Here is a 72,089-nt window from a genome sequence, read left to right as displayed (position 1 = left end):
TCCTTTTTTTTTCCAAGAGAAATCTGCCCCACTGATAAACACTTTCATTTTAGAAAATAAAGCTGTATTGTTAAAATAATCAAGGTTTTAGAAAAGATAGAGTATATTATGAATCAAAATAAAAACAAAGGGATTTGACTACTGATAACCTTGATGGCAGATTAGAATGTGCCATTTCTCATCTCCTTTTTAATTCTCCTTATCTACAAATTGAATTTCGAATACAGGATGGGCTAACAGTGTTGAGAGAGAGTTTTGTTACTTACTTGAAAGTATTTATGTCAGTCAGAGTAATTATGCATGAGCAATAGTAGTCTTTCATCATGAATTTGTAGAACACTGATTCTTCCCCTATCAAAATGATTCACTTAAAATGAGAGATTTGGCTTTAGAAGATAAAGCTCAATGAGTGTTCAAAATTGGTTGCTAATTGCCACCTTGTTTCTGCAATCCCTAAAGTTTCTTTGAACAATAGGTTTCACACAACTTTAATTCAAATCTACATTAATTTAAAATACACATGCATGCCACGGTAGCTCTTTTCCATTGATGGAGATAGAGAAATCTGTCAGAAAAATAGCATAACCAAACAGAAATGTCAAAATCCTGAAGTTTAGGAATAGTTGTAATATCAGTTCAGTTGCATTTCACATTTTAACTCCATATTATCCTGTAATTATTTTAAATTCTGAGGGCAGGCTTAATATGTACTGTCCAACCGGGACTATTCAAAATATCTTTTTAATTGAAATACCCTAAATATACTATTCCAAGTGACTGAAGAGAAATCTTTTAAAATGGAAGCTGATGAGTCTTATTCTGTTTTCTCAACGTTGTTAATAAACATTTACTTTTTAAGATAAATAAGTACATCCAAATACAGAACAGATGGATCAATACAATTTGGACAGCTTAAGCTGCCCGAAGCAGTACTGCCTAATAATTTTCTTGGCACATTCAAATGATTGCATATTCTCCTACTTTGGCTAAATGTAAACCAAGAGGAAAAGTATTACTAGTTTGACACAAGTGACCAGAATGGGAGTCTTGCTGGTGCCAATCCCATGCTACGACATGACAGATTGGAGCCTTCAAAGAGCAGAGATCCTCATAATTGAGAAAGCAGCCTCTGAAAGCTGGAGAAGCATCAGCATTCCCACTCCCTAAAAGTAAAGTTTGCAACTGTCCTTTAAAAAGGATGAAAGGACCATGATGCTGCCCATCTTTTTTTCCCCAGCATCTGAATAATATGCATGTGAAGGGCTATGCCTAGAGGAAAAGAGAGCTGAAAAGCCCCAGAATCCTAAAATCCAGAAACCTGTTAAATGAAAGTCACAGGTTCAAAAATGTCCTTTGGCCATTGAATCATGACTGTGTTCCAGCTGATATATATATATATGTGTGTGTCATTAGAAATTAGAAATTTGTATCTTGAGCAATGCATACCATTTTAAAAATAAAATTCCTTATTGGAACTCAGATACAAAGTCACTAAGGTCACATTTGGCCTATTCTAGTGAATTGATAGCTGGGGCAGGTAGCGTGCTGCTCCTCCTTCGGATGCCTTGGATTCCTGAATCAGGTGAGTATTCACACAGATTGAAATGGGAAAAGCATCAAAATTAACTATGATCTTTGTGCCCGAGGCATGAAAGATGCAAGCTAAATGCTCCTTAGAAGGTTTTGTTTGTCCACCACCTTCATAGGTGATGAGATAGAAAAGGGAAAAACACTTTTTGTTAGATAAAGAAAAAAGCCTCAAACTAGAAATGTCAAAAATAATCTAAGCCAAATGAGACCAATTCTAAAGCCGGTAGTGACATCATTGCCCTTCACCTTACCATCAACAGACACTGTATATTTTTTAATGGAATTACATAAAAGTATGTTTATGTAATTCTAAAAGAATGAAATATCCCTATCTCAAGAGATGTTATTTCCCAAGTTATACATGCCCTTAGGGATTTTAGATTAGAACATGGTATGTACATTATATATATAAGCAAGGTAAAAAATGTTGTATTTAATGATAAAACTGGGCAAATACACTGGGAACATGACATGCCCCAAAGTCATCATTTATAATGAAAACGAAAGTAATCTGGGAAAAAAGACTTTGGAGAATCAGAAATAAGTTCACAATCATGTAGATGGTCAATGTGAAGCTAGAAATTGAATTTACTAATGTATTTTGTGCCCTGTTAGTATAATACACTTCACAGGTCCCTAGGTTTTCTCATGCTATGTTCAGTATTTTTGTTTTTAGTTGTTTTAATACATGGAAACATTTTATATATAAAAGAAATGATTTATTAGTAAGTGTAACCTACCAGAACACTATTGGCAGCCTATGTTCAAAACGCATAATAAATCATTTAAAACATGTTTAAATTACTCAAATCCTAGCTTTTAAAAAATGAGTCCCATCAAAGAAAACACCTAATTAAGTGGGACCAAGTGGAAAGTGGTAAGTCGCCTTAGCTAGGCAGCCAAATCTCATTTTCCCATCTCATCCTTTCAGGCTAGGTAGGTCTATGCTGTATTTTTCCCTGGGAAGGACTGGTATTTTCCTTTCTTAGTTCATGTGTAGCAAGGTCAAGCTTGAATCTACTTGACTTTTTCTCTTTGTGAGCAGTAAGTCTCCTGTAACCAAGGCAACGGACATTGGCTGTGCTTACCTATTCCGTATTGGTGCACGGCCCAAGATTATATTCACAGCCAAAATGAGTATCTTTGATAACCAGAGTTCCAGCCAATATAGGCAATCTTGGAAAGGCCTTTTCTAAATAAAGGGAGATACTTTACATTCTCCTTGTTTTTGTTTTTGTTTTTGTTTTTTTAATGAAATACTATTTTGGAATAATTTCAGATTTTTAGTAAAGTGGAAAAGACAATACAGAGAGCTCAGAATACCACAACTTGCTATTAACATCTTACATTTCTATAGTTTATTTGTCAAAGCTGAAGAAACAAACAAAAACAAGAAGACAAAAACCCCACAGGAAACAAAAGCAAAACCAAAAAAAAAAAAATCCTTGGTACATTATTATTAACTAATCCTTAGATTTATTTGAATTTCACCAGTTTTTCTATTAATATTCTCTTTCTGTTCCAGCAATCCAATTCAGGTTACCACATTTCATGTACTTGCTGTATCTCTCCAGTCTCCCCTCGTCTATGACAGTTTCCCAGTATATCTTGGGACAATTTCCCAGCATTTGCCAGCTTTCTCCACTGCAAGTTCTAATTTCCCCTTCCTATAGTCTATTATTTAGAACTCAGACATTTAGTCTAGCCCACCATCAAGGCAGGGAAGTTTCCACCGTCTGAAGAGGAGAGTATCTGTACATAGAAAATGGAATTCTTTTGTAAGGAAGATTTGTCTCTCTGCCTGTCTTGTCTTTTCCTTTCTTTTCTTTCCTTCTTTCTTTCTTTCCTTCCTCCCTTCCTTCCTTTCCTTCACTGTTTAAATGATTCCAGCTCTTTCAGGTTGGCTTCTGTGTTATTCTGACATGAGCCTATTCTTTTGTTTTTCTCTCTTAGCTTTTTGGAGCTCTTTTCTTTTTTTTTTTTTTTTTAAGATTTTAAAAATTTATTTATTCATGAGAGACACAGACAGAGAGGCAGAGACGTAGGCTGAGGGAGACGCAGGCTCCATGCAAGGAGCCCGATGTGGGACTCAATCCCAGGACTACGGTAACAGGACCTGAGCCAAAGGCAGACGCTCAACTGCTGAGCCACCCGGGCGTCCCATGGCACTCTTTTCTCTAAAGTATATTACTTATTCCCTTGAGTAGCTCATCAAGCCTCTTGGCTTTAAATAACATCAGTATGCTGATGTCTCCCAAATTTGTAGCATTAGCTCAGCCTTCTCTCCTGAATTCTAGACTTCTGTGCTCTTCTGCTTCCACCTCATTTCCACTTGGATAGTTAACAGGCATCCCATCTCAATAAGCCCAAATCAGAACTTTCAGTCTTCCTCTTCCACCCACCTGGTCCCTCCATCTTCCCTTCTCAGCCAATGAGAATTCCATTTTTCTTATTGCTCAGGTCATATCTTGCATCCTTCCACCCACTCAAAATCTCACCACCTCTTGTGAGCTCCACTGCTACCAACCCAATCCAATTCACAATCATCTCTCTTCGGGGCTATTGCAAGAGCCTCTACACGAGTCTCCTTATTTCTTCCACTCAAGTCCTTCGCCAGCCCATTCTCACACTATTCTTAGGGTGATCTTTTTAAACATAAATTAGATCCTCCAAACTCTTTATTGGTATTCATAGTAATGGTTATATTTCTTAGACAAAAGTTTTAGAGTAGCCCAAACTCATCCTCCAAACTCTTTATTGGTATTCATAGTAATGGTTATATTTCTTAGACGAAAGTTTTAGAGTAGCCCACAGTTCCCGGTAAACCTGGTGTGCTCCCCTGCCACCACCTACACCACACATGTATGCATCAACACACTCTCAGTATTACTCTCTGAATCCTTTTCCTTAACAGTCTCCCCCCATGTTCACTCTGCACCAGCTACACTGGCTTCTATGTTATTGATCAGCCCACCAGGCATGCCCCTGCCTGAGGGTCTTTGCACTCACTGTTTCTTCTGTCCAAAATGCCTTTTCTCCACTTACCTACATGGTTCATGCCTTCACTTCCTTCACTGAAATGTTACACAGTTAGTGAGGCCTTCCTTAGCCATCTCCCCTCCAATCACCGCCCATCACCTTCTTTCTCAACACTACCTATTCCATTTTCTTGATTTAATCCTTTCCATGGCACATCATCAAACATGGTATATATTTTATCTTTTAATTATCTCAAACCCTGCCCCCCTTAGAATGTAAGCTCTGAAAAGCAAAGTTTTATCTCCTATATTCACTACTGTGTCCTCAATCCCTAGAACCCCATCTCTGCCCTTTGTAGGAACCTGGGCTCCAACCTCAAAGCTGCCAAAACCTAACACTGCAATTATACACCATCATTGAAAATAGTATAGCACTACTTAATCTTGAAAATGGAAATAACTTTGTGCCAGTAGTTCATGTCCTGTCCAATAGATGGTGAGCATTGCTGTGTTTCACTCAAAAATATAAAATATCCCACTGCATCTCTATGCAACACCTTTGGGAAAATGCCTGAGTCCAAGTTCAAAGCAGAGTATATACAAAATAAGCCTTAAACATATTTTTTTTCACACTCATAGAGGAAGGAAAAAAGTCCTTAAAAACTGCTAGAGTCATATCAGGTGGATTCTGGAACCAAATTGAAGAGATTCTCACTGGCCAACAATGGGACAGTTTGGTTATGGTAAGAATACTAGTTTTAATGGATTTAAACACACCAATATGTTTAAATCCAGGTGTTAATAATGATGCCAAAAAATATGATTGGTTGTATTGTAGATACATTAAGTCATTATTTGAAAACAGGTAAATAAAGAAAAGTAATCTAATGTTTAGCCTCCCTTTTTTTTTTTATGAAGTTGATAATTGGTTACCAAACAGTAGATGAGAGGTATTTTTCTTTATAGAAGAATTTCAGCTAGCTAGTAAATATTACCACTTACAAGATTAGAATATTACTGTTTTGCAATATCTAATACATTATAAAGTCTAGACATCAATTATCAATGGCTGCTGCCATCACAAGAAAGAGTGAGAGACAGAGAAGGAGACCCAGACACCATCTTCCTGCTGATAGAACACTACAATGACATCTACGAAGTCGTCTTGCCAAACAAATCAAAATCAAATCATGAATCCAATCAACCTTCAACATCCAATCAATAATTTGCAGGAAAGGTAGTGGACAGCAGAATATACTAAGAGACACTATAGGGAAGCAATCAACATAAATCTAGGTTTGCAGAAACTCAAAAACTCTGTTTTTTCCACAAATAAATTTCAAGTACAAAAGAGAAGGACAGGGAAACCATGGGGATTTAGAGTATAGTGAAAATGACATTTCAAATCTTTATGAAAAAAGTAGATTATTTAACATGTGATATTAGAATCACTGGCAGGATTTTGAAAAAAATAAAAGAAAATCCTTTATACTGAAATAAGGTCAGGAAAGTAAAAGATTCAAATAGTTTCAAAATGAATGTACTAGAAATATACACCAATGATTTGATTTTTTGTGAAACTGACAGAGAGAGGGCCTATCTAGGCAAGAAGGCAAACCAAAATCCGTATTAGAAAATAATCAATTTGACAACACACAAATTTTAAATTTTTGTAGAGAAAAACACCAAAAAATATGTCAAATATAAATAACAAATTGGGGGGCACCTGGGTGGCTCAATCGGTTAAGCATCTTCCTTTAGCTGAGGTCATGATCCCAGGGTCCTGGGGTGGAGCCCTCATCAGGCTTCCTGCTCAGTGGGGAGTCTGCTTCTCCCTCTCCTTCTGTCCCTCCCCCCTTGTGCTCACTCTCTCTCTCTCTCTCCGTCTCAAATAAATAAATAAAACCTTAAAAAAAAAAACAACAAACTGGGAAAAAATATTTGTAACATTTATATCAGGAAATTAGATAATTTTTTTTAACATTTAAAGAACTCCTAAAAATCAGTTTGGACAAAAACAAACACTCAATAAAAAATAGATGAAGACATGAGACATCAATTCCAAGAAAAATAAATACAAGGAGATGCATTGCAGCTTTGTTCAAGTCTTAGGGATACATGTTCATCAATGATGAAAATAAAAAATGAGATGAACGTATAAAATAAAATCGAGAGACATATCAACCAATCACAATGTGTGGACATTACTTGAGTCATGATTCAAATGAAAAATTTTTTTTTAGGAATGATGTTTATGAAACAATTGGAAATTTGAATATTGACTGAATATTTGATGATATCAAGAAATCAGTGTCAACCTTTTTTGGCTTGATAATGCTTGTTTTAAAAAGTTCTTTACCTTTAGAGAGTCACATTGAAATATTTATGAATGAAACTATATGATGTTGGAGATTTCCTTCAAAATAAATATGGAGGAAAGAGATAGGAAAGACCATCAGTGGAAAGCTGGTGGAGTTGGGTGTTGAGTACATGTTGGTTCATAGAATTATTCTGTTCACTTTATTGCACACTCAAAATTCTCATAATAAAATGGAGGATTTTTTTTTATTTTGTAAATAAATAAGACCCAATGAAGAGACCACATAGTTTGGTTTTTGGAGAACTGGCTTCAGAGTCATCTGCCTAAATTCAAATTTCAGCTCAAGCTTGAGTAGGTTCTTTCTCGGTTTTCCAATATGTAAATTGCAGGTAATAATAATACCCACCTCTAATAAATAAATAAATACATAGAAGTGCAAAACAAAACAATAATATCCACTTCATCAGATTGTCGTGAAGATCACTTTGAGACAACACCCCAAAATTAGCAAACCGAATTCCATTGGCTTTGATTTCAGAAAATCATGCCATAGATATAAATCGTCCTGTTAAATGCAGTGTTACCTCTAAATTTTTCTCACGCCATCCCCAACAGTACAAGTAAGTAGATTATCAGCATCCTAGGACAAGAGGTGATTTCAGAAAATTCTGCAGAGCCTCTGATATGCTTGCTACATGGGATCATGTTCCTGACAAGCCATTATTCAGTTTCTCAGAGATGCTCACATGGCAGAAGCCAACAGTCTCCACCAACTTGCCAACCATGTGAGTGAGCCACTTTGGAAGTGGATGGTCAATGCCCAGAGAGGCCTTCACATGGCTACTGCCCCAGTCAACAACTGACTCAATCTCCAAAAAACCCTCAGCCAGAACTACCTAGCCAAGACATTCCTGAATTCCTGACCGACAAAAATAATAAAGGCTGTGAGATATAATAGATGTTACTTAGAGCTATTAAGGCTGGGAGTAATTTGTTACACAGTAACGGATAACTAATTGACATAAAAATATGAGAACATTAAAATTCAATGGTAAATATAAATTCAGCTGTAAAATGCTACTCTGGTTTGCATAATTCTCAGAAAATGTTCTTGAATGAACTTCAGAGAAGTTCCTCTACAAAATCAGTGCTGGTCATGGTTAATCCATGAATCAATTATTACAAAAGATTTTAAAGACCGGCTCAAAAAAAAATGAGTTTGCTTTCTTGGGGTATATTATCCACTTGTTTGAAAAAAGAAAAGTATATTCTTGAAAAATAAATATTTGATTAAAAACTATCTAATATAAAGCATAAGATGTAATGTAGATTGTCAGCAACAAACTGTTCCTCACGGCATGTGTAATTTTGGTTTGCGGTCAATTTTTTTTCTCAAGTGATCTTAGTATTTTTGTTGGAACCATCTGGCAATACTATTTCCAAACATGCATTGGAAGTTCCAGTATGGAACTTTGCATGGAGCTATGCAAATAAGGTCAGGGATAGTTAGAGCTATAAACTATAATTGACGAAGATTTTGGTTGAACAGAAGGTCCTCCCTCTATTTGCCAAGCACTGTGCTAGATGCTTGAAACAGAAAACTCAGTCAAGTGTGGATTTAAAAAAGCCCAAAGAGTCTGAGAACTCTTTTAAGCATTGAAGGCATTGATACAGGAGAAAATCAATTCAAAAAGAAAACAAAGGCTGGTCAAGGGTTATAAGACTTCTACTTGAAGAGATATTGGAGGTTTAGTTAACACCATCACTATGTCTGTCCATTTTAGATTTTCTCTAATATAATTGTCATCTCAAATGTTGAGTTGTTGGGGAAGGTCATCAAAAAGACATGACCAAGGGCTCCCTGTGAGCTGGACCCCAGCACTCAGATGTCTCTCCCATTCCTATAATGTGGGTTCCACTTGCCTTTCCCACTCCCGGAGTCTGCTCCAAACACACAGCCTTGAGATAACGATGTGATGTTGAAAATGTCTGCACAGTATATATGACCGAACCCAATGGAGGCCACTTTTTAAATTTTTAAGATTTGGTGGGCAGGCCCGGAGACCCATTTGTCTTGCTGCCATCCAGTACAGGCCTTGTATGTAAGTCCCCTTTGGAAGAGTATTACAATGGCCACCTGCCAACCTGGAGCGGCCCGTCACTTTCTTTGCTCTCTCCTTGCCCTCCCTGCACGGGGCAGGTTATTCCAGAAGCTCCAGAGGGGCGTGAGAACTGACAGAGAAAACTCAACCCTCAATTAACTCTCATTCTGTGGGGTGGGTTCTATTATTCTTGGTATTTTTGGTAACCATAAATCCTACTTGGAAAAGATTTACACAGAAATATCTATGTCACACTACAGTTACATTTTTAAACCTTTAGGTTAAAAACATATTAAAGAACTGTTTAGTAGATGTGTACATCCTAATAATTCCCCGTCTAAGGAGACCTCTTTAAAAAACTTACATACGTGAGCAAGAATTAATGCTCTTTGTGGTGTTGTTTATAATAGGCAATACTGAGTAGCTTTAGTGGGAGAAGTGAAGTATGGCTCCTTCATTGCTTTTCATTTTGGGTTTTGCCTCATTGTTCTTGCTAGTGTATTTCTCAAATTATCTTTAGATTTGATTTATCTAGCTCTAGGGGAAATGTTCATTAGTATTTTGTTGGTCTCGACTTAAATTTATATGTTAACTTATGACAATTGACATTTTCTATGAGATTAAGCCATTCTATCCAGGAACCAAAAAAAAAAAAAAAAAAGTCTTTTCACTTGTTTTTCTGTTGTTTTTTTTTTTCTTTCAAATAGTTCACAGAGACATGCCTCTCTCCCTCTCAGATTATTGACATTGGTGAGGTGGAGCCTAAACTAATTGAGGGGAAAGAGTGGCCACATGACCCAGATTCTATGCATCGGAGTGATTATTGGGTTCAGGAATAGATATATGACCTGACCTGGACCAATGAAACCACTTGAGAATTCTTTCTGGATCTATTAGGAATGAGAGACACTCTGCTGTCATTACTATGTAGAGTATAGGCCTTCAGTTGTTTGGGAAGAACCTATGAACCAAGCCAACATCAAGAAAAAGACCACTTGGTAATGGAGCGTCAGATGCCTGACCACAATCCGCACACCACCACCCCGCCTTGCCTGACCGAGCGTGCTGGAGTCAATACATTCATTTTCCTTAAGGTAATTCAAGTTGAATTTTCATTACTTGCAACTGAGACATGATCAATATAACACGTTTTTGTTGTTGTTGTTGTTGTTTGGAATTCCACGTAGAGCATGACTTTATTGTTATCAGGCCATTTCTCTCTACCTTGGTCACTCATATTTCACTTCATCTGAATCAAAGAATTGAGACAGGGAAAGGCCGTAGTGGGAGATTTCTAAACCCCCGTCTCCGCAGAGAGAGCTCAGGTCAGCAGCCACACACACATCCCTCTCTCCGTAGACTGTCTTGTCTCCATAGCGGGATCTCTACTTAAGGGCATGTAATTAAACTTGTAAATATGTAATAAAACACGTAAATATTCAGTCCAGGAAGGATGAGTCTCTCTGGATCTAGTCCTTTCCAGCCACCAAACAGTCTCATGTGCATGAGACTCCTGGGAACAGCGAGTCCGATCTGTCCTTTATTTCTGAACACAAAGATCGGCCTCCCAGTTACCGGTTGGCAAAGTAGAGATATGCTGTGCTACTGATTAAACACTGTATGTAAAGGACAGAAGGTCTGAACCCAGAGCAGTTTGAATCTGTGCAGCCAAAGCTACAGAGATACCTCTAAGATCCTGTCCTCATTTCCCATATTCTGCTGCTTACGTCTTGCACCACAAAACACAAAGAGCCGGGCAATACGAGAACCCCAGCAAATGTGCAGACAGCATTTCCCAGCATCTCCCAGCAGGGGCCTCAGCCTCGCAGCGTGGGGCTCAGCCTCGGGATGTGAAAAGCCCGTCACAGACTGACTTGCCAGCTGATGCTGCAGCCCTCTTACATTCTGGATAAGCAATTTCTATACTGTTCCTTTCTCACATGAATTTCACAAATGGTTCATGTGAATTTGGCACAAACCTTCCAAAATTTCTGAAGAAATGACATTTCTATCCCTGGAAATGTAAAGTAAATTTGTGAATGTATTTGGGAATGTTGCTTTAAATATTATGTTACATATTCCAGTTACATTGTATCTATTGGCAATTAGAACCTTATTTCTCTTTATCTGACCTATATTACACGACACAGACTCTCTAAGAATGTGTCAGAACCTTTAGAAAACGGTTAGTCCTTACTTGCTCCTATCCCTTCCTCCCACCTTAAATTAAGGACTTATTATGTGCTCATTTTCTTGAACTCTGTACTCAAATTTATTCTGTATTCCGTTTTTTATCCTTCATTTTCCTTCCTTTTACACTCTCGGCCTCTTGACCTGCACAAGGTGCTTTGCTGGGCTCTGGATAACATTCTGTGCATATGCATGTATGTATTTTGGTGATAGACTTAAATTAATCTGTTATAGGTGCATCTGCTTGACCCTAAGCTTTGTTTGCTGGAGGATTTAGAATGTATTCATATGTTTCAATGGACAGTGGAGCAACCAAACCCAGAGTCCATTTTCAGCAGGAAAAAAAAAAAAGAGGAAATGATAATTGAGAAAGAACTCATTCTAAGAGAAGAGAGAGTCAAGATGCACATTTTAGTCACAGGGGTGAGGGTGGTAAGTCCTAGACAGAGGGCTGGAATAAAGTAAGGAAGCCAGGTGCTGTCACCGTCTTGCTGAGTAGGACACCCCAGCCCCCTGTGTCCCCGCAAAATAACCAACCATTGCATGGCCATCCATAAACAAATGTAGCTCTAGAAGAGCTTAGGAATTCGCTTTAGAAAGTTTGGCAGCACAGTTGAGCAAAAATTTTCAGAGAATAACAAGGCTAAAAAGGAAGGAACAGTGACTTCATTTTCCCTGCATCACCTCAGCCTCCAGGCTGACGTTACACAGCACCGAAAGGAACTTCCCAGCTCAAGAGGCCCCTTGCCAGGAAAAGGAGAACAGGGTGAGCCATCAATTTCTCCAGCCTCTCATTGTGTATCACGAAGAACCTACTTCAGGCTCATCCAGAGGCCGACAAAACAGAGACACCTGGAGATGGCTAGGAACAAGGAAGAAGGGCGGGTGTCAGGAGTAGCAGCCACGCAGTGGGAGCAACGGCAGTTCCCAGGGACGCCAGCACCTTTCAATGCTGAAGAAACCAAGGGTCAGCACAAATGCCGTTGGCCCCTTACAGATCCCACCACCGATGTTCACACGCACAGATTTTCCCGTTTGCAAATACCGACTCCCTCTCTATTTCCTCCTCAACCCTCCCCTCCCTGTACCTCCACCAGAACTTGGACTTTTACCGGTGGCCAGCCCTAGCCTCTGCTGTGGTGTCAGGGTAAGACGCTGGCCAAGACCCCAGCACCTGACTCCCACCCTATGTGTATTCAGGGCTAGCCCTCCAGCTGTGCACCTGCAAGACCCACACTTGTCTCTGCTTCCACTGTCTTCCATGACATGCCCATGGGGAGACCCTGAAGCCAAGGAGTACATGCTGACAGCCAGGGCCTCCAAGCTGACTGTGTCCAGATCCAGCCCAGGACTCTATCACTGGCCTGAACTGCTGGTTCACCTGCAGCTAGCCCTTCCAGGTGTGCACCTGCATGCCCCTGCCCCAATTCCTGTTACTGACCTTTACTGCCATGTGCACACCACGGGGAGACCCTGCAGTCACAGGGGTGCAAACTAGCAGCCAGGGCCCCCACAACTGCTAATATGGCCACAGTTGGCCCTGGCCTCCACCACAATATATGTGTCTGCATTCAGCCCCTCCCATTATACAAGCACCTACAGCCAGCCCCCATACCATGCATATGCACACCACCAGCACTAACCACAACTGCTGCCTTGCTTGGTACCTAGAAGTGCTGCTGAGGACACCCAAAGCTCTTGTAACCACTGAAGTACCCCCACAGTGTTCACTAAGGACCATACGGTTGTCAATGTCATGGACGCCAGGAGCTTAAACCACCAAGACATCATGCTCTATCCCCAGGTCTGAGGATAAGCCACATATTTGGTGCCCTAGATCCCAGGCAGCACTCAACAATATGTGCCCAAAGGTCTTTCCATACTAAAGGCAGTCCATAAAATCTGAAAGAGGTTACTGCTTCCTCAAATGTGCAGATACCTACACAAGGTTAAGGAATCATGAATAGTTAGGTAAATATGACACCACCAAAGAACACAGTAAACTTCTAGTAACTGATCCCAAGGAAATGGAGATATATGAATTGCCTGACAAGGAATTCAAAATAATTGATGAAAAGATGCTCAGAGAGCTCCAGGAGAACAGAAATAAATAATTTAATGATATCAGGGAAAACAATACAAGTTCAAAATGAAAAGTTTAACAATTATCTTTTTAAAAAATTGTATTTATTTATTTGAGGGAGAGAGAGAGAGAGACCCAGAGAGAGAACCTGTGAGTTGGTGGGGGCAGGGACGAAGGGAAAACTAGATTTCCCACTTAGCAGGGAGCCTAACATGGGGCTCAATCCCAGGACCCTGGGAATATGACCTGAGCTGAAGCCAAACACTTAACTGACTGAGCCACCCAGGTGCCCTCAAAAGTCTAACAATTAGATAGAAAACAGAAAAGAACCAAACAAATTTTAGAGCTGAAGAATACAATGACTAAACTGAGGAATTCAATATAGAGTTTCCATCACCAACTAGATGAAGCAAAAGAAAAGAATCAGTGAATTCAAGGACAGATCATTTGAAAATACCCAGAGTGGCAAAAAGGAAAAATAATGAAAAGTAATGAGAAAAGCCTATAGGACCAATGGGACACAATAAAAGAAACAACCTAAGGATTAGTGGAGTTCCAGAAGAAGAAGGGTGGAGGGGCACCTGGGTGGCTCAGTTGATTAACCATCTGCCTTCAGCTCAGGTCATGATCTCAGGGTCCTGGGATCAAGTCCCATGTCAGGCTCCATGCTCAGTGGGGAGTCTGCTTCTCCCACTCCCTCTGTGCTCTCTCACTCTCTCTCTCAAATACGTAAAATTAAAAAAAAAAAAGGAAAAAATTGCAGAGAAAGGAGCAGAAAGCTATTTAAAGCAATAATGGTTGATAACTTTCCAAAACCAGGGAGAGATTTAGACATTCAAGTTCATGAACCTCATAGGTTCTCCCAAAATTTAAACCAAAAATGATTTTCTCCAAGATACATTATAATAGGGACACCTGAGTGGCTCAGTGGTTGAGTGTGTGTCTTCATCTCAGGGTGTGATCCAAGATCCAGGGAGTCCTACAATAGGCTTTCTGTGTGGAGCCTGCTTCTCCCTCTGCCTGTGTCTCTGCCTCTCTCTGTGTGTCTCTCATGAATAGATAAATAAAATATTTTTTTTAAAAAAGATACATTATAATAAAACTGTCTAAAATCAAAGACAAAGAGAGGACCCTGAAAACAGCAAAAGAAGCTTGTCACTTACCAGAAAACTCCCAGAGGCTATGAGATTTCTCAGCAGAAACCTTACAGGCCAAGAGAAATTTGGACAATATATTCAAAGTGCTGGAAAAAAGAAATCCCATCCAAGAATACTTCCCTCAACAATATATCTTTTAGAATGAGAGATAAAGATTCCCAAACAAAAGCTGAGAGAGTTCATCACCACTAGACCCACTTTACAAGATTTGCTAAAGACCCACTTCTTTACAAGAAATGCTAAAAGAACTTTAAGTTGTAATAGAAGGATGTTAATTAGTGCTGTCAAAACCGATGAAGAAATAAAACACACTGGTAAAGATAAGTATATAGTTAAATTCAGAATTCTCTAATACTGTAATATGGTGGTATATTAGTCACTGAACTCTAATATAAAGTTAAAAGGACAGAAGTATTAAAAATAGCTGTAGGGGGGAGGGGCAAGACGGCGGCAGAGCAGGGTCTCCAGGTCACCTGTCCTCAACAAATTACCTAGAAAACCATCCAATCATCCAGAAAATCTACGAATTCAGCCTGAGATTCAAAGAGAGACCAGCTGGAACGCTCCAGTGAGAAGAGTTCGCGCTTCTATCAAGGTAGGAAGACGGGGAAAAAGAAATAAAGACACAAAAGGCCTCCAAGGGGGAGGGGCCCCGAGGAGCCGGGCTGAGGCCGGGGCGAGTGTCCCCAGGACAGGAGAGCCCCGTCCCGGAGGAGCAGGAGCTGCACCGACCTTCCCCGCGGAAAGGGGCCTGCAGGGAGGTGGAGCAGGACCCAGGAGGGCGGGGATGCCCTCGGGCTCCCGGGGACACTAACAGGCACCTGCGCTCCGGGAGAGCCCCCGAGCTCCCTAAGGGCTGCAGCGCTCGGCGGGGCCCGGAGCAGCTCGGAGGGGCTCGGGCGGCGGCTCCGCGGAGGGGGCTGCGGGGCGGGAGCGAATCCAACAGCGCAGGCCCCGGAGCACAGGGCGCGGGACACAGCCCAGGATCCGGCCTCCCCCGGGACAGGCAGAGGCCGGGAGGGCCCAGGACAGCGAGGACGCTCCTGCCCCGAGCTGAGCAGATCAGCGGCCCCGCCCCGGAGCCCCCGGGCCCTGCAGACGGAGAGCCCCGGAGCTACTGCGGGAGCTGACTCCAGGGTCCCAGAGCTGCCCCCGCCACTGTGGCTTCCTCCCGGGGCCTCAGGGGGTGAACAACCCCCACTGAGCCCTGCACCAGGCAGGGGCAGAGCAGCTCCCCCAAGTGCTAACACCTGAGAATCAGCACAGCAGGCCCCTCCCCCAGAAGACCAGCGAGACGGACCAGGTCCAGGGGAAGTCAAGGGACTTAAAGTACACAGAATCGGAAGATACTCCCCCGTGTTTTTTTTGTTTTTTTTTGTTTTTGTTTTTGTTTTGTTTTGTGCTTTTTTTTCTTTCTTTCTTCTTGATTTCTGATTGCTTCCCCCACCCACCCCCCTTTTTTTTCTTTTTTCTCCTTTCTTTCTTTTTCTTTCTTTTTCTTCTCTTTTTCCCCTTTTTTTCCTTCTTTCTCTTTTTTCTTTTTCTCTTTTCTTTCCTTCTCTCTTTTTATCCTTTTCCCAATACAACTCGTTTTTGGCCACTCTGCACTGAGCAAAATGACTAGAAGGAAAACCTCACCTCAAAAAAAAGAATCAGAAACAGCCCACTCTCCCACAGAGTTACAAAATCTGGATTACAATTCAATGTCAGAAAGCCAATTCAGAAGCACTATTATACAGCTACTGGTGGCTCTAGAAAAAACCATAAAGGACTCAAGAGACTTCATGACGGCAGAATTTAGATCCAATCAGGCAGAAATTAAAAATCAATTAAATGAGATGCAATCCAAGCTAGAAGTCCTAACGACGAGGCTTGACGAGGTGGAAGAACGAGTGAGTGACATAGAAGACAAGTTGATGGCAAAGAGGGAAACTGAGGAAAAAAGAGACAGGCAATTAAAAGACCATGAGGATAGATTAAGGGAAATAAATGACAGCTTGAGGAAGAAAAACCTACGTTTAATTGGGGTTTCCGAGGGCGCCGAAAGGGACAGAGGGCCAGAATATGTATTTGAACAAATCCTAGCTGAAAACTTTCCTAATCTGGGAAGGGAAGCAGGCATTCAGATCCAGGAAATAGAGAGATCCCCCCTAAAATCAACAAAAACCGTTCAACACCTCAACATTTAATAGTGAAGCTTGCAAATTCCAAAGATAAGGAGAAGATCCTTAAAGCAGCAAGAGAAAAAAAGTCCCTGACTTTTATGGGGAGGAATATTAGGGTAACAGCAGACCTCTCCACAGAGACCTGGCAGGCCAGAAAGGGCTGGCAGGATATATTCAGGTTCCTAAATGAAAAGAACATGCAACCAAGAATACTATATCCAGCAAGGCTCTCATTCAGAATGGAAGGAGACATAAAGAGCTTCCAAGACAGGCAGGAACTGAAAGAATATGTGACCTCCAAACCAGCTCTGCAAGAAATTTTAAGGGGGACTCTTAAAATTCCCCTTTAAGAAGAAGTTCAGTGGAACAATCCACAAAAACAAGGACTGAATAGATATGTTGACACTAAACTCATATTTATCAATAGAAACTCTGAACGTGAACGGGCTTAATGACCCCATCAAAAGGCACAGGGTTTCAGACTGGATAAAAAAGCAGGACCCATCTATTCGCTGTCTACAAGAGACTCATTTTAGACAGAAGGACACCTACAACCTGAAAATAAAAGGTTGGAGAACCATTTACCATTCAAATGGTCCTCAAAAGAAAGCAGGGGTTGCCATCCTTATATCAGATAAATTAAAATTTACCCCGAAGACTATAGTGAGAGATGAAGAGGGACACTATCTCATACTCAAAGGATCTATCCAACAAGAGGACTTAACAATCCTCAATATATATGCCCCGAATGTGGGAGCTGCCAAATATTTAAACCAATTAATAACCAAACTCAAGAAATACTTTGATAATAATACACTTATACTTGGTGACTTCAATCTAGCTCTCTCTATACTAGATAGGTCTTCTAAGCACAACATCTCCAAAGAAACGAGAGCTTTAAATGATACACTGGACCAGATGGATTTCGCAGATATCTACAGAACTTTACATCCAAACTCAACTGAATACACATTCTTCTCAAGTGCACATGGAACTTTCTCCAGAATAGACCACATACTGGGTCACAAATCGGGTCTTAACCGATACCAAAAGATCAGGATAGTCCCCTGTATATTCTCAGACCATAATGCCTTGAAATTAGAACTTAATCACAACAAGAAGTTTGGAAGGACCACAAACACGTGGAGGTTAAGGACCATCCTGCTAAAAGATGAAAAGGTCAACCAGGAAATTAAGGAAGAATTAAAAAGATTCATGGAAACTAATGAGAATGAAGATACAACCGTTCAAAATCTTTGGGATGCAGCAAAAGCAGTCCTGAGGGGGAAATACATCGCAATACAAGCATCCATTCAAAAACTGGAAAGATCTCAAATTCAAAAGCTCACCTTACACATAAAGGAACTAGAGAAAAAGCAACAAATAGACCCCACCCCCAGCAGAAGAAGACAGTTAATTAAAATTCGAGCAGAACTCAATGATATCGAGACCAAAAGAACTGTGGAACAGATCAACAGAACCAGGAGTTGGTTCTTTGAAAGAATTAATAAGATAGACAAACCATTAGCCAACCTTATTAAAAAGAAGAGAGAGAAGACTCAAATTAATAAAATCATGAATGAGAAAGGAGAGATCACTACCAACACCAAGGAAATACAAACGATTTTAAAAACATATTATGAACAGCTGTACGCCAATAAGTTAGGCAATCTAGAAGAAATGGACGCATTCCTGGAAAGCCACAAACTACCAAAACTGGAGCAGGAAGAAATAGAAAACCTGAACAGGCCAATAACCAGGGAGGAAATTGAAGCAGTCATCAAAAACCTCCCAAGACACAAGAGTCCAGGGCCAGATGGCTTCCCAGGGCAATTCTATCAAACGTTTAAAGAAGAAATCATACCTATTCTACTAAAGCTGTTTGGAAAGATAGAAAGAGATGGAGTACTTCCAAATTCGTTCTATGAGGCCAGCATCACCTTAATTCCAAAACCAGACAAAGACCCCACCAAAAAGGAGAATTACAGACCAATATCCCTGATGAACATGGATGCAAAAATTCTCAACAAGATACTATCCAATAGGATCCAACAACACATTAAGAAAATTATTCACCATGACCAAGTAGGATTTATCCCTGGGACGCAAGGCTGGTTCAACACTCGTAAAACCATCAATGTGATTCATCATATCAGCAAGAAAAAAACCAAGAACCATATGATACTCTCATTAGATGCAGAGAAAGCATTTGACAAAATACAGCATCCATTCCTGATCAAAACCCTTCAGAGTGTTGGGATAGAGGGAACTTTCCTCGACATCTTAAAAGCCATTTACGAAAAGCCCACAGCAAATATCATTCTCAATGGGGAAGCACTGGGAGCCTTTCCCCTAAGATCAGGAACAAGACAGGGATGTCCCCTCTCACCACTGCTGGTCAACATAGTTCTGGAAGTCCTCGCCTCAGCAATCAGACAACAAAAAGACATTAAAGGCATTCAAATTGGCAAAGAAGAAGTCAAACTCTCCCTCTTCGCCGATGACATGATACTCTACATAGAAAACCCAAAAGCCTCCACCCCAAGATTGCTAGAACTCATACAGCAATTTGGTAGCATGGCAGGATACAAAATCAATGCCCAGAAATCAATGGCATTTCTATACACTAACAATGAGACTGAAGAAAGAGAAATTAAGGAGTCAATCCCATTTACAATTGCACCCAAAAGCATAAGATACCTAGGAATAAACCTAACCAAAGAGGTAAAAGATCTATACCCTAAAAACTATAGAACACTTCTGAAAGAAATTGAGGAAGACACAAAGTGATGGAAAAATATTCCATGCTCATGGATTGGCAGAATTAATATTGTAAAAATGTCAATGTTACCCAGCGCAATTTACACGTTTAATGCAATCCCTATCAAAATACCATGGACTTTCTTCAGAGAGTTAGAACAAATTATTTTAAGATTTGTGTGGAATCAGAAAAGACCCCGAATAGCCGGGGGAATTTTAAAAAAGAAAACCATAGCTGGGGGCATCACAATGCCAGATTTCAGGTTGTACTACAAAGCTGTGGTCATCAAGACAGTGTGGTACTGGCAGAAAAACAGACATATAGATCAATGGAACAGAATAGAGAACCCAGAAGTGGACCCTGAAATGTATGGTCATCTAATATTCGATAAAGGAGGAAAGACTATCCATTGGAAGAAAGACAGTCTCTTCAATAAATGGTGCTGGGAAAATTGGACATCCACATGCAGAAGAATGAGACTGGACCACTCTCTTTCACCATACACAAAGATAAACTCAAAATGGATGAGAGATCTAAATGTGAGACAAGAGTCCATCAAAATCATAGAAGAGAACACAGGCAACACCCTCTTTGAACTCGGCTACAGTAACTTCTTGCAAGATACATCCACAAAGGCAAAAGAAACAAAAGCAAAAATGAACTATTGGGACTTCATCAAGATAAGAAGCTTTTGCACAGCAAAGGATACAGTCAACAAAACTAAAAGACAACCTACAGAATGGGAGAAGATATTTGCAAATGACGTATCAGATAAAGGGCTAGTATCCAAGATCTATTAACTTATTAAACTCAACACCAAAGAAACAAACAATCCAGTCATGAAATGAGCAAAAGACATGAAGAGAAATCTCATAGAGGAAGACATGGACATGGCCAACATTCACATGAGAAAATGCTCTGCATCACTTGCCATCAAGGAAATACAAATCCAAACCACAATGAGATCCCACCTCACACCAGTGAGAATGGGGAAAATTAACAAGGCAGGAAACAACAAATGTTGGAGAGGATGCGGAGAAAAGGGGACCCTCTTACACTGTTGGTGGGAATGTGAACTGGTGCAGCCACTCTGGAAAACTGTGTGGAGGCTCCTCAAAGAGTTAAAAATAGACCTGCCCTACGACCCAGCAATTTCACTGTTGGGGATTTACCCCAAATATACAGATGCAGTGAAACGCCGGGACACCTGCACCCCGATGTTATAGCAGCAATGTCCACAATAGCCAAACTGTGGAAGGAGCTCGGTGTCCATCGAAAGATGACGGATAAAGCAGCTGTGGTCTATGTATACAATGGAATATTCCTCAGCCATTAGAAACGACAAATACCCACCATTTGCTTCAACGTGGATGGAATTGGAGGGGATTAGGCTGAGTGAAGTAAGTCAATCGGAGAAGGACAAACAGTGTATGTTCTCATTCATTTGGGGAATATAAATAATGGTGAAAGGGAATTGAAGGGAAGGGAGAAGAAATGGGTAGGAAATATCAGAAAGGGAGACAGAACATCAAGACTCCTAACTCTGGGAAAAACTAGGGGTGGTGGAAAGGGGAGAAGGGTGGGGGGGTGGGGCTGAATGGGTGACGGACACTGAGGGGGGGCACCTGACGGGATGAGCACTGGGTGTTCACAAACATGTGGAAATTAAACAACATGCTCTGAACAACCAATGATTCAAAAAAGTAATCAAAAGGGAAATAAAAATATATCATAAAAAAATGGAAACACAACACACCAAAATTTATGGGATATAGCAAATGTAGCTCTAGGTGGGAAGTTTATAGCAATAAGTGCTTATCTTTTTAAAATAAGAAAGAAAGAAATATCTGAAATAAATGCCCTAACTTTACATCTCAAGGAGCTAGAAAATGAAGAACAGGCTAAGCCCAAACTTAACAGAAGGAAGGAGATAACAAAGATCAGAGAGAAAAATAAATGAAATAGAGAATAAAAACAATAGAAAAAAATCAACAAAACTAGAGTTGGCTTTTTGTAAAGATAAATAAAATTGACAAAACCTTTAGTTAGAATAACCAAGAAAAAAAAGAGAGAACACTCAAAGTTATAAATGAAAGAAGTGACATTAAAACTGATAGCACAGAAATTCAAATGATTGAGAGTACTATGAATAATTATATACCAGAAATCAGACAAACTAGAAGAAATAGATAAATTCCTAGAAACATACAACTAAGACTGAATCATGAAGAAATAGAAAATCTGAATAGTCCAATGATGAGTAGGACACTGAAATTAAAAATCTTCCAACAAAGAAAAGCCCAGAACCAAATGGCTTCACAGGTGAATTCTATCAAACACTTTAAAAACGAACTAATACCAATTCTTCTCAAAATTCTTCTGAAAAATTAAGGTAAGGAAACACTTTCAAAACCACTTTATAAAGCTAGCATTTTTGATACCAGAACCAGAGAAGGATACTGCAAGAAAAATATGTCAATCTTCTTGTTGAAAATAGATGCCAAAATTCTCAACAGAATACTAGCAAACCAAATTCAATAGCATATTAAAAGGCTCATACAACATAATCAAGTGGGATTCATCCCTGGGATGCAAGGATGTTTCAACATACCCAAATTAATAAATGTTATGTATCACAGTAATAGAATGAAAGATAAAAATCATGATCTTCTCAATAGATACAAAAAACTATTTGACAAAATTCAACAACCTTTCATGATAAAAACTCCCAACAAAGTGCTTATAAAAAGAACATACTTCAACATATAAAAGCCATATGTGACAAGCCTACAGCTGACATCATACTCAATGGAGAAAGTTTGAAAGTTTATCCTCTAAGATCAGGAGTAAGACAAATACTCCTGCATCACCACTCCTATTCAACAGAGTACTGGAAATCCTAGCCAGAGCAATTAGGAAAGAAAAAAAATAAAAGGATCCAAACTGAAAGGAAAAAGTAAAATTGTCCCTGTCTGCTGATGATATACCCTTGTATATAGAAATTCCTAAAGACTTCACCTAAAACCTGTTAGAACTAATAAATTCAATAGTTTCAGGATATAAAATCAACATACAAAAATCAATTGTGTTTCAGTACACTAGGAATAAACAATCTGAAAGAGAAATAAAGAAAACAGTCCCATTCACAATGGCATCAAAAAGAATAAAACACTTAGAAATAAATTTAACCAAGGAAGTAAAAGATCCATACATCAAAAACTATATGACATTGGGGAAAGAAATTGAAAAAAAAAAAACTAAAGAACTAGAAAGCTATCCCTATTCATGGATTGGAAGAGTCAATTTTTTTAAGATGTCTATACTATCCAAAGCAACCTACAAATTCAATGCAATCCTATCAGAATTCCAATTTTTTTTACAGAAATGGAAAAAAATAATCCTAAAATTTATATGAAGCCTCAAAAGACCCAAGTAGCCAAAGAAATCTTGAGAAAGAAAAACAAATGTAAGTGCATCATACTTCCTGATTTCAAACTATATTACAAAGCTAGGGTAATCAAAAAAATATGATACTGGCATAAAAAGAGACACATGGGACAATGACAGAATAGAGAGCCCAGAAATAAGCCCATTTACACGCAGTCAACTAATGTTTGAAAAGGGAACCAAGAATACACAGTGGAGAAAGGATTGTCTTTTCAATAAATGGTGTTAGGAAAACTAGATATTCACATGTAAAAGAATTAAATTAGACACCTATCGTAATAACTCTCACAGAAATGAACTAGAAATGGGGTAAGTATTTAACTGTAAAACCTGAAACCATAAAACTCCTAGAAGAAAACATAGGGAAAAAACTCCAAGACATTGATCTTGGTGGATATTTTTTGCACACGACACCAAAACCACAAGCTACAAAAGCACCAACAATTACATCAAACCAAAAAGCTCTGCACAGCAAAAGAAACAATCAACATAATGAAAAGGCAACCTACCAAATGAGAGAAAATTCTTACATACTATATATCTAATAAGAGATTAATATCCAAAACATATATGGAACTCCTGCAACTCAATAGCAAAAAAATAAAAAATAAAATAATTCAATTTAGAAATAGGCAAGGAATGAATAGACATTTTTCAAAAAAAAAATTCAAATGCCAAGAGATACACGAAAAGATGCTCAACATCGCTAACCATCAGAGAAATGCAATCAAAACCACAGTGAGATATCACCTCACTCCTGTTAGCACTTAGGATGGCCACTATGGAAAATAGTATGAAAGCCCCTCAGAAAATTAAAAGTAGATCTGCCATATGATCCAGCAATCCCATTTCTGGATATATAGCCAAAGGAAATGAAATCACTATCTCAAAGAGTTAACTTCATTCACACATCCATTACAGCATTATTTGCAATAGCCAAGACATGGAAAGAACCAAAATATCCATCGATGGAAGAATGATAAAGAAAATGTGATATACACACAATAGAATTCAGTCATAAAAGAAGGAAATCCTGCCATTTGCAATAATATGGATGAATCTTAAGAAAATTATGCTAAGTAAAATATGTCAGACAATGACAAATACTCTATAAGCTCATTTATATGTGTAACCTTAAAAAGCTAAAGTAGAGAGTAGAACAATAGTTCCCAGGTGGGAATTAACGAGTGGGGGGTGAGCAAAATGAAGAGACAGCGGTCAAAGGTTGCAAACTTTCAGTTATAAGAGGAATTCATTCTAGAGCCCTCATGTACAGCATGGTGACCACAGTTAACAATATATTCCAAGTATTATATAATTGAAAATGTCTACAAGGGTAGATTTTAAATGTTCCCACAATAACAACAACAGCAAAATGGTAGCCGGAGGAGATGAAAGATGTGTTAACTAACATTACTGGGGCAAACATTCCACAATATGTATGTCTATCAAATCACCACATTTGACACCTTAAACTCACATAATGTTACATGTCAGTTAGATCTCAGTAAAGCTGGGTGGCAGAAAGAATGAGAGGTGCTGAAGCAGGCAGAAATTTAGAAGAGTCGAGTGGTTGGCCCTGAAGCCAACCTTCAGTACATGGTCTACATCCCTCGCAGCCTCAGCTGCCCTCAGCCCAGATTTAGGAACAGACTCTTAGTTGCCTCATCACCCCATCTGGCAGTCTCTAGGACGCAGTACTAGGTACTAAGGCAGTGGGGCCAACAACAGGGAAACACTGGGGCAGTGAAGCCATCAACTGGCCAAACTGACCATCACTGATGGTTATTCAGGCATTGGTGTCTCATGCTTTAGTAGTGACAGGAAATGTCATCACACCCGGGTCTGAAGGGAACTGGCTCCCAGGCTGTGATGGGCTAAGCTGTGCCTGCGTTACTGATCGCTACTGAGCCAGCATCTAACACAGTAGCTGACGCGTAGTGGGTGTACACTGAATATTCGAGCTATGAATGAGTGAAAAGTGAATGAATGAATGAATGCATGTATGCGAGCATGGATGAATGAATGAATGAACCAGAGAACATCGCTGGATATATGTTTTCATCTATAGGAATAAACTCCAAAGGTGGTCTTTAAAAATGCATGGAGGGAATGTTTGTGAACACTCAGAATTCTAATCAAGGTAACAGAAGAGTCTGAAGGAGCCAGAATTGGCATTTGATTAGAAGCCGGATCCTAATCACGTATATTGGTCTCGGGTTTGAAAGAAAAACCACATGAATAGAGAAGATGATCAGTCGCATAAGCAGGCGAAGAAGGGCGATCCCAGAGGAAGAACATGTTTACGAGTAACTATGCGAGTGTTGTCTACAGAAAAAGAAATGCTGACCGAGCACTAACTACCATTTTGAATTTCTTGGCAACATTATCCCCAGAGTCCCTCGGCCTGGCCCAGCTGGGGGCCACTTCTTGAATCAAATCGCTCCTAATATTTGGATTCCTGACTCACCAATTTTCCTCAGCCCAGGCCTTTTTATCTCTAAATGCTCTCTAAAATTTGACAAATTTGTCCATAGAGACATGCCTTGGGGAGCCTGGTTAATGCTGGGCCACCTGAAGAGATGGAGCCTCTCAGCATGCAAGATTTCTGAGCCCCGGGGCTGATGGCAGTGGCACTCCCAGGGTGACTGCTCCAAGGGGCCAGCCCGTCTGTCCTCTCTGCCTTGCCCTGTGCCTTTGGCAACACAACCCGTCTGCCAGAGAGCCAGGAGAGGAGAGGACACCACTCGTCAACTCTAATCAACACAAGAAACAGGCCGGAGTCCTCCAGAAGTGTGCAAAGAATTTTTAAATCCCTGAATTTTTCTACAGAGACAATAGAAGCAGAACCAGGAAAAAAAAATCCATTCTGTGTCTGTCACTATGACTACACGTTGTTGGGCCAGTGTCTCCGGTCAGCTTTGTTGACCCTGTATTTATCCCAAATCTAATAGAATTCAAAGTCACTATTTGTTCCTGGGCATCGCCCCAAATCACCAAACCCCCAAATTACCGAGTTCATAGTTCACTGATTATCTTGGTGCTTCGGAAGCATTTGACATTGTAGAGCAGCAGCTCTTCACGCTCTTCACATCATTTTTATTTCTCATTAGGCACAGCGCTGTGCCGGGCGCTGGCTTTCCCGTCAGTGGCTCCTTCACAGTTCGGATCTCTCCTCCTAACGCTACCTGCAGTTTTGGCCTTCAGACCTCCACCCTCTGCCCTTCCCCTGGGGAGTCCTGACCAGCCTGATTACTCTACCAACGCTCAATCAATATTTATTTATTGAGGAGCTCCTGTGGGACGTACCCCCATGTCCTCACCATGGCCCAAGCCCAGCCCCGACTGGTGCCCTGAACCTTACATCCATGCCCACAACAAAATCTCTGGACATTTGTATGGACATTTGATGGGCTAATTGTGCCTCCAACAAAGCACAATAAAAACATTTTTTTATAGATTGTCTCACAAGAAACAGGATAACACAACCAAAGTAACCTAAACATATATGAAAATTATTGACTTGAGCCCAGGTACAAAATAAACTTTAGCATTCTGACTTTTTTTCCACTCTTTCCCTCCCCCCCCCTCTCTCTTTCTCGGGCTCTTGGCCTTCACACCATCTTAGAAATCGCCTCACCATGGCAGCCAAGTGGAGAAAGAAGCAAATGCACAGGCTAGAGCACAAAAGAAGAAAGATGGGGCAAAGATCTAAGTAAAACCACTTAAAAAAAAAAATCCTCACATGAGCTTCCTCATGGTAACAAAATGGTTGCAGTAGTTCCAGGACTCAACTGCACACCTCAGATTACAGAAAAAGAGAGCCCGCCTTCCATAGCCTTTGAACAGAAGCTGAGGGCTGTATTTTGACTAATGAACTGGGGTCAGCACCTACCTCTGTATGGTCTCTGTGGCCAGAAAAATGCTTTGAGCATTAATTTAGACCACAGCTCCAGGCTTACTCCTGAATTAATTACTGGGACAAGGGATGTGATCATCAGGATTAGCTTAGGCCAAGCAGCGCCCTTCTCTGAAGCAAGAGGTGAGGCTAGTCCCACCGACAGCACGGCTGCTACATAATGGGACAGGAAGGAACGGATGTGTATAGTTTTAGCTACATCCCATCCATGTCTTTGGAACCCAGGGAAAAAGAATAATTCTGTATAGCTAAGCTTGTAGGTGAGGGTTCACTTCGCTCCTTACATATCCTTAACCAGTTTAAATGATAGAGTTCAAAAGTGGACTCTTTATATCTCCTACTTTTAACAGAAGTATACCAAACATAATTGAAGCATTTAATGATGATCTGAGGTCATCCTGATGTAAATTTATTATGGTACCAATTACAGAACAATGACCCCAGTAGTCACTGAGCTGTGCATGGCTTGTGGACCATTAAATGGGTCCAGAGTGCTGTGTGCACTTTAACAAATTTGATCTACATTTTATGACTTTTCTTTCTCGGCCCTTTCTCCAAATTGCTATTTCCAATCTACGGTGGAATTAGGAGCCACATAAGGAAGCTTTCAATATTGAGTATAAATTAAAAGTAAAAATGAAATTGCCCAGGAGGAAATATGCCAAAATGCAAACTGGTTGCCTCTGAGGAGGGGCATTAACTTGTTTTTATTTATTTGTTTCCTCATAATTTCCTTTTCTATAATGATTAAGAGTAATTCTTGTGATCTTTCTTTTTTTTAAGATTTTATTTATTTATTCATGAGAGACAGAGAGAGAGAGAGAGGCTGAGACAGGGGCAGAGGGAGAAACAGGCTCCATGCAGGGAGCCTGATGTGGGACTTGATCCGGGGTCTCCAGGAGCATGCCCTGGGCTAAGGTGGGCTTAAACCGCTGAGCCACCCGGACTGCCCCCCCCCCCCCACTTTTTTTAAAGATCTTGTGATCTTTCTCTCACACACACCAACACACATGGAAAACTAACAAAGTAAATCAGAATTGGGTGGTGGCCAAGTGGAAAACCGCCTGGTTGTTACTTCTTACAGCCTGTAGTCATTCCTCTAGCAGATTCCTCTAGTGTCATTGAGTCAGGAAGCGTCCACGCTTGAGGAGGAGAGATCACGGAAAGTCAGAACCTACCAGGGGAAGGTCCATTGCCTACTGACGTGAGGCCCTGACCTGGTCGGTCACCACTGGGCGAAGGCTGGCCCTCAGCCTTACAGATGGAAAAACCCAGTTTTGCCTGTGTCCCAGGGTTGGACAGATCATGAGGATGAGGACTCAACACTGGAAACTCATAGTGACACATGTGCTTCTTACCCAGAATACCAACTTAATGACAGACAATGAAAAGAGATCTGCTACTCACAAGGAGTTTTTCTTCCAGCATAGAAGCCATACGGAGAGTCAAATGATAAATAGAAGATTGATTTGGTAAGCAGAAAATTAGAACAAACTATAAAGTGGCAAAAAGTTAAAATAGCCTGGTACCTGCATTCATTATCGCACTAGGTCGCATCGGGCAACCACATCGGCGGCCTAGTAAGGCCCTAGGCCACTCCCAGCAGTGTGTTGTGGGCACTTTCCAACTCTGCCTCCATGACTCACCATTTTGTTTAGTTTGTTACCAAACAACTCCCTTTCTAAGGAGCCATTCTTTCTTGAGATAATTTAACACAATCTCAGGTTATGAATAACGATCATTGCTCTTAAAAGTACTTTACATACTTCAGAAGCATACTCCGGGAGAGCTGTTTTCAAATTCGAGGGCTGCCTCATGACATACTACCTTCAACTTCCAAGAGAGACGAAATCCCGGTCTTGGTCCAAGACGGCGGAGGACTAGGAGACCTGAGCTGCGCCTGGCCCCCGGAATTCCGCAAGATAGCTACCAAGCCATTCTGAACACCTGCCAACTCAACCCGAGATCTAAGAGAAGAATGGCTGCAACTCTACAAATAGAAAAGTGACCCCCTCTCTGCAAGGTAAGAGGTGTGAAGTGAGTGTGAGCTGGGAGATGGGGAGGTAGACCCTGGGAGGTGGGGAGCCTCCAGCAGCTGGCCCCAGAAAATGACAGAGCAGCAGAGGGCAAAACTAGAACTTTTAGAAGTCTGCAGTGAGGGAGGCCCCAGCCTGAGTGGTGCTCAGGTGGCCCAGTGGGGTGGAATCCCAGGGGGGACAGTGTGGTGTCAGGATCCTCAGGGTTGCAGACAGGAAGGCAGGGCCCCAGGGGGCAGACCTCCCCGGCATGCACGCAGGGCCGCCGGCTGCAGTCAGGAGCCCAGGAGTGGGCTTGCAGTCCGGGGTGCCACAAACCAGGAGCCCGGGCACGGTCCGGGGACCGCTGGCTCTCCAGGTGCGCGCCCAGCTCGGGGCAGCACTGCAGTGAGAGGCCCCCAACCTCCCCCGGCAGGAGGGGTGCAGGTGCACACTGCAGGAGGCTGCAGGGCGCAGGGACTCCACCCGGACCCTGGGCCACAGGTGGGCGAGCGCGGGCCGCAGACGGGCCAGGGAGACAGGATGGTGGCCCGAGCTCCCAGCTCCAGGCCTGGGCCTGGGAGGTGCCACTGTCCCTCTGGCCTCCAGAGCGGTGCGGGAGGCCGTCCTGGGGCAGCAGCCACACGGAGCAACCGGGGCCCCCGGGCAAGAGCGGTGCGGTGCCCCCCGGGCCAAGACGACAGGACCCGCACGACAGGCCGCTCCCGCAGAAGACCAGCAGCACGTGCAGCTAAGGCCAAGGTGACGGCTGACTGACAGGTGGACATCTCCAGCGCCAGGGGAACACAGCATACAGCTTTCAGGGTTTCCCCACGATTCTTTGGTCTCTCCATTTTAATTTTTCATTTCTCTTTCCCTTTCAAAATAATTTCTTATTTTATCAACTCTTCTTAAAATTTTTTTAAATTTTCATTTTTACAGATACAGTCTATCCTTCCATTGTATTTGATTTTATTTTGCATCTATATAAGTTTTCTTTCTTTACAATTTTGTGGTACAGTTTCTTCTAACAAACAGGCCAAACTACACCCAGAATCTAGTGTGTGGCTCTGTTCTCTTCACCTGTCTGATCATAGTCTCTCTTTGTTGTTGTTGTTTGTTTTCTTTTTTAAGTCTTTTAATTTTAATCTTTATAATTACATTCTATCCTTTCAATATATTTAATTTTACTTTTATATATATTGTTTTCATTCTTCACAATTTTGAGATGTAGTTTCTTCTAACAAACTGACCAAAATATACTCAGGATATAGTGTATTACTCTATATTACTCTATTCTGTCCACCTGTCTGATTATTTTCTCGCTTTTTTTTTTTTTTTTTTTTTTTTTTAGTTTTTTTGGATCTCTTCTGATTTGCTTAGTGGATATTTCTCTGGGGTCTTTGCTGCCATTTCAGTATTTTGTTCTCTTGTTCATCTATTCTCTGGACAGAATGACAAGATGGAAAAACTCATTTCAAAAAAGAGAACAAAAGGCAGTACTGACTGCCAGGGAACTAATCAGTATGGATATAAGTAAGAGGTCAGAACTAGAGTTCAAAATAATGATTATAAAGATACTAGCTGAGCTTGAATAAAGCATAGAAAACACTAGACAATCCCTTTCTAGAAAAATAAAAGAAATAAAATTTAATCAGGTTGAAATCAAAGAGACTATTAAGGAGATGCAATAAAAAATGGAGGTTCTTGGGATCCCTGGGTGGCCCAGCGGTTTGGTGCCTGCCTTTGGCCCAGGGCGCGATCCTGGAGACCCGGGATCGAATCCCACATCAGGCTCCCGGTGCATGGAGCCTGCTTCTCCTTCCGCCTGTGTCTCTGCCTCTCTCTCTCTGTGACTATCATAAAAAAAAAAAAAAAAAAAAAAAAAAAAAAAAAAAAAAAAATGGAGGCTCTAGCTGCCAGGATAAATGAGGCAGAAGAAAGAATTAGTGATATAGAAGACAAAATGATGAAGAATAAAGAAGCTGAGAAAAAGAGAGATAAACAACTCTTGGATCACTAGGGGAGAATTCAAGAGATAAGTCATACCATAAAATGAAACAATATTAGAACAATTGGGATTCCAGAAGAAGAGGAATGAAAGAAGGGGGCAGAAAATATATTGCAGCAAATTATAGTGGAGAACTTCCCTAACTGGGGAAGGAAACAAGCATTCTAGTTGAGGAGGCACAGAGAACCCCCTCAAAATCAATAAAAATAGGTCAACACCCCAACACATAATACTAAAATTTGTAAACCTCAGAAATAGAAAATCCTGAAAACATCTTAGGATGAGAGATCTGTAATCCAAGGGTAGAAACACTAGACTGGCAGCAGACCTATCTACAAAGACCTGGCAGGCCAGAAAGGACTGGCATCATACATTCAGGAGGCCAAATGAGAAGAATATGTAGCCAAGAATACTTTATCCAGCTAGGATGTCATTCAAAATAGAAGGAGAGATAAAAAGCTTTCAGGACAAAAAGAAACTAAAAGATTTTGTGATCACTAAACCATACCTGCAAGAAATGTTAAAAAAGGGATCCATTTTTAGCAAAGAGACCAAAAGTAACATAGACCAGAAAGGAACAGACAATATATTGAAATGGTGACTTTACAGGTAATACAATGGCACTAAATTCATATCTTTCAAAAGTTATTCTGAAGGTAAATGGTCTAAATGCCCAATCAAAAGACACAGGGTATCAGATTGGGAAAAAAAAAGCAAGACCCATCAATATGCTGTCTGCAAGAGATTCATTTTAGACCCAAAGACACTTCCAAATTTATTTATTTTTTTGACACTTCCAGATTTAAAGTGAGAGTGTGGAAAACCATTTATCACACTAATGAACATCAAAAGAAAGCTGGGGTAGTAATCCTCATATTAGACCAATTGGATTTTAAACCAAAGACTTTAATAAGAGATGAGAAAGGACACTATCTTAGTTAAAAGGGTCGATCAGACTATTGTAAATATTAGATGCGCCCTAATGTGGGAGCAATCAAGTATATACACCAATTAATAAAAACAATTAAAGAAATACATCTACAATAATACAATAATAGTAGGGGACTTTAACACCCCACTGATTGCAAAAGGCAGATCATCTAAGCAGAAGATCAACAAGGAAATGAGGGCTTTGAATGACACACTGGACCAGATGGACTTCACAGACATATTCAGAACATTCCATTCAAAGCAGCAGAATACACATTCTTCTTGAGTGCACATGGAACATTCCCCAGAATAGATCACATTCCTGGTCACAAATCAGGTCTCAATCAGTATCAAAAGATTAGGGTCATTCCCTGTATATTCTCAGACCACAATGCTTTGAAATTGGAACTCAGTAACAAGAGGAAATTTGGAAAGAACTCAAATACATGAAGACTAAAGAACATCCTACTAAAGAATGAATGAGTCAAATAGGAAATTAGAGAAGAATTTTTAAAAATTCATGGAAGCAAATGAAAATGAAAACACAGCAGTTCAGAACCTTTGGGATGCAGCAAAGGCAGTCCTAAGAGAGAAGTGCATAGTAATGCATGCCTTTCTCAAGAAACAAGAAAGGTCACAAAAACACAACCTAAACCTAACCTTACACCTAAAGGAGCTGGATAAAGAACACAAATAAAACCTAAACCCAGCAGAAGAGAATCAATAAAAATTAGAGCAGAAATCAATGAAATAGAAACCAAAAGAACAGTAGAACAGATCAACAAAGCAAGGAGCTGGTTCTTTGAAAGAAATAATAAGATCGATAAACTACTGGCCAGGCTTTTCAAAAAGAAAAAATAAAGGACTCAAATAAAGAAAATCAGGAATGAAAAAGGAGAGATCACAACCAACACCAAAGAAATACAAAAAATTATAATAACATTATGAGCAACTATATACCAACAAGTTAGGCAATCTGGAAGAAACGGATGCATTCTTAGAAACATATAAACTACCAAAACTATAACAGGAAGAATTAGAAAACCTGAACAGACCGATAGCCAGCAAGGAAATTGAAGCAGTCATCTAAAGTCTCCCAACAAACAAGAGTCCAGGGCTAGATGGCTTCCCAAGGGAATTCTACAAAACATTTAAAGAAGAATAATACCTATTCTTCTGAATCTCTTTCAAAAAATAGAAATATTTTTTAAAGAAAAATTCCAAACTCATTCTATGAGACCAGCATTACCTTGATCCCAAAACCAGACAAAGACCCCACCGAAAAGGAGAATTATAGACCAATATCCTTGATGAATATAGATGCAAACATTCTTACCAAGATACTAGCCAATAGGACCCAACAGCACATAAAAGGATTAGTCACCACAACCAAGTGGGCTTTATTCCTGGGCTGTAAGGGTGACTCAACATCCACAAAGCAATCAATGTGATGCACTACATTAATAAAAGAAAGGACAAGAACCATATGATCCTCTCAATAGATGCAGAAAAAGCATTTGACAAAGTACAGCATCCTTTCTTGATTAAAACTCTCCACAGTGTAGAGATAGAGGGAACATTCCTCAATATCATAAAAACCATATATAAAAAGCTCACAATGAAGATCATTCTCCATGGGGAAGAATTGAGAGCTTTTCTCCTAAGGTCAGGAACATGGCAGGGATGTCCACTATCACCACCTTTGTTCAGTATAATACTGTAAGTCCTAGCCTCAGCAATCAGACAACAAAAAGAAATTAAAGGCACCTGAACTGTCAAAGAAGTCAAACTCTCACTCTTCGCAGATAACATGATACTCTATGTGGAAAATCCAAAAGACTCCACCCCTAAATTGCTAGAACTCATACAGGAATTCTGCAAAGTGGCAAGGATATTAAATCAATGCACAGAAATCATCAATGCATTTCTGTAACTAACAATGAGAAAGAAGAAAGAGAAAATTAAGGAGTTGATCCTGCTTACAATTGCACCAAAACCATAAGATACCTAGGAACAAACATAACCAAAAAGGCAAAGATTCTGTACTCAGAAAACAACAAAACGCTTACAAAAGAAATTGAGGAAGGCACAAAGAAATGGAAAAACGTTCTATGCTCACGAATTGAAAAACAAATATTGTTAAAATGTCTGTGCTACCAGAGCAATCTATTCGTTCAATTTCTATCAAAATACAATCAACTTTTTTCACCAAACTGGAACAAATAGTCCTAATATTTGTATGGAACCAGGAAAGATCCTGAATAGCCAAATGAATGTTGAAAAAAACCTTAAACTGGTGGCATCACAATCCCAGACTCCAAGCTGTATTACAAAGCTGTGATCATCAAGACAGTGTGGTCCTGGCACAAAAAGAGACACACAGATCAATGAAACAGAATAGAGAACCCAGAAATGGACCCTCAACTCCATGGTCTGCTAATCTTTGACAAACCAGGAAAGAATATCCAATGGAAAAAAGATAGCCTCTTCAACAAATGGTGTTGGGAAAATTGGACAACTACATGTGGAACAGTGAAACTGGTCCATTTCCTTACACCACACACAAAAAAATAGTCTCAAAATGGATGGAAGACCTAAATGTGAGACAGGAAACCATCAAAATCCTGGAGGAGAACGCAGGCAGTAACCTCTTTGATCTTGGATGCGGCAACTTCTTGCCAGACACGCCTTCAAAGGCAAAGGATACAAAAGCCAAAATGAACTTTATCAAGATAAAAAGCTTTTGTGCAGCTAAGGAAACAGTCAACAAAACCAAGACAACCTACAGAATAGGAGAAGATATTAGCAAATGTCTTATCAGATAAAGCTTAGGATCCAAAATCTATAAAGAACTTAACACCCAAAAAAACAAACAATCCAATCAAGAAATGGGCAGAAGACATGAATAAACATTTCACCAAAGAAGACATACAGATGGCCAACGTGAAAAGATGCTCAACATCACTTGGCATCAGGGGAGTACAAATCAAAATCACAGTGAGATACCACCTCACACCAGTCATAATGGCTAAAATTAACAAGTCAGGAAAAGACAGAGGTTGGCCAGGATGTGGAGAAAGGGGAGCCCTCTTGCACTATTGGTGGGAATGCAGGCTGCTGCAGTCACTCTGGAGGGCAGTGTGGAGGGTCCTCAAAAAGTTGAAAATAGAGCTACCCTACAATGCAGCAATTGTACTACTAGGTATTTACCCCAAAGATACAGGTGTAGTGATCCGACGGGACACCTGCACCTCAACATTTACAGCAGCAATGTCCACAATAGCCAAACTGTGGAAAGAGCCCAGATGTCCTCTGACAGATAAAGAATAAAGAAGATGTGCTAAATATATATACAATGGAATACTACTCAGCCATCAAATAAATGAAACCTTGACATTTGCAATGATGTGGGTGAAACTAGAGGCTATTATACTAAGCACAGTAAGTCGATCAGAGAAAGACAATTATCATGTGATCTCACTCACATGTGGAATTTAAGAAACAAAAGAGAGGATCATAGGGGAAGAGAGGAAAAAATAAAACAGGACAAAACCAGAGAGGGAGACAAACCATAAGAGACTCTTAATTCTAGGAAACAAACTGAGGGTTGCTGGAGGGGGGGGGGGGATGGGGTAACTGGGTGATGGATATTAAAGAGGCACATGACATAATGAGCACTGGGGGTTATAGAAGACTGATGAATCACTGACCTCTATCTCTGAAACTAATAATACACTGTACACTGTATATTTAATTTAATATAATTAAATAAGTAAATAAAAGAGAAATGAAATCCAAACAGAAGAGGGGTCAAAATAAGTATAAAATCAAATTTATTATTTTTCCTGCAGTTCCTCCACCAAGCCAACTAGCTCCCCAAACTAAAATTTAAAAAAAATTAATATGCTCACCTTATACTCTTATCCCTCTGCTCCCCCTATTCTTGGGGTAACCAACCCTCACTTGCTCTTCCTTCTCAATGCCTTTCCCATCCACTGTTTTCTTTCCACTCCCATTGCCCTATTTTATATATATATCAACCTGAGTTACTGCAATAGTCCAGTCATTTCTTCCCTTCTACTCTCATCTGCATATTATTACCCCATTAATCTTCTGGAAACATTGTCATTCAAGATACTGAAGGGCTCCTTATTACAAAAGAATGAAGGGCAAAGCCTTGGACCAGTGCTCAAAGGCTTCCCAAAGTTGGATTTTGTGTTCTCTTTGGTCTTTACTTTCTGTAATTCCTCAACATGAACTCTCTATTTTAAGCTTTGTAATACTCACTGTGGACAAAGGGAAAAGTCCAATACAAAGTTTATGTTTTATAATACAAATCTATAGAGAAGGAAACCTAGAAATGAACATCAGCAGATAAAGTTTGCAGATTTTCATTTTAACAGCTCATTCAGCTTCTCTTTCCTAATTCCTTGTATTTACCTTCACAGACACATATGTACACTCATAGAACCATGGCTACTCACCAGGTGATCAACAGGTATCCATGGTTTCAGCCAGGCTTTTGAAGGAAACCTAAACCTGTTTAAGGTAGGTCGTAAACTGATGACAACATTGCACAGATACTGCATAACTCAGATTGACATGTACCATCATTCAGAAATATCCTGAATCAAAAACGTTCTTGACATTTAATGTGATAGAAACTCGGCTTATGTCTGATGTAGGATATGACCTTGAGGAACATAAAATGAACTCTCAAGTTGGTCACCTTTCAATAAAAGCCCAACACAAAATGATTTGAGTAATAAAGGCAATATATTGACTCATGAAACTCCAAAGTCCAGACATGGCTACATGCAAGTGTTTCTAAGATGGTCCCTGGGACACATCTTTGCATCTCAACTCCGCATTTCTCCATGTAGAGTCTTTCTTCGTAGGAGAAAAGATAGTCACTGGGACCTTCAAGCATAGGTGGCCCCACAAAAAGATGGTGTCATTTTCCTGATAATATCAATAAACATCCAAGGGTGGGTTCTTACTGGTCCAGCTCAAGTGCTCATTACTGAGCCAATCACTGTGTCAGAGGAATAAGTTGTTGACTACCCAGGATTACCCCTCCTGTCATCAGAAGAAAGGAGAACAGCTATGAAACAAATTGGTGACTGCTGGGGCAGATTCTTACCCTGTGAACCTGTCTATTTTCATTTATTTTAATATGCTCAACAATAAGTCCCACAACTTTGTAATTAAAATTTAAGATGAAGTTGGCAATTCGTATTATTATTATTTTTTAATATACATATCCTTAACCCAGCAGTTCCAGTTCTAGGGATAATAGCTAAGCCAGTAAATGCTTCCCTGTGTGCTCCACACTGGCCTAAGCACACTGCATGGAACTCAGCACTCTAGGATGAAGTGGTATCGTATCCATCCACCCTGAGCTCCAGAAGTCGAGCTTAGAGAGGTTAAGTGATGTAAACAAGGTTGCACAGCTAATAAGAGGGAAAGCCAGGATTCAGCCTTCAAATTCTTCAAAACTGTTAGCTACTTCCCTCTGGAGTCTCTGCGGCATTAGTCTTATGAATTTAGCCTAATAAAAAATATGACAGGTGAGAAAAGATGTACATCCCAGGATTTGCTTATTTATAAGCAATTGTCCACAGAACTCAAGTGTGAAATAATCAATAAATTATGTCAACCTACATACGCCCCTTCGTTATCAGTAAATATATACTAAGATCCTACATTATAACACGATAAAAGATTAATGGATTTTTGTTTTGTTTATTCATTTATTTATTTTTGGTAAGGCTGTGAAATTACAAGTGTGTTTAAACCAGCTGCCTGAACTGCAAACGCATCCACAGTCAAGGTTAATCAAACACAATGAGGCCTTGTGCGTTGTTTTATATCTATCACCATGTCAGTTTATCATTTAGGAAAAAAAATGAGCATTTACTCTGTACAGCCACTCAGAATACATCTTTATATATTGTAGCTGCCGGTTGTCGGGCCAAAGGCAGCTTTAGGCTAAATTATTTAACCTTGATGATCTCAACACTGGAACATTCCATCAGATGGGAAAGTGAGTGGCCTGGGAGCCCGCGGGCTGCTGGTTTTAACAACTGAGCCCCAGACTAAGATGCTTCCTTTAGCAGTTAGAAACCCTCATCCTCAGCCAGTCCCCAAATCAGGGCCAGAGAGGGGACAGGGCAGCAAGAGCTGAAGCTCTTAAAGAGTTTTGGCTGCTAGTAAGGAAGGCTGGAGAAGCAGACATACTAGTCTGGGTTTCTGCCATTTTGCCTGGACTGGGTGGGAGTAGGAGAGCTCAAAGGATATATGTCACTAACATGCTGTTGTTACTTTTTAATTTATGTATGTATTTATTTATTGAAAGATTTTATTTATTTGAGAGAGAAGGAGAGAGAGCTGGAGCAGAAGGAAGAGGGAGGGACAAGCAGTCACTACACTGCTGTTACTTTTTTACTTTTCATTTATTTATTTTTCAAAGATTTTATTTATTTACATGAGAGAGAAAGAAAGAGAGAGAGACAACACATGAGCAGGGGGAGAGGGAGAAGCAGATTCCCTGGAGCCCGGAGCGAGCCCCATTCAGGGCTCCATCCCAGGATCTTGAGATCCTGACCTCCGCTGAAGTCAGATGCTTAACCAACTGAATCAAGTTTGTGTTTATAGACCTCAGATTTTGCTATTTTTTTTTTCTTTTTTCAACCTCTTGTAATACCTAGAAAGATCAGTTTCTAATCAGTCTCTTTTTCACCATGCCTCCATTTCCCATTATCCCCAGGAATGTATCCTCAGCAAATATAACCCTAAAACACTCCTGAAAAGTACATGAAGGAGAGGCTCATTTGAACCAGAATAATGATTTAGTCCTGTGAACTTTTAATTTACATAATCGCCTTGCCTTTCTCCACTTTCTTAAAGCCTTTGATATTTTTTTTTCTCCAAATGATGAGGGTTGGGAGAAAGAATTAAGCAGCATCAAAGTTCTAGCTCTTGTGTTCTCAGCTATTACATTAATCTTTAAGATTTTCTCTCCCATTTATTAAAAATCAGTGACTCATCCAACTTTACACAGAAATCCACATCAAAGTTAATTAGAATCTTGGGAGTCTAATGTTTGTCTCTTCCTTTATTAATTCCTAGAAGCTTGAAGCAAGCCTTTGTGTGTGATTGTGGAAGAAAGAAAAAGAGAAGCTGGTAGACATGACCTGCCAGTGGCAGGATTCAGAACCGGACCCAAGCTCATTTGGAGCAAAGAAGGACCAACCCCCTGGGCAGGCAGCCCACTCACTGGTCACGTCAGCCTCCTGGGGAATAGACGTCGTCCTGACCGCCTTCTGAAGGATGGAGGATAGAAGTGAGAATTAAGCAGTGGAGAATAGAGCCCTGCTCGCTAATCTCTTTTTCTCTCCATCCTCTATAATCAGGAAAAGCAGCCAATTATTCTGATGAATTGACTTTCTCTCCGTCCTTCCTGTAAAGTTTAAAAAACACAAATACCATGCAGCTTTGCAAAACTTCTGGAAGCAGAGGGTTGGTGGTGGGGGGTGGGGAAGCAGGAGATAGAAGCAAGAGGGAAATGATCGTGCAGGAAGACATTTTTACATTTGCTTTCCCAGGGGGCACCTGGCTGCACAGATGTAGGGAAAGGACATGGGTAGGACAGGGGACCCGATCTCATAGAGTGAGCAACCCACAGCAAGGGCTGCAGGGCTTCGTTGCCTATTGATTTTGCTTTAGGAGGTTTGTACGGAAATCACCTAAAACAGACTTCTCTGAGAAAACTAATTTTCTTCCAAACTGTTCCTGAAAAGTGTGGAGGAAATCTTCCAATGTACCTTCTTATTTTAAAAAAAATCAGTGGCATTAACATTCTAAAGTCTAAAGCAAATGAAACAGGAAGGGCGAGAAGCTCACACTTAGGCCCCGCAGGAGGCTGAAATCACCCACAGTTATTAAGACAAGTTACAGTTTTATTTTATTTTTTTAAATTTTATTTATTCACGAGAGACACAGAGAGAGAGAGAGAGAGGCAGAGACCCAGGCAGAGGGGAAGCAGGCTCCCTGCAGAGAGCTTGACGCAGGACTCGATCCCAGGACCCCAGGGTCATGTCCTGGGCTGAAGGCGGGTGCCAAACCGCTGAGCCCCCCAGGGATCCCCCAAGTTACAGTTTTAAAAGCCTAATTAATGTGTTTCACTTATGTGTATTTGAAGCCACTTTTGTGAAGTCATGCACTTCCAGGCTGACTGTAGAGGATAATCTGAAGTCAGAGGAAAACTTCGGGCCAGAAAAGCCAGTATGGAGCATAGCAGGCCCTGGAGGGCTGATGCAGGCCCTGGCTCCCGGAGAAGTGCTCCCCCAGCCGACAGAGAGCATGAGGAGCGCCCCCAGCCCAGGGCCCACCCCGTCTGCATGTGCACCTGCCCCCCCGCCCCACCCGCCGTGCCCTGAACCAGCAGGCACATCTACCAGTTGCAAGCCCCTTGATGGCCAGCTGAGAGCTGAAGGGCGGGAGGGTGAACACAGGTTCCCAACAGGGTGGCCCGGGGGACCCGGTTCACATGTTGGCCCCTTAGGGGATCGCAGCTCTTGGGCTGGGATCTGGGGCACCCGCCACTGCACCAAGGCCACCTGCACGGAGCACCTTCTGCACTGCTGGGGTGGGGGTGGGGGGTCCTCCACCTGGTGACCTGGTGACCTGGTGACTACGGCTTTGCTCTGGGTCCAATTCCACAGACCCAGACCCGCTCCCCCCAGGACCTTCCTCCCCCTGTCCCAGCAACTAGTGCTGCCCTTGAAGCACCCACGTCGGGCCAGGTCACTGCCCAGGTGCTAAGCCCCAGCGGCCAGCCAGCTCCGGTCCCTTCCCGGAAGCCTCTTCCACGTCCAGGCAAAGATACGGCCCCGCTGAAAGCCAGAGGATGGACCCTTGCAACGCAGAGGCCAGGACACACACGGGGGGGGGGGGGGGGGGAGCGGTTACCTGGCCGTGCGGGTGAGGGGCACAGGCTGCTGTGGATGTGTGCGTGCTCCAACCCAGGAGGCAGGGGAGCACAACGTGGGGAGGGCAGGTGTGCACAACGTGGGGGGGGCGGTGTGCACAACGTGGGGAGGGCAGGTGTGCACGACGTGGGGGGGCAGGTGTGCACAACGTGGGGGGGGCGGTGTGCACAACGTGGGGGGGCAGGTGTGCACAACGTGGGGGGGCGGTGTGCACAATGCCCGGGTGCCAGGTGCCACCTGTAACGCGCACCTGGTCCGGGTGGCCGCGTAAGACCAGAGCCCGCTTCACGATTTACACAGCCCAATCAGGTGGTTTGGTTGCTGTTTTGTGGTTTTTACCATGTCACTTTTTGGGGCCTCCTGGGGGGCTCCGTCGGTTAAGCGCCTGTCCTCGGCTCAAGTCACGATCCCCCAGCCTCTCTCCTGAACAAATAAAATCTCTAAAACAAAAAACCGTGCTTCCTCTGGACCCCCAGCCACAGAATCATTTTGAAGCAAATCACAGACACCCGGGGGTTTCCTCTATAGCCACTTGAGGACGGGCGCCGGCTGCTGGTCCCCTCCTCCTGGGCTCCGGATCCGCATCTTTGGCTCCAGGGTGTGGTGTGGACACGGGAGCTGGACCCTCCGACGGCTCTGTCCTGGCGGCCGAAGGGCCGCTGGGCCGCAGAGGGACGGGCCGCTGCCGAGGAGGGAGCCGGCCTGCCTGCCTGTCCCCTGCGGGCACCTGAGCCCGGCGCCGCGGGCGTCTGCCCACCGAACTGGACGCAGTTTTATGCGTCTTTTCACTTAATATATTCTAAAAATCACTTCATGGATGTGCGCAGAGGGGTTTCTGCTGCAGCTGCTTAGCAGCCCCGAGAGACTGCGCGTCCTCTAGTCGGCCACTCCGGAACTGGTGGCCGGGGCTCGCTTGCACACTTCCAGTTTGCACACTTCCAGCTCAGGCGATGCTTCAGTAAATGCCTTTTTACGTTTTTGCCCGTGTATCTCCAGCATCGTGTCAGTTAGCTCCGGTCACGCGGGGCACGCCAGCACAAGACTTGGTGGCCTAGAGCAACATCGCTATCAACCAGGCCTGTGCGGGCCAGCGGGGTTGGCGGGGTTCAGCCCCCCTTCCTTCTGCTGCCCTCACTCCAGTGACGGAAGTCAGCTGTCAACTCAGTGGAGCTGGACGGTCCAAGATAGACTGTAACGTGCAGGGAGCCTGGCAGGTACTTGGCCCCGCTGCCTCGAGGGGCCCCCACCCCCCCATCAAGCGCTCACGTCCTCCTGGCACGCTCAGGGTCCCCAGCACCTCAGGGGGGAGCAAGGCCCAAGGCCCAAGTGCTTCTCAGTTTTCTCTTTGCATGAAGTTTGCTGCCATCCTGGGGCATGACCCCACCGCCCCTGGGAAGAGGAGCCCACCCAACGGCCCTGCAGACGGGCAGGGCCTCCAGCAGCAGCCGCCGCGGTAGGGGCTGAGGGCCAGACGGCCCAGGCAGGCCTGGCAGTCACGACAAAAAATGTAAAATCGCCAAATCCTGCCCTTAACCCTAGAAATTAAAGTTTGCATTCCCTCAAACTAGGAATGAAAGTGTCTGTTTCTCATGGTATCACACCAAGGGCACGTTTTCACACTCTTCTATTTTTGCCAATAAAAAAGTGAGGAATGGTATCTCAAAGGCATTTTAGTTTGTCTCTCTCATTGTGAGGTCAAACACTCCATTCCTTTCATGTGCTCAGGGGCCCTTTGAATTTTGTGTGTGTGTGAACTGCTTATATTTTTTTGTCCGTTTTTCCAGAGTGAGTGGTTGGCTCCACTTCTACAAGGTTTTTTTTTTTCTTTTTTTAAATCAGGAACACAAGCCCTTTTTCAGGGATATAAATTACAAATATTTTTCACAGTTTGTCTCCACACTTTATCTTCTAACTATGCAAAGGGAGTCAAATGAACCAATCTTTTCTTCTAATGTTTCTGGATTTTGAGCCATCATTAGAAGGCTTTATTACCAAATAACAGGGGGATTCATCCATGGTTTTCTAGTATTTGCAGGGGTTGGAGCAGGCGAGATAGGACCTATCTATGTCATAGACTAAATGTCTTCAATCGGTTCTGCATTCAGTTCACATTTAAAATAGGACTAATCCTAGGTAACAACATGAATTAGTCAAATTCTGTATTTCTAGTCTCCATCTTCCCCTTTGCTAGCGTATAGCTGCACCTGCTCTCCCTTTTATTTATTTATTTTTTAATTTTTTTAATTTTATTTATTTATGATAGGCACACAGTGAGAGAGAGAGAGAGGCAGAGACATAGGCAGAGGGAGAAGCAGGCTCCATGCACCGGGAGCCCGACGTGGGATTCGATCCCGGGTCTCCAGGATCGCGCCCTGGGCCAAAGGCAGGCGCCAAACCGCTGCGCCACCCAGGGATCCCTGCTCTCCCTTTTAAAACCAAAGCAAACTCCATCTCCTGCTGGGCAGCGTCCAGTGAGTCAGCAGCAGCTTCCAAGCTTCCACAGAAATAACTAGTTAAAAGTACAGGCTTTAGGGCAGCCTAGGGGGCTCAGCGGTTCAGCGCAGCCTTCGGCCCAGGCCGTGACCCCGGGGTCCCGGGATTGAGTCCCGCATCGGGCTCCCTGCGTGGAGCCTGCTTCTCCCTCTGCCTGTGTCTCTCTGTGTCTCTGTCTCATGAATAAATAAATAGAAATCTTTAAAAAAAAAAAAAAAAGTACAGGCTTTGGTGTGTGGGACTCTCAATTTCTAGTAGTGTGAGATCAAGTAAATTACTCAATCCTTCTAAATCTTTTTTTTTTTTTTTAATCCTTCTAAAACTTAGTCCCTATCTGTAACACAAAGATAGCAAAACCTCCCTCCCAGGTTGATTCAATGAGATAACCTAGGGGACTCGCTAGCATAGTGCTGGCACACAGTAACTACTCAATAAATGACAGGGAGCCAATTAAAGCAGCAGAGTCGAGGATCCTTAAGCACCAAGTGATGAAGGAAAAGATCTAAGATTGGAAAATGTGGGGCTTGATGCAGAAATGGTGCTGCTGGCCATGATTAACATAGGTCACGTGTGGGCACCCACGCATGAATACAGAAATAAGCTGGAGGAGAAACCCACGATCATAGGTCTCATTCAGGGATGCTTTGCTGCACATCGAGTAGCGGGGTCTTTGTTCGGCAAGGAGCTGATGCATTCCTGAGTGGGCCAACTCTGGATCCCTAACTCTGAAATGGCAAAATGCTAAGGAGCAGAGAGGGCACTTGAGACAGCTCAGCTCTTTAAAAAATTAAGTTTTTAGAATGCAGATCTGCTGAAGAGCTGAGCACCAGATCTGAAAACACTGGAGTTCCAGGGGTTCCCTTCCCTTCCACTCCTGGCACCGAGTACACCCTGAGAATCTTGTAGCCCTGGCCCTCAGTGCACCCCCGGCACCTGCTACTTCTCACGAGCCGCCAGAGGCTGCCCACATCGGCTGGCGCCGCCCATGCCCCAGTCCTCCAGCCGCAGGTGCTCCCGCCCAGCCGGTACCCGCTCATCAGTTTCTGTCCCGAGAGTCTAGAACACCAAGTGGAAATCTTGGGGGGGGGGGGGATATTAAGGGCAGAGCTGGAGCTAAATTGAAATAAGAGGACAGGATAAAAAACAAACAAAAAAATTAAAAAAAAAAAAAAAACCAAGATCTTAGGATTACATTTTTGGGATGTGTGAGCCTGGGTTCGGCTGTGTCTGGCATCACTGGAGCTCTTAGACTCAGCCAGGAAATCTAGATCTGACCTTGGCACTTAAAAAACGTCCCCCTTTGGTTAAAGATGGTTTTTTAAAGATCAGGAGAGTCTACTGTCCCTGGGCCTTGGGGGGTGACTTGGGAAAGCGCAGGGGAACAGTTGCTGCCAGGTGGCCCTGTTCTTGTGCCCTTAGGGGTCCAGGCTCCCAGGCACAGGCGGCCCCTAAAGGCCACAGGTGCACCCAGGACACTGCAAGGGTCTCTGGCCAATGAGCTGCTGCACCAGACGCGCTCACGAGACCTATGAGGAGTGGGTGGGTGAACGCGATGGAGGCCATGAGCCACATGGGAAGGAGAAAATCTAAGTGGTGAATGCACGAAGGTCTACTCTGAAATTCGCTCAACATCACTGTATGTTTGAGATTTTTCTTAATAACATGTTGCGAGGTTACTCGGTGCTGAGGAGCAAACACCCCTGGGTGCTGTCACTGGGAAGGCGGGCTTCCTCCTGAGGCTTGGGGCCCACTGACCTCCCCTCTGCGCCAGCCCTGGCCCACGTGCCCCCGCCTCTGGGCAAAGGTGAACGGAAAAGCAGCACAGGAAGCACAGCTGCAGGGCAGGCCTTTGCCAAGACCCCCTGCCCCGGGGCCTGCCTGCGGACTCTGCGCCCAGAGGAGGGTGCAAAGGCTTGGCTGTTTGCACACACACATACACCCACCAGGAGAAACCCAACCTCTGGCGCCTGGGGGTGCTCAGGGGTTGAGCATCTGCCTTTGGCTCAGGGCGTGACGCCGGGATCGAGTCCCACATCGGGCTCCCTGCATGGAGCCTGCTTCTCCCTCTGCCTGGGTCTTCGCCTGTCTCCTGAATAAATAAAATCTCCAAAAACAAAAACAAAAACAACCTAACTGCAATAACAAATAGAAGTTGCCTAAGATTTCAGATGTCAAATAGGATTGTCTTCTCAAGGCATGAAAAAAGTCATCAGTAGTCGCCTATTTCCACTGCTCATGGAAAGAGCGGTTAATGTTTGCTGAGCCCTTGATATGGTTGTGTTTTGCACACTGGCTCACATAGTCCTCAGAGCCCCATCATCTTCGTTTCATAACAAGGCTCACGGTCATGGAGCCGGTAAACAGATCTAGGACTCAAACCAAGATCACTCAGCACAAGACTATTTTTCACTAATGCACATCATCACGGAAATTTAAAACAAGTTACGTCCTGCAAAGTTAACATCCCTACAAGAACAGCGGCAGTCATTTGGCTAGGATTTTACAAATAAAGGCAGTTTCATGTTCTACTTCAGCTGTTTTTACCAAAACACCAAAACACCACCCACCAAAAAAGTATTTTTAAGTTTACACTCCCTACCAGTATTATTGACAAATGTAATAAGAACACAAAGTTTGGTAAACTTTTCCATATTTTCTATAGCTTTGGGGGCAGTTCGGGGTTTAATAAGCCCATTTAACTGAGGGGAATTTACTTTTGATGTCAGGGTGTCGCTAGTTCATAAATTAGAACTAGATGGCTCAACTACTCCCTAGTGATCTGTATCATGAGGCCATCAGAAATTCTTAGCCAATGGAATAACGAAACCTTGAAACCTTTCGCCCACGTGTTGAGCCAGATTCCTCAGCTGCAGAAACTATATAGTAATCACCCAGTAGATGGCACTAGCCGAGCCGACTGCTGTTTTTATTTTCGCTTAGTCCTAGGACCTAGGTCAGAGGTCTTCCTCTCCTACTAGGATTTTATTTGAAACCTAGAAGACCAAGTCTAGGTCTTCTACCAAGTGATGCCTTGCAGATCACTTGTGAATATTTAGCTGTGTACAGAACAAGACTGAGATCTCTAGGTGGTGGCTTCTATTAGGCACTCCTAGGAATGTTCATCATGCCCCAACTCCACTGCTTTTCACTTTGGCCAGCCTCTCTGCACAAAATACAGTAGGGGACTGAGGAATGCTCTGGGGGCAAGAGAGGGCTGAAGATGCTATCAACGTGTATTTGCTGAGATAAGCACTAATAAAATCTATTTTCAAAAAAGCTTAACAGAAACCTAGGTTGAAAAAAGCTTTTTGATATAGGCCCAAATGAAGTTAGGGGACTGCACTGTAGACGATCTGATTTTAGTATTCTCATAATTTGAAAATTCTGCTTGAACCTAATTCAAAATTAAACACAGCTCACACCCAGAGGCCATACTCAAGACTACCCTGTTTTACTCAGCTCTGCCCTTTGGAAGCATCTAACTACAATTTCTCCATGTTTTACAAAATGGAACTTTGGTAGTCTAGCCTCACAAAGAAATTGTATATGCATTTCAAGTTATTTGCGTTGGGGAACGTATCAAGGGCAGGAGACAAAAATCCTCAAGGCCATTATTTCAAGTGCTGCTCTACCAAGACCCACACTTTAAAAAAATCCTTCTGATAGAGAAGAGCAGCAACTCGTACCTCCAACGGGTTCGAGGGAAATCTCACATAGGTGGCTTCGAAACCACTATGTCCGTTTCACTCAACATATCCAACAGATGGACAAGAAACTTAACTTTCCCACTCAAAAGATTTCAGTGGAGTCAAACAGAAAGTTGCTGGACTTTTGGTTGGAAATAGTTAAAAAGACTGGCTTCTAAAGGCATGCCAGATCCTTCAGCTGATCTGGTCTCTGTCATGTTGAGGACTGTGGTGTGAAGGTGGCCTCTCAAGACACCGGAGTCTACTGCAGCCTTGGGTTGGCAGCCTTGGGTTGGCATGGTCTTAAAACTTGGGGCGTTGTGTTCACTTCAGCAGCACATATACTAAAAAACAAGTTTTTTAGTACTAGCTGTACTAGTTGTGGGTTACTTTTCAAGACCTTTCCAAAAGGCTTACAGTTCTACCAGTCAAACTTGTTAAAATGTTCACTTTGCTACCATCTTATAGTGGCAAAGAGCCCTTAGGAACATCTTTGGGCCTCGTGTTCTTAAGGAGAAAAGTGCTAAGTGAATGGCTTATTGGGGGACAGTCTGGACTTGATTTCCCCTAGTCTCCTAGTTTGTGACCTATGCTTTGAGAAACATTGACCCTTTTAGCTCAGAAACCTGGAGTGATTTGGTTCTATTATTTGGACACAAAGTCTGGTGTATCCCTAATAAAACAAACTTCAATTTGTTTTTTTTGTTTTTTTAACTTCAATGAATTTGGAGAAAAGCTGAATATGCCTGGAAAGTAAAATGTTTTCCTAAGCTTCACCCTCGGGACCTAACAACGCAGCATTCACGACAGTGCTGTTTTCCAAAGGTCACAATTAGATTTCCTCAGAAGTATACCTGAACTGTTAATCATTACAACTACCTTGTGAAATGTGGGAGTGTCGTTACCCTAACATCTAATCATTGGCTGAAGCCTGGTTTTCACCACAGCCAAGTACGTCTGCCTTTACCCCTCCCATAACCCCTACTAGAGAACTGTAACTCTCTTTTCTACCAGAAATGTTAAGACTTTCATCAGATAGGATTAAAGAATAATAGATTTCTATAAAAGCCATCGTAGGGCAAGTAATCCCAAGAAAAAGCCTAGAGGCAAAACAGACGGAGGCTGGGCAAGTGCTCCATGTTGATTCTGCTTTCATATGGTTTTCAGGGTTTGCTGTCTGGAGAACCTTCCCAAATACATTAAAGAAAAGGATCTTAAGAGTCACAGGGGAGCCCTAAGTTGCCTGGAGCAAACAGTAATCACTTTCATAACAAAAAAGGGAAGTCATTTCTATAACTAGAATGCCAGACCTATGCGGACTTAAAAGTGCCATTGTGTCTTCAGACTGACGTAGAACAATTTGTACTTCTGAGAACACTGTGTAGGGCCAGTTAACCAGCTTCCTATACTTTAAATGTTCTCATAATCATAACTTTATATTAACCCCACATTTATTTGTTCTCAGCATCATCCTTTTAGCATTATTACTCAACCCAGAATTAAATGTTCTTTTAAAATATTAAATGATAACACAAGTGACAAGGACTCAGTACTAAAAACATTCAGGGCATCAAGTTAAACCGTCTTCAAAGTTAAAGCAGATTACTAAAAAAACCTACTAGAAAAAAAGCAAAAAAAAAGAGGTAGTATACTACAGGAAACCCTGGGTAAATGCCTATGGGAACATGCGCTGCAACCCTCAATATTACACATCATCCTCTGGATTTATGAGTTCCATCTTCCCGTTTCTGTATTGTAGCCACTACCCAAAAAGCTGGCCCAGAGAGGAGGAGCCAGCAGGCTGACGAGACTTCAAATCACTTCCGAAGTGTCTTTGCAGAAATGAAACGGGACCCAATCCTAGCAGGCTGTGTATTTCTAGACTACATGGTTTTTGGTTTTGGTAGGTGTTTAGACATTTAAGAATTCACAGGTCAAAGCACCAGGAAAAGAGGAAGGTAGAAAACTTTCTTCCTCTTCTTGATGAGTACCGTCCAAGCAGACTGGTAGGGCAAATATTCATTATGGACTGTAATTCACTTTGCTTTGGTTTTGGAGGCTTCCCTTAAGAAAAAAGAGATTTGTTAATAAATGATAAAGAGCACAGAACAACAAGATTAAATTACTGAGGCAAATTACAATTACAAAATAATAGCTTAGATCGTTCTCTATTTAATCTCAACATGTTAAAGGGTAACAGTATTTCCACATCTAATGTTGCCATTTTTTTCTGTTCTTGAGATAGGACCAGACAACTAACATCTGACTGCCTATTATGTGCCAGAAATCATTCTCATCACTTACATGGAAAGTCTTTAGTAACTCTCTAAAGGGATATTACTTACTTGTTTTTACAGTTGCGCAACTTAAGGCTTACAGAGATTCTAAGTGTAATAATTTGTCTGACATCACAGGTGAGGAGATGATGGGCCAAGACTGGAAGCCAACAATCCCTGATAGTTTAATTTCTGAAACCCCAAATTTCTTTCTTTTGATATCATCTTGAATATTATATTCTCCCACAAATAACTTACATTGTTATTGCTCCTACCTCTACTTAGATTTAAAGAAAAAATTATATACTCATTTTTAGTATTTTTTACTCCAAATATCTGTAATTTTGTAAATATCTTAAAAAGAATACTAGTCATTAAACCAAATTAACTATAATCATGAGTTAAAAATAAAGGGAAAACTGCTTTCTAGAACATATAAACCCCAGGTACCAAAGTACTATGAACCATGAATAAGCTCCTTGACTTTACTCATCATCTATCCCTTAACTCTCCATGGTGCCTAATAATAGACTGTATGGAAATTGTTCAATACACTGATTTAGAACAAATATTATGGCACAAACTTTCATATCCAAAGGCTGTGGAGTTTTTAGAAAAGAGAAGCTACTTATTTTGTGACTTAAGGTAGGGTCAAAAAGCGACAAATCCAGAGCTAAAAGCAGTCGCCAGGATGAAGCAATCACTACAACTACAGGAAAAGGTACTGGCTCTCCATTGTAAATCAATGAAAGAGCAAAAATAAGGTAGGTCCGTTAACATTAATGCAAGTTTTATTCAAGAGATAATATTGAAGGACTGAGTTTTTAACAAAGGAAAAATTTACCAGTTTTCCACTCTGCAGTAAAAAGTGGAACTGGGGACCATTTACAACACATAAATAAACTCTACCTTTACATTTCTGAATAAAGCTGTATTCACTTCTTAGAGAGAGCCATTTAACTTTTGCTGATAAGGCTTTGTGAATTGTGTTCAGAAACTTTGACAACACGCACATACATATAGACACTCTTCAAATAAGCTTAAGTACCTAGGATTTTCACTCCAGGATGTGTTTCTGCGAGTACCCAGGACTCTCTAACTTAAGACTGCATATTTTCTACATGAATTCAATTTGAATTGCCTTCATCTTTAGCTACCATGGTTTTTTTTTTTTTTTTTAAATAACCAGATCAATGTTTATTATGACTTTTTAACTCCCTCAAATTATACGTTAATATTTGACACGGTAGTTTCAAAAAATAAATATTCAAGGCCTCAGTTTTAAACTTCCCTTCAGTGTAATGCACAAAGTTGCTAACAAATATTAACAGGACTACCCTAAAATAAATGCAGCTTTCTTATAAAAATTACGTGTTATAATACAGTTCTCATTCTATTCCGTAATTCTGATAAAGAAGTATATATACATACATACATATATATATATATATATATATATATATATATATATATATATATACTTTTTTTTTTTTTTGGTAATAAAACAAGAGTTTAGAATGATTCAGTCCTTGGAAAATCTTAATGGCAGTCACTCAATCAATGAAGAAGTCGGTCACTCCTGGACTCACAAACACTCAAAAACTGCTGTTAGCAATGACTGGGTTTTTGTGGGTTTTGTTGGTGGTTATTGCTTTAGTTGGCAATACCTGAATTTAAGACGAAAGAACATCTCCCACTAAGCCTTATTTTAAATATTACAAAATGTATACGGAAAATAGACTCATAGAGGCTATAATGCTGACGTCTTAAGGAACTCACCCATGAAATGAGTGCATGTTTTTTAGAGGATAACCACGGATCTTTTTGCTCTAAAAATAAATGCCCCTACTTTTCAGAGTGTTCCCATTCTTCAAATTCTTCAACAGGAGACTTGAGCAGCTTAACAGTTTTGCTATAAAAACAAACCACTCTTGTTAACAAATGAAAAACAAAAAGGAAACTGATAAAGGACATAGTTTTCACAGTTAACGATAAATAAAAGTGCAATAAGTGTTCAAGTAGGGCACGTAGTTTAAAAACTACATGTGAATATTTGGCATAGGTCATCTTTTAAAGGCTCTCCGAGGGTCCCTGCCATTACTTATTGTGGTCATGACTGTCTGATTATTAGCAGTTCCTTGTAGCTGTGGATTTGTAGGTCCCCGGCCATTGCTTCTACCAGCATATGAAAATTGGCATCCCCTTGATTCTGGGCCACTTTGAACCCCATTTCCTAAAAAAGAATATAAAAAGTCATCACCATTTACAGACACGCATCTATAGAAGTACACCTACTTGAAGTTCTAACACATGCTTACAAGTAGTATTAGGAAAAACAAATGCCTTTATTTTTAAGCTCCTGGGGAAAAATTCAATGTGGGCTCTAGGTTTTTCCAAATGAACGATTACTGTAAATATATTGACTTGATGCTGTATTAATAAGGAGAGAGAAACAGAGCAGTTTGAGCAACAGAATGAGAAATTAGTAGAGGAAAAAAACATAGGTAATGCATTGCCTATACCGTAAAAGGAAAATGGGTAAAATGGCGCATGAACACTGGCACTGGGTTCAAATATGGTTAATAATGTTTCAAGATGGACAGTATAATTCTAACTTTTCAAAGGAAAGACAACAAAGTTTCCCACCAGCTGTGCCGAAACATGCAGCCATCAGTTCAAATAAAAACTTCAGCCAACCTCAAACTCCAATCCCAAAGACCCTTCCTCAGTTATTTATGAATAAAAACTTCAAGAAGACCTTTAACACAGCTGTAAGAACCATTAACGTGACATTTGAGAGTATTTGAGGGGTAAAGGCCAAACTTTGAAAGAGGCAGCTACCAACATGTGAAAATTTAAGGTGAGCTATTAATCTAAAGATAAAAGGCTTTTGGTGTGCCAAAATAACCAGTAATTCTGCATCTTTTATAAATAATCACTAGATTACAGAAGTTTTGTTAAAAGAAATCAATGGAAAACCTATTATGCATCTCTAAAACAGATTTCTTGTTATAAGCCACTGTTTAAGTATAGAATGTGCTCCGGGAGGTGGATGGGGGCGGGGGGGGGAATGAGTGAAATAGGTGAAGGGGATTAACAGTACACTTATCTTGGTGAGCACTGAGTAATACATGGAATTGTTGAATCACTACTGTATATGTACTAATAAAACACTGTATGTTAACTACACTGGAATTTAAACAAATAAATGTATAAAAAATAAAGAATGTGCTCAATAAAGTAGCTAGAGAATATCTGCTATCTAGTATCTAGAAAATCAGTTACTTGGGAATTCCTTGTTTACCAGTAGCTCCCTTTTAGTGCTAATTTATGCCTAAATTGTTTTCTTCTAAATCTTTCATAAGATACAGTCACGTAATTGTTAACACCTGATCACAAATATGCAAAAAAAAAAAAAAAATCTTACCCACTGGTCCAAATGTACCTGTACCCATATTATTATTCATGGAATTACTCTTCTGTTCATTGTGTGCCTAAAAAATATGTTTTTAATTTAACCAATTGAAGAATTATAAAAAAAATTATTATAATAACATGTTGTATCCATTCTTTAATTGTTAAGGTTTTTTTTCTAAACAAATTTTTAGAAGATTTATCCAAGTCCATTCAATGTTACTACTTAGGAAAGTTTCTCAAGCCTTTCATAGTTTTTGTTAGATCTTAATGTGTTTTCCTGATGTTACTCTCTACTCCTCGAAGTGCTCAATAGCACATATGTTTAAAATGAGATACTAAAAACAAACATAGACTCACAAAATACACAGAATAAAAATGACTTTCTAAAGATTTTTTTTAAAAAACTGTCTTCATTATACTCTGGGTATGACAAGGTTGCACACCTAGTCAGGGAATTATAGTATCCAGTCAAAATCAGCATAATCATAAAAATAGACTATACATTTGGATTAATTACCCCTCTGCTCTGTTGTCCTCGATAGTCTGGGTTGGGTTCACTGAAATTTGGCACTTCTGAATAAACCATACAAAATCTGAAAGAAAATAAAGCTCAAGTTAAATGACTCCTAAAAAAAATCAACCTTTCTTTACACAACATGCATAACTTACAGGAATGAAGAATTTAGGTATCATACGAATTAACTAAAAAGCAACATGTTAACTATCCAACAAAAACGTCCTAAATGCTATGTCCCATAAAAACAAATTACTCGAAAGTATTCAACTGCCTACAATGTACAACACGCTCTAATTTTAGTGCTTCTGTACTACAAAAAATAAATCATGTCAAAGATCAAGGACACAGAAACACAACTCTGTGCTGTTTTTTCCACATAGGCTGATGCCACTGAACCATGTTTAGGGTTCCAGAGTGTTTTTTCCAGTAGTGGTGATGGATTTGCACTGATCCATTCACACCACTCTCATCCAGTCCCTCTTTGACCAATCACTGTGAATCTGCAAAGATAATCATTCAAGGTTAAGAGTGGATTCCGCAGGTATATAGAAAGACATGTGGCTATTAAGACAACAGTTGATACCAAGGCTTCTTTAAAGTTGACAACGGCATATATTAACATTACACATCAACATTTACTTAGCTCCTTGCCCCATAAATAAGAAATTAAAATCGCTTTTGGTAAATCCTAGACTGATGCTGACAAAGTCAAAGTCACTAAGAATTGAGTGACCTCCAAAGGTTCTTCACAAAATTGACCTCTATTATAAATACTTCTGTATACACAAAGGTCAGGAAAAAAACAGATCTTTTGATGATACCGTTGCTAAGAGCATTCAAAACACATTGCTCTAACACTACTCTAATAACAAATGTAAGTAAATTCTAGTTTTCCTCCTAGCAAGAGCAAAGTGTTACCAGTTTCTGAGCTTTAAAAGTTAGCAGGATTGCTTATCTTTTCCAAACAAGAATTTTTATCCCTGCAGTGTGGAACAACACTTTTCTCGTTTTTTTTTTTTTTTTTTGGTGCCATGTGTGGCTTCTCTCTTTAAATATCCTCCAATTTGATGGCATTAAGTAGATGTCTATGCATTAACCGAACAGAATGGACTAATGATTTGGCTCACTGCCAACACAGTACTTTATGAATACATCCCAAATGTCTAGGCTAATATGGAGGCTGAATTACCTTTATACCCTTAGAGAGGATGGTTCCTCCAAGTCAGGGTAGTAGTGTATGGAAGCTCGCATTGTGGCTGCCTGTACGGTACCTAGACTGTGGATAAATACAGGACTTCAATTGTCATCACTGCAAGTCCTTTTACCATGAGTACATATTCATCCATAAATGAAAAAAGAAATTTTAAACTATTGGCCTGAAACTTAGCTTCTTATGTAGCTTCTTCTTTGGCAATTCACTAGAAAACAGAACCTATTTAAAAATGGCACTGTGACACTTGGAAGATGCCATGTTCCCAGTGCCTCCAGAAAAGGCCCCGCTGGGGATCGTCTCAAGTAGGACTTAACACTCTCTGCCAGGGAAAACGGATATTCTCAACCACAGGAAACAATATGGACGGCTGTTCAACTGGTACATACGTGGAAAGCTGCTTTTACAGTGAAGGGGCTGAAGGCATTCAGTTTACCAGTCAAGCAAAGCTACGAGGTTTACAGTTTATACCTACCAGTTATTCTGTAGATATGTGATTTACTCAATTGCAATAAGAAATTGCATTTTAATACTTACTCCCCAATTTTCTGAAGTTCTCCACCCCTTCCAGTATAAAGTGTCAAACACCCTTTCCACATGGATGCATACCTAGAAAGAAAAGAAACATCCGTTCTGTAGAAATACATAAATTCCCTCTACGTAAGTAAAATTATGCTTATTTTTTGTATTGGGTATAGGCAGAGATCAAACTCTGTGTTTATGGTAGTAAATCAAATATAATTAATTTTGATCAACTTGTTACTTACAAAAAAACAGTACAAAGAAAACCACTGCCATATGTTCACACAATCATCTAAACTATATCTAACCCTAGAAAAGAGTCTTTTTGCAAAGCAAGCATTGTTATACTCCAAAGACCACATCTTTAGTCAATTAACAAAAGAACTTTCAGTTGTAGAGAGTCAAGCAGAAATTATTTTTCAGTTACAAAATACATAAAATTTTGTTTACTTTTATACCTTTGTTTACTTTTATACTCATTTACTTGGTCTACTCAATTATCAATATAATAGTTTTTCCTTTGCCTCCATAAACCACACAGTATTCACAAGCTACTGAAAACTTGGGAAATATTTAATCAAGGGCCTAAAAAAATCCAGTCACAAATCTCTATCTGTCTTTCCAAATCTGCAACTTTTAGCATCAACTTGGCTGAACAGATTATTTACTCTGATCAACTCTGAATGCAGACAGCATTGTTACATATTCCTACACACAAAACTATTAAAAAAATAAGTTAATAAACATTGTAAAATCAGTCTGTGGTTTGGTTTTCAGTGGTTCTCTACACAACTACTATGGTAACTTTGTATCTTAGAATGATATATTATAACTAATTATTGTTGAAATACAGTTATAGTCAATAAATATTTGTTAGTTTCACATTATACATTTCCCTTTAGTGACGGTTATTTATTAGAGACTCCAGCACTCTTATGCTACACAAAAAGCGACTCAGAAGAAAAATAATGCACTAATATTTCACCTTTTAACAAATGTTAATGCGTGTTGAGAAAAAAATTTCAAGGTACAAGTAAACATTTAACTTGCACTTGTTTCCAGAATGAGATCAATGATAGCAGGGTTTTCTGATAAACCTATCAATATTCAAATTACCATTATTTAGATGCATGCTTTTCTTCAAAAACTACTTTTCTCAGATACGATCACAACTGAAGCACCTACAATAGGCCAGACTCTGCTAGATGTTATTTTAGTTAATAAGGTAATCATTACTCCCATTTTACAGAAATGGAAGTTACAGAAGTGTAATAATCTCAAGATCATGGTAAAGTCACAAAATAGTGGAGTTTCTTTAGTTTTGAGTTCTCCTTTAAGTTGCCTTCCTTAAAATCCTATAAATACTATATGGGTATCTTGATGTTAGTTTTTCCACAGATTTTTTGATGGACACATCTATGTATTTTTCCAGGACCACAAAATATGAAATATTTGAAATGAGATGCTGTGTACACTGTATAAAATACTTATAATCACTGGAACGAGAAATACTTTGGTAGCCAAAAAACTTTAATTATACTAATCCTCACCACACCCTCACAGGCAGGAATGCTCTTCTGTGTGAGCTACAGATGTGGAAGTTTAAAAGACACAATCAGTGTCATAATGAGTCACTGCAGGAGAATAAAATGTCTATGTTCTGACTCTCACTTCCTTCTTTGATGATACTCTGCCTCACTTCCTGAAGATGTTGCAAGGCCTGGAAGGTCTTACCAAAGGGCTCTAACTAACCAGCCTCCTCCATTCAGGGCAAGCCGACACGCCCCTGAGATTCTATTTACCATGCCAACATCAATCTCCACCCACTTTTCCTGTAGTTATGACCCATAACTTATTACAAGTCTATTGGCCACAGAACTTCCAAAATCCATTTCGAGGCCCCTTTCTGGACTTTTATCTTCCTACTTTAAATATCTGGTAAAATCTTAAAGGCAGTGTAACTCCATCAAAACAAACAACAAAATAAAAGGCTGTGCTAAATTATTATTTATCCATTTATTTTTTTCCTAAATTATTTTTAAAAGCCAATCTGCCAGCTGACCCTTTTAGATGGAGGTATCATTGACACCTTCCTGCCAAACATTTTCTGCATATCATCCTGGTTTTTGCACTATGCTGACCTTACAGCAGTAGGCACAGGAAATCTTTTTTCAGAATGCATCTTCCAGATAACCGTAAACTCCCCCTCTTAACTTTTACATGGGAGCACAAACCTGACATACCACGAAAACTGCTAACCTGTCCCACAACAATCTTACATCCTTGCTGACTAAATAAAATAGGGGCAGGATTTCAGAAGTCACTAAAAAGGGGGAAAGGTCGGAAAAGTACTGTCAACTTAAATAACTCACGAGGGAAAAAAAAAGTATGGATTATGTGAATTTTATCCACGTTTTAAAAACTCTCCGTGACCCGAAAGCAGGGTCTAATAATCTAACTTGTGAACTGAGGGGCAGCGGGTTGGATTCCTGAGGGAGGCTGACCACTCTTTCCCGCAAAGGTGGGGACACCCCGCGATCCAAGTTAGCATCCCACCCCCCCACCCCCACCCCGGGAAAGATGCAGGCCTCGCCCAGGTTGCCCAGGTTCCCGCAGCAGCTGAGCCCAGGGCCTGTGACTAGGGCAGCCCTCCCCTCCCCCCTCCTCCCCTTTCCCCTTCCTTCCCTCCCCCTCCTCCCCCTTCCTCCTCCTCCCCCCTTCCTCCTCCTCCCCCCCTTCCTCCACCTCCCCCCTCCCCTTTCCTTTTTTCTCTCCCCCTCCTCTCCCCTTCTTCCTCCTCCCCCTCCTTCCCCTCTCCTTTCCCTTTCCTTCCTTCTCTCCCCCTCCTCTCCTCCCCCCTCCTTCCCCTTCCCCTTTCCCTTCCTCCTCCTCCCCCTCCCCTTTCCCTTGCCCTCCTCCCCCCTCCCCCTCCCCTCCCCCCGTGACTCAGGCAGCCCTCCCCCTCCCCCCTCCTCCCCCTCCTCCTCCCCCTCCCCCTCCGGTGCACACCTACCCTCGGGTCAACCGGATGATATCCCCGGGCTGTATGAGCCCTCCGATCTCGTCCCACACGGAGATCGTGATGCTGCCCGTTTTATCTGCTACTTTGCAGGATCTCACTTCGTGGCCGTCTTTGGTTTTGGTCACGCGTCCTGCGAAGATTTAAAAATCACAAAGGGGGGGAGGAGGGAGGGAGGGAGGGGGAAGGGGGGAGGAGGGAGGGAGGGAGGGGGAAGGGGGAGGAGGGAGGGGAAGGGGGGGAGGAGGGAGGGAGGGGGAAGGGGGAGGGGAGGGGAGGGGGAGGGGAGCACCGGAGGATGAGGACTTCCAGAAAGGCTCTGACTCCTCCTCCGGGACCAGAGCGCGGCGGAAAGACGGGAAGACGGAAGGAGGTCGAGCCCCGGGGTTCGCCGCAGGCTGGATCCGAGCCCGGCGGGGGCGCCAGGGCCACGTGGAGGGGGGAGGGGAGGGGAGGGGAGGGGAGGGGAGGGGAGGGGAGAGGAGAGGGGAGGGGAGGGGGGAGGGGAGGGGAGGGAGCTCGCGGCCGCGGTGCCCGCTGCGGCCCCGGGCGCGGGGGAGGGCGGGGCTGCGGACCCCACTTACCTATCTCCAGGACAATAAAGACGACATTTAAGTTTTTCAGTCCGGGCTTAATGTCTTTTATAAAGAGAGGGGGGTCGCTGACCCCATTCATATCGAGGCAGGTGCGGCCGCGGCTGCGGGCGGGGGCGGGACGGGGCTCCCCTCCGGGCCGGGGGCGGGCGGGGGGCGGGCACCGGGGGACCGGCCCGGGCGGCACCGGGTCCAAAATAAGAGGAACGACAAAAAAAGGGGGAAAGAAAAAAAAAGAGCTCACAAGTTTAAGAGAAAAAAAAAACAAACGCCGAGGCAGCTCGCCCGCGAACCGCGCTCCGAGACGGAGCAGGCGCCCTCCCCCCGATACGGAGGCGAGGCGGGCGCGGGGGACGGCCGGGTCCCCAGGCGCACACACGACCGCGCACCCCGCGCACCCCGCGCACCCCGCGCACACGCGCTCGGCAGCGGACGGGCTGGCCCCGAGAGCCCGCAGCGCACGCCCAGCAGCCGCGCACCCGGCGCCCAAGCAGCGACTGCCCGCCGCGCCCGCGCGCCGCCGGCCCCGCACCGGCCGCCCCGCCCCTTGTGACGTCACGCGGCGTCCGCAGCCCGCCCGCGGCTCCTCCCGGCTGTCAGCGCCGGCCCCGCCCCTCGGGCTCCCTCGGGGGCTCTCGGCCCCGCCCCGCGCACGCCCCGCCCCGCGCACGCCCCGCCCCGCGCACGCCCCGCCCCGCGCACGCCCCGCCCCGCGCACGCCCCGCCCCGCGCACGCCCCGCCCCGCGCACGCCCCGCCCCGCGCACGCCCCGCCCCGCGCACGCCCCGCCCCGCGCACGCCCCGCCCCGCGCACGCCCCGCCCCCGCGCACGCCGCGTCCCCCTGCGGTGCTGCCCCCGCCCTCCTGCCGCCGGGCCGCACGCCCCTGACCTCGCCGCGGATGGGACCCGTGGGTGCCCGGGAGGAGCTGCGGCGGCGCCCGGGCGTCGGGGGCGGGGCCGCGGGCCTGAGGGCTCTGCCGCCCGTCCCGCCGCCACCCGCGGGCCTGCCGGGGAGGGGAAGGGGGGCGCGCCCAGCGCCCCGCGCCCCTCCCGGGCCCTATCCCATGCCCGACCTGTGCCTGTCTTTTTTTGTAACGGACACATTTTTAGGGCAGTTTTAGGGCCAGAGCGAAACTTAGGGAGGAACTTCCCGTCTAGGCCGACTCCAAGGCGTCCCCTTAGGGCCCCCCCCCCGCTCACTCTAGGGCCCCCCCACGCTCACCCTAGGACCCCCCACGCTCACCCTAGGCCCCCCCACTCACCCTAGGGCCCCCCCCCGCTCACCCTAGGCCCCCCCGCTCACCCTAGGCCCCCCCCCGCTCACCCTAGGCCCCCCCTCCGCTCACCCGAGGGCCCCCCCGTTCATTCTTAGGGCCCCTCCGCTCACCCTAGGCCCACCCCCCGCTCACCCTAGGCCCCCCCGCTCACCCTAGGGCCCCCCCCGCTCACCCTAGGCCCCCCCCCGCTCACCCTAGGGCCCCCCCCGCTCACCCTAGGGCCCCCCCCCGCTCACCCTAGGCCCCCCCTCCGCTCACCCTAGGGCCCCCCCGTTCATTCTTAGGGCCCCTCCGCTCACCCTAGGCCCACCCCCCGCTCACCCTAGGCCCCCCCCGCTCACCCTAGGGCCCCCCCCCGCTCACCCTAGGGTCCCTCCCGCTCACCCTAGGGCCCCCCCCCGCTCACCCTAGGCCCCCCCCGCTCACCCTAGGGCCCCCCCCCGCTCACCCTAGGCCCCCCCCCCCGCTCACCCTAGGGTCCCTCCCACTCACCCTAGGCCCCCCCTCCGCTCACCCTAGGGCCCCCCCCCCGTTCATTCTTAGGGCCCCTCCGCTCACCCTAGGGTCCCCCCCCCCCCGCTCACCCTAGGCCCACCCCCCTGCTCACCCTAGGCCCCCCCCCGCTCCCCCTAGGGCCCCCCCCCCGCTCACCCTAGGCCCCGCCCCCCGCTCACCCTAGGCCCCCCCTCCGCTCACCCTAGGGCCCCCCCGTTCATTCTTAGGGCCCCCCCCCGCTCACCCTAGGGTCCCCCCCCCGCTCACCCTAGGCCCCCCCCGCTCACCCTAGGCCCACCCCCCTGCTCACCCTAGGCCCCCCCCCGCTCACCCTAGGGCCCCCCCCCCGCTCACCCTAGGCCCCCCCCCCGCTCACCCTAGGGTCCCTCCCGCTCACCCTAGGCCCCCCCCCGCTCACCCTAGGGCCCCCCCGTTCATTCTTAGGGCCCCTCCGCTCACCCTAGGGCCCCCCCCGTTCATTCTTAGGGGCCCCTCCGCTCACCCTAGGGTCCCCCCCCCCGCTCACCCTAGGCCCACCCCCCTGCTCACCCTAGGCCCCCCCCCCGCTCACCCTAGGGGCCCCCCCCCCGCTCACCCTAGGCCCCGCCCCCCGCTCACTCCTAGGCCCCCCCCTCCGCTCACCCTAGGGCCCCCCCCGTTCATTCTTAGGGCCCCCCCCCCGCTCACCCTAGGGTCCCCCCCCCCGCTCACTCCTAGGCCCCCCCCGCTCACCCTAGGCCCACTCCCCCTGCTCACCCTAGGGCCCCCCCCCGCTCACCCTAGGGCCCCCCCCCGCTCACCCTAGGGCCCCCCCCCCCGCTCACCCTAGGGTCCCTCCCCGCTCACCCTAGGCCCCCCCCCCGCTCACCCTAGGGCCCCCCCGTTCATTCTTAGGGCCCCTCCGCTCACCCTAGGGGCCCCCCCCGTTCATTCTTAGGGCCCCCCCGCTCACCCTAGGGCCCCCCCCGCTCACCCTAGGCCCCCCCTCCGCTCACCCTAGGGCCCCCCCGTTCATTCTTAGGGCCCCTCCGCTCACCCTAGGGCCCCCCCGTTCATTCTTAGGGCCCCCCCCTCACCCTAGGGTCACCCCCCGCTCAACCCTAGGCCCCCCCTCCGCTCACCCCTAGGGCCCCCCCCGTTCATTCTTAGGGCCCCTCCGCTCACCCTAGGGCCCCCCCCGGTTCATTCTTAGGGCCCCCCCCCCCCTCACCCCTAGGGTCCCCCCCCCCCCCGGCTCACCTAGGCCCCCGCCCCCCCGCCTCACCCTAGGCCCCCCCTCCGCTCACCCTAGGGCCCCCCCGTTCATTCTTAGGGCCCCCCCCCCGGCTCACCCTAGGGTCCCCCCCCCCCGCTCACCCTATGCCCCGCCCCCCCGCTCACCCTAGGGCCCCCCCTCCGCTCACCCTAGGGCCCCCCCGTTCTTTCTTAGGGCCCCTCCGCTCACCCTAGGGCCCCCCCGTACATTCTTAGGGCCCCCCCCCGCTCACCCTAGGGTTCCCCCCCCCGCTCACCCTAGGCCCCCCCCCGCTCACCCTAGGGCCCCCCCCCCCGCTCACCCTAGGCCCCCCCCCCGCTCACCCTAGGGTCCCTCCCGCTCACCCTAGGCCCCCCCCCCCCGCTCACCCTAGGGCCCCCCCCGTTCATTCTTAGGGCCCCTCCGCTCACCCTAGGGCCCCCCCCCGTTCATTCTTAGGGCCCCCCCCCGCTCACCCTAGGGTCCCCCCCCCCCGCTCACCCTATGCCCCGCCCCCCGCTCACCCTAGGCCCCCCCCTCCGCTCACCCTAGGGCCCCCCCGTTCATTCTTAGGGCCCCTCCGCTCACCCTAGGGCCCCCCCGTTCATTCTTAGGGCCCCTCCGCTCACCCTAGGGTCCCCCCCCCCCCCGCGCTCACCCTAGGCCCACCCCCCCGCTCACCCTAGGGCCCCCCCCCCCCCCCCCCGCTCACCCTAGGGCCCCCGCTCATCCTGGGGGGGTGTTGTGGGTCTACCGTCCTCCTGTCCAGAGTAGTTCCCTGTGTGCCACCTGGCCTCCTCCCGTCTCGCCTCACCCTTGCAGCCACTGACTCTTAGGGTCCCGGTAGTTCTGGCGTTTCCAGAATATGGATACTTGGCGGCAGATACTATATGGCCTTTTCAGCCTGGCTTCCCGCACTGAGGAATACGCGTTTAAGTTTCATCTGAGCCTTTCAGGCCCTGTCCATTTGTTTCATACATCGTGTAACAGTAGTGGGAAACCTGAGACACTAAAGCCTGGAAAAAAAAAAATGAGTAAAGTTTTCTTTAGGCCTTTACCTCTTGTAGTGAAAAAGGGCATGTGCTTTACAAACAAAGCTGGACTTGGACTCCTTAGGGTGTGATCCTTAGGACACTTGATGAAGCTTTGGAGTCTTAAGTGTAATAATCTGGAAAATAAAAGAATGCTTGCCCCTGAGAATTACACAGGATCAGAGATAAAAACTGCCTGACCAGTGCCTAGAAAATAGTAGCTACTCAATACGTAGTTCCCTCACTTCTTTATTATTATTATTTTTTATTTTTAAGATTTTATTTATTTATGAGAGACAGAGAGAGAGGCAGAGACACAGGCAGAGGGAGAAGCAGGCTCCACGCAGGGAGCCCAACGTGGGACTTGATTCTGGGTCACTGGGGTCACGCCCTGGGCTGAAGGCGGCCCTGAACCACTGAGCCACCAGGGGTGCCCCTTTTTTATTGTTAAGGAAGAGAAAAACAATGGTAGCTTGAACTGTGATCACGTGTTTCATCGATCCTATATGGTGAGTGCTAATTTTTATCCCCACTTTACAGATGATGCAGCTCACCAGAGACTAGGTAGCTAGAGAATGGCCAAACTGGGTTTTGAATCTAGGCGATCTTGACACCCCCTCCCCTAGGGCCCTCTGGCTTAAAGGTAATTTTTTTTTTTTTAGACTTAGATTGTAGTGGTAGATCTGAACTTTATAGCGGTAAGATATATCTGTAGGACTTTAAGGAATCATCTAATTAACTGTGATGGTAACAGAAATGTTGCAAAGAGCTGAAAATATTTGCATGGCAGCAGCCTTCTTTTTTTTCTTGATTCTTAGTATTTTTAGGTCAACCACCACTTCCCAAACATCTGCAAAGAAGTGGCATAGATATCCTAGAACCTGAGAAGAGTTTCAGAGACAGTCACACTAGCAGGGGAGACCAAACATTCTTAAGGAAGCAGAAGCTTCCATTTCTTGGACAAATGAGGCCTGGGAAGCCAAAGACCTTAATGGAATGTTGGAGACTAGTGTCAAATAATATCAACAATATGATACGTATGATTTCAACATCAAAGAAAACAATGATGAAACATGTCAGGTAATGGCAGAACCACATCCAACCTCAGGCTTCCGAAGACTCCAACTTCAGATCAGAAGCTCTAATCCTACCAAGATCACCTAGCAGTAATCGATGCTTCATTTAGACCTTCCTCAAAGCTACATTCTTCGACACAGGCAAAAACATTCACACAAAAGCAATATCTAAGTCGGACACACACCCCTTTTTCTTAAGGTTTAGCAAGATATTTAAAAGATTAGCAATAGATAGGAAACCAATGAAGAATGTTGAGCACGGTTGTGGCCAAGAGTTTGGATAAAGCAGGTCAGCCACTCCTTGCATTCTCAGTCATTTGTTCCCAGAAAAGGGATTAGTTCGGGCCTCTCAGACTGATTTTACCAACGTGCATAAAGAGGAACCAGTTAGCAAACCAAGGCCCACAAAAGCAGAAGCTGATGCTCACTCAGCAACCCAGCCCTGCGCTAACCCCGCAGGACAGAACCAGCCAAACACCTACTTCCTTCCCATTAACTCAGCTGTTCTCAGAAAGGAAACAGCAACCCAGTGCCTTCGCAGTCACCAAACTAAAGACAGCCGTGTGCGTGGACAGTGCAGGAACTCCTCATCCCAGACCTGTTGGTTCCAGCGAACCCCGGTCACTCACAAAGGTGGTGCTTAATAGAAAGAAAAAGGAGATGTCTAGAAAAGCTATTGCCACTCAGATCATCGCTCCTAGTATACCATTCAGCGAAAACAAACCGAGGTGGCGGGTCACTGGACCTAGCCGGTTAGGTCATGATGATTACACTGTTGGTTCCTTAACTACATTCACAGGCCTCCTTCATGGTCTTCTTCCTCCTACTGTTCTTCAGGCCTTCCTCATTTTTAGAGACCAGACATAAATCTCTGAGATGAAAAAAGATTAAAAAAAAAAAATCTCTGAGATAATGAGAGGCTTATGGCCAGAATCTCAACATCAGTATCCTGTGTAAAGATGATTTAGTGCGACCCAGTATGCGTTAGAATCCTGTACATAAGGGTCTGGTCCTCTGGTTCCCTCACTGATGAAGGTTTTTCTGTCAATTTTGCCACCGCCCGCCACCCATGCTCATCACCACATCCTGGTTTCCGGGATCACCAAAATCATTTTCACTTTCATTACACTATGCATCTATTCAAAACTATTACAGCGTCTTGGGGCGCCTGGGTGGCTCAGTCGGTTAAGCATGTGCCTTTGGCTCAGCTCGTGATCCCAGGAGCCGGGATCAAGCGCTGCATCAGGCTCTCTGCTCAGCGAGGAGCCTGCTTCTCCTTCTCCCTCTGCCTGCTGCTCTGCCTACTTGTACTCTCTCTCCATCAAATAAATAAAATCTTCATTAAAAAAAAAAACAGCTATTAACAGCATCAATATTATAGCTGACCAAGTTCTGTTTGAAACTAGACATCTTGGGCAGCCCGGGTGGCTTAGCGGTTTAGCGCTGCCTTCAGCCAAGGGGCGTGATCCTGGAAACCCAGGATCGAGTCCCAAGTCAGGCTCCCTGCATGAAGTCTGCTTCTCCCTCTGCCTGTGTCTCTGCCTCTCTCTCTCTCTCTCAACCTCTCTCTCTCTCTGTGTCTCTCATGAATAAATAAATAAAATCCTAAAAAAAAAAAGAAAAACTAGACATCTTGTGTAGTGAAATTAACAAAAAATTAACCAGAACTACAGTGTTCTCACATTACAGAGGTAATCTACTTTATAACACTTGGTGAGGTCAAAAGAAATGGCCTTTTCTTAATCTTCTTAAAAAGATTTAACCTTAGGGGGCACCTGGGTGGCTCGGTTGGTTAAGCATCTGCCTTCTGCTGGAGTCAGGATCCCAAGGTCCTGGCACCGAGTCCCATGGGCTCTCTGCTTGGTGGGGAGTCTGCTTCTCCCTCTTCCTCCACCTGCCAGCCCCTTCTGCTTGTTCTGTGTGTGTGTGTGTGTCAAATAGATAAATAAAATCTTAAGGTTAAACCGTTAAAAAAAGATTTAATCAAAAGACTCGTAAGTAATGTTTAGTAATATCTACAACATAGCCGCACAAATTATCCCTGTAATGATAAATGCTAACACACACTGAGCATTTGCTATGTGCCAAGCATTTTATCCTTAGAAGCACGTTATACTTACTAATATATTATTTAACAATATAAGGGAATTTTCTCATTTTATAGTAAGTTCCAGAGCTGGGATTTAAAACCAAATGTTACGTGAAATAACTTTTTTTATGAAACAGTTTCTTTTGCCCTTAAAAGTACACTTCTCTGGTTATCTAAGTGGGTAATTGGATTTTTTTTTTCTTTTTGAAGGCTTTGTAGTTCACAGTGATCAGCGCAACACCAGGTTATTTAATCCCTAATGTCTAATTGTGGTGGGGGCAGTGAGGTCCGCTGGCGAGGAATAACTTTGTAGTTTCTCTTGGGAAGAAATGCATCCCTAAGTAGGTTAATTCAGCGCAACTACATTATCTTTTTAATGATAGCATGAACAACTTTAGTTTCTGTGTTCCAGAAAGTTTCTTTCAAGTGCACCATACATCTAACTAGCTGCCTGGATTTATTGTTTATTCAGCTGAGAAAACAAAATATTACTGGCAACTGAACTAATTCAGAATTCATTAAACAAAATTATTTCTTTATTGGCAGATTTATCTAATTGAAGTATGTGTCACAGTCCTCATGCTCCTCATACTTAAAGGGATATGATAGAAAAGGCTAGGGACGCCTGGGTGGCTCAGTGGTTTAGCGCCTGCCTTCAGCTCAGGGCATGATCCTGGAGTCCAGGGATCGAGTCCCCCGTCGTGCTCCCTGCATGGAGCCTGCTTCTCTCTCTGCCTGTGTCTCTGCCTCTGTCTCTGTCTCTCTCTCTCTCTGTCTCTCATGGATAAATAAATAAAATCTTAAAAAAAAACAAAGGATATTCTGTTAAAAAAAAAAAAAAGGCTACAAATCACATATACAAAGAGAGATGACCAAGTTCTGTAGGATCAGAAGTGCTTTCCATACTGACTGTTTATAGACGCTTCAAAAAGAGTTACACTGTTTGCTGATGTTCCTCATTGTCCTATGTTGAGCTAGAGGGAATGTTCAAGTGCCACCTCAAATTCCTGTATTGAAATCTAATCCCCAGTGTAATGTGGAATTTGGAGGTAGGGTCTTCAGCAGTGATTAGATAAGAAGGTGGAGCCCTCGTGAATGGGCTGGGTGCCCTTATGAAAGAGACCCCAGCACACTCCCTACCCCCTCTGCCGGGGGAGGACACGAAGCAAAGACGGGCATCAGTGAACTAGGAAACAGGCCCTTCCCAGACACCAAATCTGCCAATGCCTCACTCTTTGACTTCCCAGTCTCCAAAGCTACGAGAAATCAATTTCTGTTGTTTATAAGTCACCCAGTCAATGACATTCTGTTAAGACAGCCCAAATAGGCTAAGACATGTGTAAAAAAAATAAATAAGTACATTCATGAGCATTTTAAAATCCTAGTCTCCTGTTCTCAGAAGCCCTACCAGAAGCCGTAACAGGCTCCCCTAACTACCATCATGCCTGACACACACTGCGGTGGAGGGCTTGATGACTATGGAAGATGTATTTATTCTCTTGGCTTCTCTATGATAAAAATAAATTATCTTTTCTTATTTCAAAGCACTATACAGCTTACTTTCTCTGCCTTCTCACACATGCAAGCATACACATATATCAATGAATCACCTGGAAGAAACAGCCACTGCTTCCATACAAACCCCTAGTCAAGAGCATTTTCCAAGTGGATATGGAGCGTCTGCATTGGAAGAGCACTTACAGGTAGTGTCCTCTAACCCCTTCTCTTTGTATGTAAAGACATACATGGTCCCAGAAATGTGGACAAGAGGACCGCGACAGTCGCTCATGATTAACGGCTCTCAGTAATAATCATTAGAGGTTACTGATATGATGGCAAGGGGACAACAGTCAAAACCAATTAAATCAGAGCCTCTTTCTAAAGGTGGCACTCAGGCATCAGCATATGCTAAAATCCCTTAGGTAATTACAGTGTACCACCGAATCAGAACCACAGCAGGTTAGAAGAAAATTTTTTTTTAATATTGTCTTTATTTTCCAGATAACTATTCTGCAATGGTACTTCCCTTATTCTAGCCTGGGAAATTCTGCACGGAGATGTTTCTAAACGTGAAATTACTGAATGTACAGTTAAGGCTTCTGACATGTATTGTCAATTGACAGTTTAGGAATTCTGAAGAGATTTATACTCCTTTTTGCCCTTTGTATATTCATTGAACGTAGTTTTTTTAAAATTTATTCAACAGACCTTTATTGAACAACTACTATGTGCCAGCACCGAGACTGCATCAGCAAAAAAAAATAATAATACAAACAAAAGTCCCTAACTTCATGGAGCTTGCATCCTAATGGGAGTAGACAGAAACAATAGACAAAATAAATATATTAGAGGATGATGAATACTAAGTCAAAAAAATGAAGCAAGGGAGGGGATAGGGATTTAGCAGGAACGACTACAGAGAATGGGCAGGGAATTGAGTAAAGATACAAAGGAGAGGGGGAACCCTTGGAAAGGCTCAGGTTGCCTGCCTTTTTTCAGGAAGAGTAAACAGGCTGCTGTGACTGAAGCAGAGTGAGCAAGGAGAGTGTAAAGGATGAGAATGGGAAGGGGGCTTATCCTATAGAAGGACGCGGAGTTCGACTCTGAGACAGGAATCTGTTGGACATTTTTTTTTTCTGTTGGACATTTTTGAGCAAAGACCCAACATGTTAATCAGACTTAACAGGATCACTTTGACTGCTGGGAGGAGAACAAAAGGAACGAGGGGGGAAGCAGAAAAAACAGTTAAAAGATTATGAATCCCCTTGAGATATGTTGTAGCTTGTACTCAGAATGGGAGCAGAGACACTGGTAAGATTAGATAAGCATCTAGATCTGTTTTGAAGAGCGGGCCAACAGGTTTACTGTTGGTCATAAGCAGAGTTTGGGAAAGTGAGAAGAATCAAATAGGACTTCTAGATTTTTGGTCTGAACAACTGGAAAGAAGGTCGTCATTCACTGAGATGGTTAAGCCTACTGAGTGGATCGTTGAGGGAATGTGGAAAATTCAGGAGGGCCACGTTAGACACAAAAACCTGTGAGGCAGGAAGAACAGAGTAAGGAGAGTGGTGTCCTGGGTGCCAGGTGAGCTGATGTTTCCTGGAAGAGGGGGTGACTGTTGTGTCACATGCTCCCAATAATAGATCAGGTAAAACAGAAAGTAAAGCTGAAGGTTGAGCATTGGGTTTAGCAAAAAAGGAAAGTCACGGCTGACCTTGACAAGAACAGTTGCACTGGAATTGGTGGGAGTGAAAGCCTGAACAGGTTGAGTCAAGAGAGAATGGAAGTTGAGGAACTGAAAATGGTAAAGCAAGTATATCCAGCTCCTTCTAGGGGGATTGCTGCAGCCCAGAGCAAGGGGCAGTAACTTAAGGGGGGGGAGTGGGACAAAGGAGTTTTTTTTTTTTTTTTAAGACGTGAAAAATAATGTCATGACTGTGGGCTGAAGAGAGTGGTTCAGCAGATAGAGGGAATTTCTGGAGACACAGCTTTGTCCTTGAGCATGCAAAAGGGGGTGGAACAGAGAGCCTGTGAAAGGGATGCTGGGAGTATAGGAGATTCTTCTGCAACAGGACGGGAGATGCTAGTGGGTGGGGTGACATGATGGTGTGACTGTGTGGAAATCCTCTGGTTTCTACTACTTTCTGAGTGAAATAAGCAAAATGATTCAGAGTGAAGATGGGGAGAAGATGCTGGAAGTGTGGAAGGGGGTATGAAATAGTTGTCAGGGAACGTGGGAGAATGAGAGAAGTAGGGAAATGCATTACGATTTTACAACAGGAACAATTGCTCACTTAAAGGCAATTAACCGTAAATTTAGAATTAGACCAGTGCACATAGTTTTGTATTTTTTTTCTTTAGACACATTCATCTGTGAAGGTTTGGGCACAGACTAGGCCGGGAGTTGGATTTAACCAGTATCTGAGTTTTGCCAAATGATAGTAACCCTTTTTTTTTTTTTTCTTTTGCAATGTACGGTGTAGGAATCTTTCCTGGTTTATGATTTGCCTTTTGTGTCTATATTATTTTGAACTACTGTGACTTTTTATATGGTCAAATCTACTATCTTTTCCTATGGCTTCTTCCCTTTTCTTTTGATTGAAGGATCCAGTCTTTCCTTAAGAAGGGATGATATAGGGGCACCTGAGTGGCTCAGTCCCTCAAGTTCTGCCTTCGGCCCAGGTCGTGATCCCAGGGTCCTGGGATCATGCTCTCTGCTCAGTGGGGAGTCTGCGTCTCCCTCTCCCCCTGCTTGTGCGTGAGATCTCTCTCTCTCTCTCTCTCTCTCCTCCCCTCCAATAAATAAAATTGTTAAAAAAAAATGAAGGGATGGTATAAACTTTCTTCTATACCTTCTCCAATTTTTTATGGTTGAATTTTTAACTTTTTATCTGTATGTATGCTGTGATTCGAAGTTCTAATAAAATAGTCATCAAAATTTCCTTCTTCTCCACATTAACTATTAATGAATCAATTCCTTATCTTTAAGTTTGTAATTTTTAAAAACATGTTACCTTATTATCTTTCTATATTTTATAAGTTCTAGTTGCAGGTTATCACTTCTGAGTCATAACATGCTATAACAATTGTATGTTTATAATTCTTCAGCATCTGATAAGGCAAATAGCAACCTCCAGCCTCATTTGTATAAGTATTCTTTAGCCATTCTTTTTTTTTTTAAAGGTAATGACGAGTTCGTTTTTTTTTTAAATTTTTATTTATTTATGATAGTCACACACACAGAGAGAGAGAGAGAGGCAGAGACACAGGCAGAGGGAGAAACAGGCTCCATGCAGGGAGCCTGACGTGGGATTCGATCCCGGGTCTCCAGGATCGCGCCCTGGGCCAAAGGCAGGTGCCAAACCGCTGTGCCACCCAGGGATCCCTAGCCATTCTTATTTTTCTAGAAAATTTTGTCATGATGCAAAAACAGACCCCTCTTAGGGTTTGTCTGGAATCAAAAGAAACCCTAAACCTTAATTTGGAACTGTCAATTTCTTTATAATATTTAAATTCCCCGTTGAGGAGCCATGCTCTGATCATCTATGCTGGTCTTTGAAATTGTACTGGGTTCATTACTCATACATGTTTTTATACACTTAAAATCTCCCTGAAATACAGTTTTACTTTGATTTTGATTTTGCTGTAGTGATTCCTCATGTAATTTCCCCAGAAAGAAAAGCAGAAGGTAACTTTCTGATACTTCACATATTAAAAAAAAATTCTTTTCATAGACATAGAATATTTGGGGCAGGTATAGAATGTTCAGATTGTAATTTTTTTCTCTTAATATTTATCACTGAGTTCAATGGATAGAATGTTACTTGAAACACTACTATTAGAAGGGAAAAAATGGAAAGTAACCTAAATGTCAAAAAAAGAAGAGATTTATTAAATAAGTTAGTGAATCTTTAGTAGGGAAATCTATCAACTATTTTTAAAATGAGGTAAATATATGCACATGATAAGGAAGATTATGTGGGGGGGGGGAAGGCAGCTGTATAACAATATGTATACTACAATTAGATCTTTGAAAAGACCCTACATGGATATATATGATATGATACGTCTATTTCATATAGATTGATATGCCTATTTTCATATCTATTTATCTGGAAGAACACACATCAGATATTAACAGATCACAATAGGTATTAAAATTAATGTGTGTGGGGAAGAACTTTCACTTTTTATTGTCTATACTGTAAGTTATTTGAAGTTTTAAAACTATGTATTCTTAACCAACAGGTGTACAGTTTTCTACTGCCAACATGCACACTTACTTCACCTTTTTCCACACCTAAACTGTTGACCCCACTCCCTTCTACACAAACTGGGTTAAGTGCCTCTTCTAAGTGTTCTTATGACACACTACACTTATTTGAATTATAGAACTTTTCACTTTAATTCATAATTGCCTACTTATTTATCTGTTTTTTTTTTCCAAGTAGACTGAAAAGTTGGGTACTTTCCCTGTTTCTTCATTTTCTGTTCTACCTTATGAAGTAATTGTTCAATAACTATTCCTTGCAAATGTCTATGATTTGAAAGAGAATGTGTTTTATCTAGTTCTCTGGAAAGTAAAAGAGGCAGTGTTCAGAAGATAGAAAGGGGAAGTGATACAAGCAGAGTGGAAAGTACTGAGGGTGAGCAGGCAATCTAACTATGGGAATGATTCCTTTAACTGCCATCTAAGTAGGTCAAAGGGTCCGAGGTGGAGACTTACGGGGAGAGTCTATCAAGAGTACTATGAAGGTAACTGGCCTTCTCCTTTGGGGGAATTCCACACTTAGACTGGAGACTATGATGTCATTGTCTTTCTCCGGTGACCTAGTAGCTCACATATCCCATCTGGGTATAGGATACATAGGAGTAGCAGGAAACTTCTGAAGGGGAAGTTGAAAGGCAAATATCAAAGGAAAGGCAAGAGAAAGCAAGACTTGCTTATGAGGGTAAACACTCAGCTGTCCCAAAAAACAAAACACTAAAAAG

The 72,089-nt window shown here is 43.2% G+C and overlaps 1 protein-coding gene across 5 annotated transcripts; it reads right to left on the bottom strand.

The window, feature by feature from the left end:
- Positions 1 to 45,817: 45,817 nt before the first annotated feature.
- NABP1 (nucleic acid binding protein 1) lies at positions 45,818 to 58,938 on the bottom strand. 5 transcript variants are annotated; one of them, XR_005985041.1, is made up of 8 exons: positions 58,386 to 58,935; positions 57,796 to 57,934; positions 54,798 to 54,869; positions 53,051 to 53,126; positions 52,544 to 52,610; positions 51,218 to 51,349; positions 50,896 to 51,028; positions 45,818 to 48,904 (listed from the first exon to the last, which is right to left on the bottom strand). XR_005985041.1 is itself a non-coding variant. In XM_041737397.1 (6 exons), the coding sequence occupies exons 1-5, from the start codon at positions 58,474 to 58,476 to the stop codon at positions 51,227 to 51,229; spliced, it is 501 nt and encodes a 166-aa protein (XP_041593331.1). In that variant the 5' UTR covers positions 58,477 to 58,938; the 3' UTR covers positions 48,993 to 51,028; positions 51,218 to 51,226. The 5 variants fall into 5 exon arrangements, 3 of the variants coding, with proteins under 3 accessions (XP_041593331.1, XP_041593329.1, XP_041593330.1); XR_005985042.1 differs by having other exon boundaries at positions 45,818 to 48,899; XM_041737397.1 differs by lacking the exons at positions 45,818 to 48,904; positions 52,544 to 52,610 and having other exon boundaries at positions 48,993 to 51,028; positions 58,386 to 58,938.
- Positions 58,939 to 72,089: the final 13,151 nt, after the last annotated feature.

This window comes from Vulpes lagopus, chromosome 22 (genome assembly GCF_018345385.1).
Source record: "Vulpes lagopus strain Blue_001 chromosome 22, ASM1834538v1, whole genome shotgun sequence".
NCBI classification, from domain to species: Eukaryota; Metazoa; Chordata; class Mammalia; order Carnivora; family Canidae; genus Vulpes; species Vulpes lagopus.
The sequence above is the reverse complement of the archived record's forward strand: the minus strand, read 5'-3'. Positions and strand labels throughout refer to the sequence as shown.

Coding starts and splice junctions, on each gene's coding strand:
- NABP1 (XM_041737395.1), bottom strand. CDS start 58,476: ATGAATGGGGTCAGCGACCCCCCTCTCTTTATAAAAGACATTAAGCCC. Junction 53,127..54,797: donor GAACTTCAGAAAATTGGGGA/GTAAGTATTAAA, acceptor ATTTTCTTTCAG/ATTTTGTATGGTTTATTCAG. Junction 51,350..52,543: donor AGGTACATTTGGACCAGTGG/GTAAGATTTTTT, acceptor ATTCTTTTTTAG/GAAATGGGGTTCAAAGTGGC.